The 71,572-nt window shown below is 36.2% G+C and overlaps 2 long non-coding RNA genes across 4 annotated transcripts in view; one reads left to right on the top strand and one right to left on the bottom strand.

The window, feature by feature from the left end:
- Window positions 1-322, bottom strand: part of LOC135771346 (uncharacterized) — a 2,670-nt gene extending 2,348 nt beyond the window's left edge. For 2 of the 3 annotated variants that reach the window (XR_012337170.1, XR_010542890.2), the window contains exon 1: window positions 219-321. This is a non-coding gene — a long non-coding RNA (uncharacterized lncRNA). Of the gene's footprint in view, window positions 1-218 lie in introns of all 3 variants that reach the window. The other variant, XR_010542891.2, reaches the window with a different exon arrangement.
- Window positions 323-33,363: 33,041 nt separating this feature from the next.
- LOC135770490 (uncharacterized) lies at window positions 33,364-35,827 on the top strand. The gene is made up of 6 exons (XR_010542651.2): window positions 33,364-33,479; window positions 34,182-34,319; window positions 34,659-34,756; window positions 34,897-34,982; window positions 35,063-35,177; window positions 35,315-35,827. It is a non-coding gene; the product is annotated as an uncharacterized lncRNA (long non-coding RNA).
- The last annotated feature ends 35,745 nt before the right edge of the window (window positions 35,828-71,572 follow it).

The following is a 71,572-nucleotide window of genomic DNA, read 5'->3' as shown; positions in this document are numbered from 1 at the left end:
CTGTGGTGTACTTAATGAACATTAACCAGCTCATTAAAATTAGTCTATTAAAATGAGGCAATAGTGCTGTGTCAATGTCGCGTTGTCACGTCGTATACAACTTTACACAAATTACCGTAACCGAATCAGTATTAAAATGAAGAGTCACGACAAACAACACATTTTTAAAGTTTAAAAATGCTTTAAAGGTGATGAAGGAAGGATTTTCCAGTGTTTACCTGTTAATGCTCTTATAACTGTTGTGTCATCCTCCTGTTGCGTTGCTCTGTGAAACTCGACTCCAGTCAGACCGTGAGATGTGGGGGGATGGGCGCGTGTCAAAATAAAAGCGCGTTTTTTCCATTGTGTGTGAGGGATTTAGTTATTCAGTATTTATTTAGTTTGTAAGTAATGGTTCATCAATTGCAGTTTTTGAGTTCACAGCACAGTTTTTATGAATTGAAATGAACTTTTTTTCATTAAAATTTCAAATTAAAATTTTAAATTAAACACATTGTCAATGAACAGAAGAAAACTAACACTACTTCAAGACCCATGTGCCCAACTAAAGGAAACAAAATTGACACAATGGTTACTTACTTTATTGACCAGATTTACAGCAGTTGTCTAGAACAACAAATAAAAAAATGGCAAGAGGCTGTATCTTTTAGCATTGTACCTTATCCTTTAAAAGAAATGGTACAAAAATGTACCTTTTAATGCTTGGGAACAAATATGTACCTTTTTGACCCTCAAAAAGGTACATACATGTACTTTGAGGTCCAATAATGGGCCCTTTGGGGTACTTTTATGTAGATTGTACCTTGGGGGACAGAAATGGACCCCTACTGTACCCCTATTTCTGACAGTGTAAATACAATACAAATCATGTTGGATAAATGTGTCTGCAAATGCATAAATGTGAAACTGTGTAGTTATTGGTTTCCTATTTAATAAATCTGACGGGTGTTTGTGGGAATATTACCCGCAATACTGCAAAAGCAAATTTGCCTGCATTTTTATAAATGAAAGATTCATGATTTAGGCAAATCATTCATATATATGAAATAAACAACCTTCGTTTTCTGACATAACCACCTCTGTCATCGCATATGGTCAGTATACATCAGGTGTGCAAGTGAATATTGATCCTGTAAGTACCTTGAAAGCATTTTAATTTATTTTAGGCGTACTATAACCACCTAGCTGTGCAGCTCAATTTCGCCTGCGATAGATCTCAGGTCCTGCAGGTGTATAGAAATGATTTTATGCTGTTATTCTCTTCACAAGGACTTTGCAGCACAAAGGCATTAGATGCAGAAATTTATATAAATAACCATGTATGTATTTTTGGATCTTGATGGTGAATGACCGTCAGCATGGCCATGGTTGGAGGGGATTTTGTGTTGAACACAAAACCAAAGATACAGTAACTTTTTATTACAGGTCTGATTGTTTCCGATGCAGTAAATGGGATAAGGCAAGCATGGTTTAATTTCATAGTTTGAATATATAAGTCTAACAGGAAATATACTGTATTATTACAACATATAATGTGACATTTTATGGAGGAGAGCTAACCTAATCAAAGGTTTATTGATTGTATGTAAATTTCACCTCTCTCTCTCTCTCTCTCTCTCTCTCTCTCGCTCTCACTCTCTCTCTCTCATGACTCTTATGACCTGGTATCATAAATCTTCCCTTACATCTCTCTAATCCAGATGGAAACCCAAATAAATCTTTTGAAGTGTAGGATTGAGTGATCTGCATTCTTCATGCATTCTCTATCATTAGCATCACTGGGATGTTGTATCCCTCTTTTTGGATCTCCCATGGTAATTTTACAATATAGGTAAAAAAAATTAATAAACCACAGTACATTGGGAACCTAGGCATTGCATCAACCTCTGTGTTTAATGTGATGGAATTCCCACCCATATCTAAACAAGTAAATAGCCATGATGCTGAATTCCCATAGCTAGCTAATGCATCTTTCATGATATTGATACCGTATGCAGAATAAATAATTTAACCAGATATGTGATGATGCCTTCTTCGGTTCGATATTGATATTTTGTTTGCTTGCTTATTATTTGTTTATTATATCAAGTCTGCAGAAGTAAGATGGTGTCATTAGTGAGTATGTACGTGTTCATATGAGTGTTTGCAAGAATCCATGTAGCCACGCATAAGTAGCTCCATTGCCCCTGTGGATTTCTTTATATCCAGGGATTTAAAAGGTAGAATATGGGAGCACAGTAGTGCCATATGGTGTAAATAAACCTGTAGGACATTTTAAAGTCTGTTTGCATTCTGTTCATGTTCTCTTTTTTGATTGGAATGGTGACATGCGGAGAGTAGGTGTAGGGAAACTTACAGGTAGTATTTTTTTAAATAGTTACAGCATATTCATGTTCTTGAACAGAAGACTCGTAGTGTCATCCTATTTGGTTATTTGGTTGGGACAGTGTTTTATAATTTTAGTTATAAAAATTATGAGAAAACAATACATAAAATGACACGAAAAAGAAAGTTGTGCAATGAACACGAAAAACTATTTATAGAAATTCGTGCGGTTGACATTTTTGCTCAATGCATGAACAAAAAGCAGAATTTTGTGCCATGGACACGAATAAATTAACAAAATTTTGCGTGACTATAACACAAATTTCCATGAGATCAGACTGGAAATCCTATATAATTTAACCGATCAGAGAACAACTCCTGAATATGTGCGCCGTATGCATCAAACGGTTCTTGGGAGTGACATCATTTTAGATAACTGAATGTGAGCAAATAATTAAAATTTATTTTGTAGGTAAAATGTGTTATTGTTTTTGATAAAGTTGCCCCAAACCTTAGAAACCAAGCAGTTATATAGGTTAACATTCTGATGCATTAAGCTTATGATATCTCACAGCTGCAACAGATGCCATGTTATGTCTTTATCAATCTCACTCACAGGATGATAGAAAGACTTAAAATAGCATCAGATGGAGCTGTTAAAATATATAAATTAATGAATTGTATAAATTTGATTATAAACGTGATTCCATTTTGATTAAGAAATAACAATGTTTAATTATATATCTAAATTACATTAAATGTCTAATTATATGTTTAATTATGTCAAAATTTCTCTCAAATATATTATTAAACCATTAGTCACATTATGATGAATTATGTATATTTTTTATATTGATGGATGGGTGTTGCAGTCAGCACTTTATGCAAATGCACTTTACTGTATGTAGCTAGCTTAAAATGTACTTATATATATATATATATGTTCAGTGTCTGTAGCACCATGATTCTCGAGAAGCGTTGTCTCATGTACTGCACTGCTATATATGGTTGAAATGACAATAAAGCTTGCTTTTTGCAACGTATCCTTCAACCCATATGACAATATTGGTCTGTCACTTCCCTCGAATATGACTCACAGAAGCGTTTACTACATTAAAGCCCTACCAGCAGCAGGTGACGCCACAAAACTTTATCCTTGCATTGTTGTGTTAAATCTGTGTGATAATCCACAGTTCCTGTCGCTCAGCACTGTAAAAAAGGATTTGTTGGTTCAACTTAAAAAAGTAAGTTACCTGGTTGCCTTTAAAATTTTGAGTTTAATATCAATATCATGTTGTATTACTTTATTAAGTTGAACCAAGTTTTTATTTAATAACAATGCAAAATTAATGTAGTCCCACACATACTAAATATACCTTAAATGCACTTTTAGTTGTTTAAAATAAAATCATATATCAAATGTAAATGTACATTTAACAAATTGAATATGCAGACATGTAGAAATAGAGTAAGGGATCATGCAAAAAGTTCACACATTACATTTAGTCAACAACTGTACATCATTTCGTGATGATACATGCAGTTCATATGGGGGTCAGATTTTTGAAGGTCATTTTTTGGTTTGGGTTGGTTGGGCACCATTTTTTTTGCTTCAGCCGTGACCTACTCTTCAGACATTTTTATTTGTTTACTTGCACACCCGGCCAAATATTCATGAGAAGATATCCTAACCAGACCTCTGTGAGATTAACAAATTATGACAGCGGGGTCCCTGCACAACAAACAGTAAACAGGCAAGAAAAACAACAAATCCATAAGAGAACGGTGACTGAAGTGTTTGAAACGGTGAATGTTGTGAAACTGTTTGTGCAATCCATTTAGTTTTATTGTAACATAAATCATCTTAATGTTCTTCTTCTCAAACCTTATGGTGTACCTACCACACTGCAACTGTCATTTTGTGCTTCATTAGAATCGGACAGGCATGCTGTGATGCTATGAATTATCAAGGGCTCATCTGTAGAGATATAACATAGCCACACACCTTTCCGTTACATTGTTGTGACTCTTAATTTCACGCCCCACTGCCCCGCAAGCCAAGACCTGATCTCGGATCAGGTCAAGGCACCGCAGGGCCCATGAGGACAGGGTCAGAACAGAGAAGGAAATGAAAACAAAGACACTTAGGAATACACAAAAACACATCGGTTAAATAAAAATAAAATCAACCCTGTGAGCCAAGATTCAAAGGTTAGACGTCTATGGAAATAGAACGGCTTTTGTCTGCGAGGGCCTCATTATGGCACTTTAGTGCAAGAAGAGCGCAGTTAAGCGGTTCTTAATCTGTCCTAGGGCTGTTGTGTTTTAACACACATTTGAGGATAAGTGAATGAAGGACGGAGCATCAGTGCAGCATGGCGTGGAGCTCAGACATGTGAAAATCCCAAGAGCGGAGATCAGAAAGTCAGAAAAGGCTTGCGTTAGGTTTAGTAGAGGTGAATGCAATTAAATTTAAAAAGGGCAATATGAATACAATATGAAACAGCCGTATGAATAAGGAAAGTACAGTAATCATACATTATAAATGCTCCGCTTTGTTCAGAGGTGGTTATTTCACACTGGGTAGATTGCTTAATAGCGCCAAGCTGTTCACTTCAGGGTTCAAATGTAATGCTTGTTTGGGAATTTGCAAGGCATTGCAATACTGTCACTCTATCACAGAAAAGAAAATCAAACAAAATAAAATTGTGAGTACATTTCACCCTTAAAGTGTGCATACGCAGAGAGTTTTGCCTTAATCATCATTTCATACTGTACAACCATTTCTGTTCAGTGTTTGTTTAATTTCAACCAAAGCAAACATCATGAGTGATATAAAGTCACACAAAGACACATTAAAGATGTGATAAAAATCTGGGTTATTCTATAAAATGTATATTTCAGAAATGTTCTTAAAATACATGTAAAAATATAAAAAAAATTAATTGGAACTTGCTTTCTCTGCAGTTTTCAAGATCAGAAAACGCTGTATGGTTTTTGTTATTGGGACCATGTTTCCACACTAAAATGTTCAGTAAATAAATGCTAATAAAAACATCATTTGTATTAGGAATTTGGCAGAAATGTTGTTGCTTGGCAGAAGGAAACAAAACTCATTATTTTACATAAATAGTACATTTAGAAAAACTGAAATTAATCTTGAAGTGGCCTCTTAATGTTTTCAGCGGCTGTATATTCATGCTAAGTGCTTGTTTGTTTTTAATCCGGATAATCCTGCATATGTTCAACATGGGCATTGAAACATGCATCCTAAATGTTCCATGCATATGCTATATCAGTATTATACATCAACATTTATAAATCATGCTTTAGATGAAGATATTACTACTTTGACAAAAACGATTTGGCAAGATGAGAAATTCAAAAATCTTTTTAAAAAGCATCAGGTATATTTCAATGCGCAGTGTATTTATGTTTATTTAAAGCAATAAAAATTACATTTTCACCATTTTTATGAAAGTTAAAACTGGATGAACCTGAAAATGTAAAATGGTGTAACCGTCAATTGCACCAAAGAATGAGAAATATTATATTATCCACCTTGATGGCATGTAAGCGTAATCATCAACAACAACCAATACATTTAAATATTACATGGAAATACATTTTATCAGTTATTTCTAAATGTCAATTTTTATGCGTTTTAGTAATATTTGTCTGGACAAATGCTGAAAACAGCTCTCTTTTCTAAATAATCTTTGAAAAATTATGTAAAAATGTATGTAAAAAAACACATATTACACTTAACTAGATGATCATATTTTATTCCACTTTAAAAAAAAATCTGCACATGAAGGTTTCGCGTGAGCACATGAAAGTTTCGCGTGAGCACATGAAAGTTTCACGTGAGCACATGAAACTAAACTTTAGATTTTTTTTACTCCAATGTCACCTTAGGGGCTCGGTAAATGAACCATATGGACAAAAAATAATTAATTACGTCATTGATCCAGGTCAATTCCCAGAAAAGAGATTCATTGCACACAATAAATAAAAAAATGTTGTCTAAAATTTGAAGCGGCTGTACATGTCATTTCAGTTGCTGTAACTTATAAAAAATAAGTAAAACATGAGTTGCTTAACTTATTACTACTTAAGTTAAAGTAACGCAAAAAAAACAACAACAACATGTCATAACTTCTTGATGTCTCAATTTTTAACAGTGTACCCTGAATGTATTTGATTTTTTTTAGATAAAACCAAAAATACCACTAAATCTGTAAATTTGTTTTTATTATGAACTTTATATTACTCCAATACAAAAATTCCTGAAAAAAAAAACAGCTGGTTATTTGACATATCATAAATGGTAAATGGACTGCATTTACATAACGCTTTCATAGACCAATGGCCACCCAAAGCGCTTTACAAGTTTCCTCACATTCACCCATTCACTCACACATTCATACACCGACGGTGGTGTCAGCCATGCAAGGCGCCATCCAGCTCGTCGGGAGCAGCCGGGGTTAGGAGTCTTGCGCAATATCATCACATTGAAGCGTGGCTGTAATGTTGATTTAGAAATGCTCTCATCTTTATTCTTTCTACTTCAAACAGAAGAGGAAAGCCAGACAGGTGGAGAATAATTTAAGGTACTTTAAATGTATATGGGCCATGTTTCCTGATTTAGTACCTGCTCACACTGCAAATAAGCCTTCATCCTTAAAACCCTGATGATTTGAGGATCAGCACCTGCAAGAAGAGTAAGATTACTCTATGTCATATTAAATAAAGTCAAGTCTACCAAAAGACTTGTGACACATCCATGATATGTTTTACAGTTATATCAATGACATCCAGTGTAATTATTAATGTCGGTTCTTTGATAAAAGCTGTGTTCCAAGACCTAGAGAGATATTGAGAGCACAACTATGGTGGGTTTTTATACAGCTTCAATCAAAGGACTGTGGTGGAGTCACCTTGGCCTAAAAACAATAGCTAGAGGAGACTTGGGCAAATGTTACACACTAAATGCCTTCAATCAAATAGGCTACTCTATGAGGCTTATTAAAATAGACTTGGGATCATTCCACTTTGTGAAAATAAGATTTAAAGATTTGAAAACTATTTTGGACATCAGATACTTTTCTCCCACTGGCTAATGTTATCATGTCGATGTTATCTGATTGGTTTAAAGTTAAGATTAATTGGTGACGCCTACACTGTCGCCTCTAGAGTCATCATAAGATTTGAATCATTGCTATGATGTTGGGACAATTGGGACAATCTTGTTAAATAATAAAAACTGAGTTGAAAACTGAATCTTCAAAATCAATGAAGATTAATCAAAGTTTGCACAGTAGATGAGTGCTGTGATTAGATATTAGCTCTTCAGTGTATTTGAATGAAATAGTTTAATCTGTTTGGTCCCACTTTTGCTTTGAAGGGGACATAGCATGAAAATCCGACTTTCCCCAAGTTTAAGTGCTATAATTGGGTCTCCAATGCTTCTATCAACCTAGAAAATGTGAAAAAGATCAACTCAGTAACTTAGTTGTGGTAAACCATTCGCAAGCATGTGAAAAAAATAGGTCATTAAAATTTGACTCCCCTTGTGATGTCAGAAGGGGATAATACGGCCCCTTAATCTGCACTGTCCGACCAAGGCACTGCAGTTCATTTGCATGTTAAAGGAAACACCCCAAAACAGCACACTTTTGCTCACACCTACAAAGTGGCGATTTTAACATGCTATAATAAATTATCTATATGATATTTTGAGCTAGAACTTCACATATGTACTCTGGAGACACCAAAGATTTTTTTTACATCTTGTGAAGTCTTGTGAAATGTCCCTTTTAAACATTCTTGTCAGCTAAAAGAAATAGACCCTTGTTAAAGAGATAGTTTCCCCAAAAATTAAAATCTGTCATCATTTATACATTCTGTATACATTTCTTTGTTCTGATGAACACAAAGGAAGATATTTTGAAACCGACCAGAGGCACTATTGACGCCAAAAGTAGGAACAAAGAATACTATGGAAATCAATGGGGTCTCAGTAATATTTTAATAATTTGAGATGTGCTTTTCCCACCAAATTCGCAATTGCCCTTGTAATTGGGGGAATAGTATAATATAAAAATGTCATAATATAAGTATAGTACAATTACATTAAGCACATATAAAGGTTACAACTAAAGGCTTGTGGTAGACGTGAACTACTGTGCGTTATGGCTTTTAGTTGCAGCTGGTATCCCAGTATAAGAGTGAAATAGCCTTAGTCACAAACCAACAAAAAGCCTCATATAGCAATCAACACCAAAACTTCAATTTGAGAGCCAGACAGCTGTTAGGGCCTGCAATAAATGCAGACTGTTGGAAATACTTTAAAATGTTAGTGCTGAAATGCCAGACTCGGGTGAACTCATTCAATAGTACAAGTCATTCAAGCTGGAGCAGCACACATAGCATCGTTGCATGATTTGGATGTATTTTTGTTGAGTAATCTTCTTTGAGGACAGTGGAAATCTTTGAGGATGTTACATCAAGACATCCAATATCCCAGTGTTTGGGATCAAGCAATAAAGTGCCCATATTATGAAAAACTCACTTTTTCTGGGTTATGGGGTGTTTTTGTGTCTCTGGTGTTTCCACACGCATACAAACTTGGAAAAAACCCATCCATGCTGTTTTGAGTGAGATACAGGTGCTTTGAGTCTCAGATTGCACGGTTTTACAAGTAGCTCTGTTGTTATGTAACTAGTCTTGTCATCACATCCATTTCAATTTTCCCGCCCACCACCACACTACCCACATCTCCACCCACCAGGTAGCTACAGAGCAGTCACTTCGCTTATATCCTCCATACATAGTATAATACATACTATGCATTATACTCACGTCTACTTTTAAAAACAAAGTTTTAACACTTGTTTATGTGTTTAACCTAAAGTGTAATCTCCTATACAGTGATACAAATTAAATAGTCATCAGATTGAATATTCTATTCTATTACAAGACGTTCATGCGAAATCTGATGTAAACAACAGACTATATATCTATATTTCACGGATTATACACATTTGCGGACAAAAATGGTCATTGGATGTATTCTATTGCACGGTTTTCATGGATTATTCACACATCTGAAACAGACTGGATTCGATTCGCGATCATTATATCAACACAAAGGCAAGAAGTCACGTTTATATTCTGCATGTTGTCATCTGGACTTCTGTCTCAAAATATAACATTTATGATGCTAGAGCATCTGTATCTCAAAACAGAGACCATACACTGATGCTAAACCCGTAGACCTTTTAAACAATTTATAGTAATGTTAATGTTATTAATGTTTGTAGACAGTAGGCTAAATGTATATTGTTAGCAGCATTAAAAAAACTGACGTCATCCCGCCCACAAATTGGTGCACGTCGAGGGGGTGAACTTGTGTGTGTGTTGTTTTAGCAGTCATTTGCTATTGAGAACGATGAGGTGGCTAACCGCTATGCTAGTTAGTTTGCAGCGTTGTTTCTCCTGCAAAGCTAGTGACCAGCTACCGTACTTTTCGAAAGTTAAAATAAATATTTAACTGCTTTATTTTACAATTCTACATGAACTAACTAAGTAATAGTGCTTTTCGGCTTTTCCGATGAGGCTAACGTACCCCCGAGTCTCTATCACTTTCCCAAGATACGGCGGACCTCCCACTAGCTTTTAGCAATTAGCATGCTGTCCACAACAGTATACATCCCCCGCCGTGTCTAAATTTCTGTAATTTGCAGAAATATTGCGTTTGAAAATGTTTTATAATGGGAATATGTTAGCGTTGTCCAGGGCAAAATGAGTGTATTGTTGAGACTGCTACATCACATTACAATTTACTCTGGAATTATTATGTGTCATGAGTTTCTTCTCCTGGAATGTACTTATTAGTGATACTTTTTTGCTTAATTTGTCTGTTGGCAACATAAACCGTTAATAATAATATATAAATAATAATAATACAGTGTGGTCTGTACTGCTTGTGATACCATTGCGCATGCGCACATGACGTTAGTAGTGGGGCGTGGCCAAAGGAGCAGCAGCTCATAAATATATAATGACCACAGCAAAACGGCACAATCTGAGATGCACTGAAACAGATGCTACTAGAGGAGATGGGTAACAATCTTTTCCTACAAGCTATTTCGAGGAAACAACTTTTGAAACATGTTTTATGGAACTCATACACCTATTTTACTTGTGGAAAAGCAGTCATAATATGGGCACTTTAACTCATGTGACTTCAAAGATTAAAAGCATCAAAACATTTTGATTCACTTTCATATTAAATAAAAGACTCTTCATTCTCAATCAACAAGCCTGTTAATGTTAATTGTTTATCATCGAAGGCTTATTAGTTTGAAAGACACATTTCAATCGAAGGTTTACAGAATATATTAAAATATTGATCAAATGTTTTTATACTTTTATTCGTAAAGGAAAATAAGAGTGACAGGAGAAAAATGAGTTGGATTAGCCCGACAGTGGATTACATTTTAACTTGGGTCCCTTGTGAGTACTTGGGCCTGGATACAGCCCGAATGTGGCAGGCACATGCATCACAGTGCTCCCTAATGTGTGGTTCAGTTTTCTCATTTTACATTTTGAATTCTGACTTTCATCATTTCCAATGTTTCTAGTTGCATATTTGGTGAGTTTGCAACTGTTTATGTCTTGCCCAAATATGTGGATTTTAGAAATGGATGTTTTGCCAAAAAAGCCTGCAATGCCCTTAAAGGGTTTTGTAGCAAAGGACCGTCAGATTTGTTACATATCAATGAAATAACTTGATATATTGATGACTTATGAAGTAATATTTGTGATTTTTTTTTCAATTACTGACTAATAAACAATAAAGTGAAATTACTAAATCTAAACATAGTAAGAGTCTAATAAAAATTCCCATTCACAAACAAACATCAGAAACACTTAGAGGGTTTTGCATCTGAACACTTACATATAAAAAAAACAAGAATATTATGTTTTCTGGAGAATTTAAAACACAGTGAACCTAATAAGATAAGTGGAGAGAGAAAAAATGCTCAAAGTATGCATATTAAATATAAAAGGGCATAATGGCATATTTATTGACCCCTTCAAAAGGCAGCTTTTCCCATCGAACAGAAATCACTTATATTTTTTTTGCACAATTATCTTGCATAAAATACTTAAAAATCTTCTAGCTATAGCTTACACTAGTACTTCTGTGATCATTAAAACAGCTTCTATAGTTATATATTATAAAATGACACGAAATGAACCTTCAACAGCTGTTCGGTTTGCTCTTTGCTCATTAAGTTGAACCCCTGCAAGACACGCACACATGCTGTTTAGATATCCCAAATCGGCTCACTTTCTCATCTGCATGCTATGCATGCGCAAAAATATCAGAATTATCTATCAAGCGCTTCAGTTTGATGGATATTACCCTAATGCAGAAGTTGGAAACAATCAAGGTTGAGATCATAAACAGCAGAACCTAATCCATCTCTAATTCCAGCCAGCCAGACAATTTATTTTAGAGTGAAAAAATGATCGAACGCTCTCTCTCCATCTCATTTTAGATGTCAGCCTGGTTTACAGCATCCATTTCAATATGGCTCTTCCTCTCAAGTGATGCTGACAGCATTTAGCATATTCTAAAATATTAGATATGTCAGGGACAGAGACGAGAGTGACAAAAGAGTGACATGCAAGCGTAAAAGCCACAAATAAATTCATGTTTTGAACATCCTTTGATCCTTGTTAAAAATAGACACGGTTGAAGGCGCCAAAAAAACTTGATGATGATTTACAATGGCCGTTTCTGAATTTTAAACTGGTTGTGCTGTGAAAGGCACAGCCCTGAAAGCAAGTCTAAGAAAATGAACAAAGGGACATTTAAAACTGAAAAGCTCAGATGGAAAACCAACTAAACACCAGATAATTTAAAAATTGAAATATTAGTTGAATGCTCTCAGCACATATTATATGTTCATCAAGTTCTTCAAGGGTTGAAGCCATGCTTCAAATCCACTTAATCCCTTCCTCGGGTAATTTAGAAATATGGTTTGTTGGCAGAATTTGTTAAACGCCACATCACATTCAAACTTAAATCCCTTGTGAATACTCGGACCTGAATACAACCCCAATGTAGCAGCCACATGCTTCACAACGCCCCCTAAAGTGTGTTTCTTTATTTTTAAATTTTACAGACTTTAAAAATTAATTTTAGCTGCATCTTTAGTAATTTTGCAAATGTTTATGTCCAAAGAAGTGGAATTTTTTTGCATATTTGCATATTTGGCATGCTGTCCAAGAGGAGGGCTCCAATCTCTAAATATTAGCACGAACCCAGAGTATTCCCCCCTCTTTAACTGGGATAGATATAGAAGCAGAGAGTGAAGCTATGGGGTGGAGGAGGAATGTTGCAAAAAAACGTCACAGGATGGAGGTGAGGGACGGCTCTATATAGAGACCTCTTAGTGCTAATAGGTTGGATTTCATGATCATGTTCCTCCTGAACTTAATTTCCATAACTGACTAATAACCTTTTCATTGTCATTCAAGTCAAATTACTGAACCTCAACATACGAGCCTGATATAAAAAGGCTCATTTACAAGGAAATGTCAAACGGAAAGAGCTCTTCATTTCTTCTCATCATTTTAACAGATCATTTGGAACAGAGAATGTTTAGTACAAATGAGTATTACTGGTAGGTGAGCATGGCAATTCATTTGACAGTAAGTATCACTTACGTATGCTTTGTGAAAATATTGAATTGCACTATAGCTTTTATGTAACTTTTAAATATGACCCAGGGCAACATAACTTGCATGGGTATATTTGTAACAATAGCCAATTGTAGGGGTCAAACTTATTCATTTTCTTCATGCCAAAAAAAAATTTATATTGAGTAAAGATCACGTTTCATGTTCCAAGATATTTTGTAAATTTTCTACAGGAAATATATCAACAATGTATTTATCCTTAGTAATATGTAATAAGTATATGAAAAATTGAAAGGCGATTGTCTCAATATTTATTTATTTTTTTGCACCATTCCATATTTTCAACCAAATATTGTCATATCCTAAAAAAACATACATCAATGGTAAAAAATAACCCTATTTTAGGTTTTGTAGTGCTGTTAATCTTTTCTAGCTTCAACTTGTCTTACTTGTAAACATGGGGCCCTATTTTAACGATCTGAAATGCAAGTGCGAAGCGCAACACGCAAGTGAGTTTGTGGGCGGATCTTGGGCGCTGTTGCTATTTTCCCGGCGGGAGAAATAACTCTTGCGCCGGGCGCAAATCAATAAGGGGTTGGTCTGAAGTAGGTTCATTATTCATAGGTGTGGTTTGGGCGTAACGTCAAATAAACCAATCAGAACGCTAGCCAACATTCCCTTTAAACGCAAGGGCGCAAGTTCCGTGGCGGGTTGCTATTATTATGACGGATTTACCAGGCGCACGCCAGGAGCGGTTCACAGCCGAGGAGACCGACGTCCTTGTACGGGGGAATCCCAAGCTTGCCAGCATAAATCGGGCACGCCGTGTAACGGGAGGTGGATCTGCCTCAGGACCTGACGCCAGCAGAGGACATCGCTGCGTCCACCCTCACCGCTGAAAGGGTTTGGGGGCTTTGAAATCGGACCCAAGAAACGCAAGGTCCAACCCCAAAGTAGACTAACAAATCAAGTTCATATACATTAAGGTTTCTTATGAAAACATTTAAATTATTATTTACATAAAATAAACGTAATACAGCCACACAACAAACTTATGAAAATATTTTAATCGTTATTTGCATGAGAATTTTTTAACGCAGCCACACAATAAATAAAAACTATCACCACAATGCTCACCACTATGATTCCCCTTATCTCGTGTATTAATATTTTTTAGTGTAACAATTTATGATTTGCAAAAATAACTGTTGCATCTGTGTAGATTAGATGCAAAGTGTATGCGCGTTGTGCACGCTATACATTATGGTCAAGCATGCGCCCTTAAAATAGCATAATGAACCACGCGCCACTGACTTTAAACTTTTTTTTTCTGGTCAGTGGCGCAATTGTTTTTTGAAACTGCAAAATAGCATCAGGGATGGTTTGCGCCGGAACACGCCTCTTTTTTTGCGCTGAAACGCCCAGGGAGCGCAAGTTCATTCCCTAGTTTGTCGACGTGCGTCTGTGGAGGGAAAAACCCGCTGTGCGCCGTTGCAAAATACGAATGATACATGCGTCACTGACAAAGTCAATTGCGCTGGGTGCAAGATAGGGCCCATGGTGTTGTAGACTGCATTGTTAGCTCAAAAATAAAATGTTAAATGTCCTCTCATTTGTAGGTTGCTTTGAATTAAAGTGCTAAATAGATACATTTAAGGGTATGCACTTGTCTGATTATACACAAACAATTATTTTCAGTTAGTATCACTTATGTACACGTTATAATGTGTTATTTTATTAAAAAAATATCATGCATTCTGTATATTGGCTGCTTTGCAACTATTACCAGGATCCTGCCAGAGTCTTGTTTAACATTTATATCTGGTCATGATGGCACGGTTCTGGCAGTCTCATCTTCTATGTGGGGGCTCATGGCCTTGCGTATCTAGTCATGTGCCTTTGGTATCCTGTCTCTTTATTGTTAATCATTAGTTTATTCTCATTATCTATTCCCTCCTTGTTTTCTTGTTTGGTTCCCCTTTTTAATGTCATTGTTTCCTTTGTTCTGGTCAGGATCATTTTGTACCGTTGTGGGTTTGCTAGTCGTGTCAAGTAATGTCTTTATTCTCTGTGTATTTATCTTGTTGATATGTTTTGCCCCCACTTGGGCTATTGTTTTGTCTTTGTTCGTAATTAAAGTCTTTTGTTTAACCCTTCATCGTTGCACGTTTCATCTGTCCAAACCCTAACAACTATGCAAAATTATAAAATTTTAAAATATTTGTCAAAACATGTTTATTATTATGTTATGTTTTATTGTGTTTTATTGTGCTAGTTGTATTTTTTAAGTTATGAAGGCTAGCATATCAAAGCAAACCAACTGCAGTTTGATTTATATTAATTGGAATGCAGAATCAAAAAATTAGATTTTTGAATAAGTTATCTAGTTTTGGAACCAAACTCTTCAAATGTAAATTCAACCAAGGTAGTTTAAATTTAGCCAAAAGTTCACCAAGTTAACTTTTTTTTTATGTAAATGAATACTAAATGATTTGAATTGTATTTTTGTTAATGGACATCTTAACTATTTTGTTAAAAAAATACTTTTTTTATTTAGATGCACAAGGATTAAATGCTTGAGAAATATGTAAACAAAGTGAACTCATAGCAAAATAAACCCCAAAAACCAAACCAGAAAGCATGTCTGAATGCTTATTCAATGTGTTTCTTTAACAGTCTGGCTGTCTTTAAACCAGCACCTGTGGGATTGTTTTTTTGCGATTTCAACCCGTGGGCACTCATAGCTGTCATCGGACTCCAGAATATGAAGAGGAGGTTGTCAAATTTACCACATGGACGGTGGCAGCAAGGGAAAATTATGCTGTTTTGAGATGGTGAAACTGAGGAGAGAGTGTAAATATCAAAGATTTTAAGAAAGCTTTTTTCTGCCCGTGTCTAACTGTGGTTTCTAAGTAGAAGGCCTAATGGAACGGTGCAGCTGTAAAGACGGACCACTTCATATTAGAGACGGGAAGGAGTGCTACAGTGCATTTTACAAACAGGATTTCATGAGCCTCTGTTCTGTGTGCTCAATACAAATAAAGAGCCTAACACAGCAAATCCTAATGGCTCAATGCCAAGAGAACGGTATTAAAAAAGTTAAACCAAAATTAAGATTTTTTCATTAAAAACTATTATGTTGTTCCAAACTCAAATAGCATTTTTCAGTAAAGTGGAAATTATTCAGATTCCTACCAGTGTTGATTATTTGGAGCTTCAAATAAGTCTCTGTGTGCTATGTTTCAAGTCCAACTGTCAGACCTTGCACAATGCATCATGAAGAGCCAGTTTGGGTGTAGACAATTACAAATAATATAAAATGATTACAATTTTCATAAAAAGTTCCCTTTTAATTCAAGAACCTGTTTGAAATTGACATCTAAAGTAAATAAAAGAGTCAAGGTTTGGCTAGTTAGCATTAGATCCTTTGCTGGTTACGATAACTGCTTTCTGACCCATTGGGTTTTAATTTAATCTGTTGTTTCAACCCAAAATTCTGGGTTGGGTCAATTAAAATTATTTTCTAGGTTAATTGAACCTAACAGGTTGAGTTTGTCCCTTTTGACCCAAAGTGTATACAAATGTATCAGCTTCATGCATATAAACTGCAAACAAACCTAAATTTTTTTATTTTTATATATTTCTGCAAAATCCTTTTAGAGCTAAAAGAATAGGAGCTGTAAATATTAATGTTCAAATCTAAAATATTTGCTTGTATTTATTAGGTTTATAATACAAATCTGCATGTTGTCTTATTTGTGTGATTTAAAAGTAAAGCTGTCCTTTTTGTTGCTTAAAGTGTTTGATTGGTACTGAAATGCAAATTACTTTCATAACTCTATTACAGCCATTTAACCTCAATTAGAACAATTATGCTTAAATTAATAAGACAATCGTGCCACAAGACACATCATGTTTGTTAAACTTTACTATCAAGCTGCTTGTCGAAACCGCTTTGCAGAAATAGCGCCAGCTTGTTAACCGAGCCGTACTTATGACACTCGACACTTGAAACCATTATTATGAAAGAAGATTTGGCAAAGGCGAAGAAATCAATAGACGTGCGCTAACAAGCCTCAAAAGGACTGTTGGATTGAGGGAATTTTCATAAGTAGCTGAAAGAAGACCTGAGAAATGCTTATGGCCTTTTTTCATGGTGGAACCATTCACTGTTTTGAGGCGATTCATTTGTTGAAATGATTATGCGTACAATAACAACATAAGCACATCAAATTGACATCAAAATGTCACTCTTTGAACCTTCGTGAAGTGTTTGACTGTACAGGAGCTCTGTTCTCTGTCGGGCCAAAACAAATCTATAGACCACTGGACGACGTGAGTTGAAAACACCAGCTTCACTATTAAAATTTTCCTTTCAATCTGTCATTACAGTGGAAAGTATTACAGATGGATGAAGAGATTAATGCAGCCTTTTGAATCATACAAACAGTTACACAAACACACACACACAGAGAGAGAGAGAGACAGAGAGAGAGAGAGAGAGAGAGAGAGAGAGAGAGATGAGAAGGTAAAATTAAGACTTTTGCTAAATACATCCTGTCAGATTTTCGCGCTCTGAGATGCCAGCTGTATAATCTCTGATCTTATCTGAAAGACATTTTCCTTCAGCAGAATGTCATGTTTCATTTTCAGCCTTGGTTGTGTCCACTAATGCTTCTTAAATCTATAGACTTCTCAAAAAAAAAAACATTCTGTGAAATTGCTGAATGACAATTTCCAAAAAAAAATAAAACATTAAAGGTTCAGAAACACTCTCTGTATATACTTATGGCATGTCTCAGTTTGCTGATATATTTGCTTTCTGTGTTGTGTTTATCAGCTCCAGGCTTTTTAAATATCATGATGGAAAATAATAAAACAATTCAAAAGAAAAAAATATGTCTCACATGTCTCACATCAATAGCCGTCTGTTAGAAAACAATGTTGTGGGAGCACGCACAAAACATGATTGAAAACAGTTAAGGTAAATGTCTACTACACCTGCCATGTATAACCCAGTGGAAGAATGAAAAAATATAAGGGGCCTGAAATATAAAAATATATATTTAATTATTTCGTATTGTTGCTTGTAGTTGACGGGTCTTCAATGTACAAATATAAATGCACAGAAGCATACAGTACCTGTACATTGGGAAGGTCATTCGAGTGTTTATACATGAAATAGACTAAGATTTTGTGTTTTTAACATTGTTAAAATGTCCCAACTGTACCCCTGGTGTGAGGCTTTTTTTAAGGACAATTTTTAATTGACTATTATATGTTGGAGTTTCTATGGTAACACACCAAGCTCATCAGGTGAATCTGGTGCTTCATCCATACAGTCATCAGCAGTTTCTTTCTCATTCAACACATAATGAGTTATTTAAAAACGAGTACAAATGATAAAAAAAGATATTAAGCAATAACATTTTTTCAGGTTTGTTTTTGTTTTATGCAAAATATTATATTGCTTCTTATGCACTAGAGGGAGATGTGATCAGGTAATTATGAAATTATGTGCTTTTTAATTTAACACATTAAGAACTATCATAAACATTAACTAATAAGCAGTCCTGTGGTCTCATTTATAAAACTGTGCGAAGGATCCTTACTAAAAGTTTACATGCGCCCAAAAACCAAAAATGGCTTACGCTAAAAAATTTTAAGACTCATAAAACAAAGCAAGAAACTTGCTGTTTAAAGAAATTTTATACCTAGCAGTGTTGTTGCGGTGAAATTCGATATTGGTTTTTGCAATGTTGCTGTTTTTGTTTATATTTACCTAAAATTAAGTAAATATGTTTTAAATTTATAAAGTGTGCTTTTGTTTTATTCATTGTATTACTTTCAGTTGACACTTAGCAAAGTAAATCAGTGCCAGTATTCTGAAGTATTAAGTTAACTATAAGAGATTATATTACTGACTACGAATTTTAAAATGTCACTGAAAGAGTGTGCGTCATACCCCGCTAATCTACGATCCACAGCAAACAGAAAAACAAAACAAAAACAAAAAAAACCGCCTAGTTTTTATTTGTTTAAATTTTAATTTCTTAAATTAGACTTTAGTGAAAGGTAAATTAAGAAAAAGAGAGAAAATTACAATAATCCAATGATGAGGTTATCCAGAAAAATTAAAACAATTTGCATTTAGTTTCTTTATTTTTTTGCATTTACATTGTGTGAAGCGTTACATGGAAAAGTTTATGTTTTTTATATTTTGTAATGTAAAAATATAATAGCAAAATAAATAAGCCAATAAAAGCTGAACATATATTTTCATACAGATATTGGTTTTGACTTTCTGTGTTTTAAATCTATTTGTATTACCAGTGATTTTAAGGTATGGTTGCAGTGATTTTGTTTTTGATCCTTTAACTCGATTTTCCTCAAATTGACTTTGCTGACTCTATTAACTTTAAACAACTGTAGCACTGTCACTTGTTTTCAAATTCAAACAGATCACACATCATATTTGAAGAAAATATCAATAACCCTTTTTTAAATAAAAAAAAAAATACTTTTTTCCAAGTTTGCCAACAGGAGTCGCACATTTTAAACGGCAGAGGATTTATACAACATGACCTGAGTGGACCACTGCTGAGATGTTTACCTTCAAATTCATTTCAGAAAGACAAAAACAGGTTATTAAAAGCGAGGTAATCTTGCAGTTTTACTGTGTGAAAAACAAAACCTATCATCACGCTTTCGGTTCACACAAACCAAAGGTGATGTGATTCTAATGAGGCCCCAGAAGAATGAAACATCTTGGAACGGCGCATATGTTGCATTTACGCCTGTCAAGGATTAATTATCTATAAATTAATCCCTGGCATTCAACCACCCCCAAAGATAGCAGTTTATTTTACAAAAAGGGTGTAAGGGTGTAACATTTACTGATGTTAATCAAGAAATCCTGAGAACGCATCTCTCCATCTGCTCGCAAGGACAACAGAAGCATTTGCTTTGCTTTATTAACTGTTGAAATTGTACCTCAAATCTACACTGAACAAAATTATAAACGCAACACTTTTGTTTTTGCCCCCATTTTTCATGAGCTAAACTCAAAGATTTTATCTATGGCCCTGTCCCAAATGGCACACTGCGGACTTGTGGACCTCCTCAGAGTCCACTCTTTGATGACATCATGTAGTAGAGACCTTAAAGACTCTTGACGCAAGTCCAAGAGGGTGCATCGGAGTCGTATTTGGGGACAGACTGGAGCGTCATGCCGGAAATACCAATATAAGTTGCCCATCGTCTGATTGCTCTTTCGCAAGGACTTCTGGGTTGGTAAAGTGCGCAAAGCCTGCTGCAGTGCGGGCCTCGCCAAAGACCGCATAAAGGGTGCAAAGTGGGCGCTGATGAGCACATTTCGGACCGTAATAATGATAGACGGGACACCCTACGGACTTGTAGAATAAGCGAGCATGCACAGTTTAAGGCCACGAGACCGAAAGTCCACATGAAGTACGCCATTTGGGACAGGGCCTTTGCACACTGCATGTTTTAGAGCGGCCTTTTATTGTGGCCAGCCTAAGGCACACCTGTGCGATAATCATGCTACCTAATGAGCATCTTGATATGCCACAACTATGAAAAAAAAGTGCTCACTAACACAGATTTAGACAAATTTGTGAACATTATTTGAGAGAAAATAGATTTGTGTAGGCTTAGATCTTTGAGTTCAGCTCATGAAAAATGGGGGGGGGGGTGTTGCATTTATAATTTTGTTAAGTGTACAAATCGAGATAGTAAGATAACATGAAGTTTTATGTCAACAAACATTTCTGCTGGCAAAATAACAATGGTGAAGTTTTCCAAATGTACTCATCTTTGGGTGGTTTTAGGAGGCTTTCTGGACCGAAACTTCAAAAAGGGACTTTCAAATGTCCAGACTCACCTGCTTCACTCTGCTTTTGAAATGCTAAAAGCTTTTCATTTTCTCTCAAGGCGACTTTCAGCTTTGTTAATTCTATTAAATATTTAGTATTAGTAGAGCTTTATTGATGCACTTTAAATTCATAATCTCATCCAGGTTTATTAAAAATTCAATATAATATGAGTATTGTTCATCTCATCTACAATATATTATGTGCAGTCGTTGTCTTGTGGGTCTCAGTTTTGCTCTGATAGAGCCGTGGACACAAACAATGCTATTCAAGTATTAAAAAAATCTAAATAATAATACCAATAATAGATGTCATAATAAATGTTGTTTTTGTATTTGGCAGATGCTTTTACCTAAAATGACTCACAGTGCAGTCAAGTCATGCATTTCATTAGGATGTGCATTCCCTTGGAATCGAACCCATGACCCCGGGTGTTTCTAGTGTGATGCCCTGCTAGTTGAGCCACAGAAAAAATATTCAGATGCCTAGTGACATGTCTTCATATTCAAAAACCTTGAACAACACTATGCAAGGTAAAAAGCGAATTAAACCCAGACTATATTAAACGTTAAGCATAATTTGTGCCAACCAATGAGTTTTGAGCATTGAAATAGCGACTGACAGTTTTGGCACTGTGGGTCGCCCTTGATGTCCAAAGTAACATTTTGGTTGTACAATAAAGACAAAGCTTATTAAGACATACAAAAGAAACTAGTTGCGTTTCAAATATTCAATATCTTCCTGGAAAATGGAATCAAAATACTGAATCTTCTTGTCTGCGGAGCTGTTTATAAACTTTGTCCAATAAAATCGTGTCTTGAATAATGATGGTTCACATTCCTTAACTATACATTTTACCGTTTACTGCAATAGTACGCATAGCTCAAAGATACAAACTCATATATAAGCAAATCATTCGACAGGGTGTCTTCATGAGATTTTCAGATCTTGGCTTTAATAATATGGCTTTACTCCAAATAACAAACATAAGTTTATTTTCTTCTTCAGCACCCTCTGGTTCTGGTAGGTATATTCAGGTATAAGTGAAGGTCATATCAACAAATCCTCCACTATTGAATGTTTCACTCCTTTCATTCATTTTACAGACTGTCAAGTGTGGTTTGCCAGACTGTGATGTGCAGTAAAGGCTTCTGGCCTTTAAAAAGAAAGAAAAGGAAAAATCTGTTTAATATGTGCCAACATCATGTTTCAATAGGAAATGTGTCCTAACACAGGAACGATAATACTTACATTGTTCCCAGAAATCATGTCAATCAAGAAGCATGACCATTGGGTGACCATGACACAGTGAAAACCCCTAGCTAAAGTCATTTGTTTCTGATTTACTGTTCTCTACATAAATCATCCTACATAATGTAAAGAACATTCAATCTTTCAGTCAAAGATTGACATCAATGTGTAATCAATCAATGAAACTAAACGTTGATGCTCATAATCTCATTATCACAATAACATATTACACTGATTCCACCAGCCAATCATTGTGGCCAGCATGTTCAGAAGTCATTGTCCTGTGGCTAAGAGTGATGACTCACATGGCATTTACAACTTCTGTGATTGGCTCATGAAAACTATGTCCAAAACTGAACAACTGCCACTGATATGAATGACATTGTCAGATATCTATCAGGGTATTATAGACCTCCTTGGATTTGTCAAAGCATTTCATTGGGGTCTGTGAAGGTCATAGACAATAATCACTTATCACACCAATCAATCGAGTGTCCAGTGTTCAACAAGCCGAGAAGCTTGAAAGACTTTTCATTAAGTTGGCAGCAATCACCTTTCTATTGTGGTTTCTTAAGTTTTCTATACCTTTGAACAACAATAGTTTCTTTACTGCTCAGTGGTCATGTCTGTGTACACCTGGTTTGGTCTACTAACTATTCATATAACACTACACTGTCTGGTTGAAAATAGTCCCTAGCTGTCACTGGGGCAGTACCTTTCAAGAAGTACACCATGGCACCAAAAAAGGTCAAAGTAGTACCTCAAAGGAACATATTGGTACTAAATCTGGATAAGTAGACTTTTTTTCTGAGGTTGACACAGAATTTATGATAAATTAATGTTTTTAATAGCTGCCTGGCTCAATCTCGTGGCCACGTTCCTGCAGTTTGAGAACCACTGGAATCGACAATCAGTCCCTCCAGATAAACACAATTATGCGATTGCATAATTTAACGCATAATCAGCCAAAGTCTGCATATTTATGCGGGGGCCGCATTTTTTCAAATACGCCGTACTTTCCCAGCATACATTTCAGATTTCCATGCACAAAATATGCGGGCTTGCATGATTTCATAATCCCCACATTTTCGTAGCAAAAATCACATATATCTTAGCACAAAGTTGAAAATGCTGCATTTACTTCACACAAGCGTTGCCATTTGAATGTTATGAATTGACGTGATTATGTGACGAGAACATCATTGAACAGTTTTGCAAGTTCCCGCAGTTTTTGCAAGTTACCGCAATTTCATTGCATAAAATTTCATAAATATCCTGCATATTACATCGCATTTTTTAAGAAAACGTCCCTCAAGATCAAGGATTTTTGACCGCAACAATCACAAAAAAAGCTCAGCATTATTCTGAAAAGACTGGACAATGCAACACAGAATTACTAGTAAATCAGAACAATATATTCGATTTAATGAGATGATACCTCTCACTGTCAGTTTTATAAATGTGGGTGTCTGGTAATGATCAGATGTTAACATGTTTAACTTTTTAAATGCATTTAATAATAAATGTTTTGTTATGCCTTGTCACAAACCCAGGCCTTCAGTTTTATTGTGTGTCATCTCCAATCAACCTGTAATTTTGCATAATTATGTAAAATGTTTTTAATTGTAGGGTGCATGCTAGTTATGAACTTAGCAATACAAGAGAGCAGTTTAAAATGTCTTTTCTACAAGAATGTTATAAAACAAAATGCATAATTATAGTGGTGTGAAAACTGTTGTCCCCCTTCTTGATTTTTTTTTTTTTTTGCATGTTTGTCACACCTTAATGTTTCAATTCATCAAACAATGAACTGGTTGGGGTTCCAAGCGAGCTGAGCTGATACTAAAATGGGACGCGAAAACACTGTAGATCACTAATTGGTCTCTGATAGAATTTCCACTACCAGCGCCATTGCTAATCCTTCGCCGTTAACTTTACCTCTGTGCTTGTGCTGTCACGAGAAAACCTGTTGTCAGCTGTGCTTTGTAGTAAGTTCCCAAACTCCCTTTTAGTGGTGAAAACATCCACAGGCTGAGAATCAGGAACACCATACCAGGGTTTTCTTTGCAGTTTTTGGCGCTATATGCATGATGCCCACGTTAGCATGTATGCACTGCGTTTTTGCAACTTAGGCAAGTGCGTTGACTGACCCCACATGTAGTGATAAACGCGATGTGCAAACATCTACTTGTGGTGCTCAATTTTGATTTTGTAGTGGACTGACAAATAAATCAATGTATGGGAAACGACGCTCGTTTTCACGCACCGCAAATAAAGCAACACGCCTATAATCCCTCCCACTCTAAAGTGAAGCTAAACTCAATGGAAAAGCCAACCAAGCCAAAGTGAAGTGAGTTGACACGACCTGACCCAACTTGACCTGTGGGGTAATATGCAATAAAAAAAGCGCCAAAAGTAAAGCAGATGAAAAGATCCTCAAAAGATACACATCATGTTGAGATCCAAAGAAATCCAGGAACAAATGACAAAGAAAGTTATTGAGATCTATCAGTCTGGAAAAGGTTATAAAGCCATTTCTAAAGCGAACCACAGTGAGAGCCATTATCCACAAATTGTGAAAACCCTCCAATGTGGCTGAATTACAACAATTCTGCAAAGAAGAGTGGGCCACAGCGCTGTTACAGACTCATTGCAAGTTATCACAAATGCTTAATTGCAATTGTTGCTGCTAAGGGTGACCCAACCAGTTAATAGGTTTAGTGGGCAAACACTTTTTAACACAGGGCCATGTGTATTTGTTTTCTCTTCATAATAAAAACTGCCATTTAAAGGGGTGGTTCAATGGTATGTCAAGCATTCTGACTATATTATAGTTATAGAGTTGTTTCCTCATGCTAAACGTAGGCAAAGTGTCAAAAAAGCAGATGGGCGTGTTAGAGTATTTCTGTGCCGAATGCACTTCGCCAGGGTTCGTACAAGTTTTGGAAAGTTTTTTTTTCGATTACAGGTCCAGCTGACGTTTCAGGGGTTTTCTATACGTATCACTTCTTTTGATGGGCACTTCCCCCGGAAAACCCCGCCCACCCGTCAATCAGCGGGAGATGTTAGAACTTGCAAACATCATATCACGCAACACAGCTTTCTTTAATTTCAAAGCTCAACAATGGCACGAAAGAAGAAGTGTGTTTTTGGATGTAAGGAGAAGAAAGCCAGCCTTATGTAAACAATGGATAAAGTTTATTATCCGTGATAGCAGCGAAGATTTGCGTGTGTGTTAATGTGCTGGATTTCATTGAAAAGTCCCAACTGGGTCATGAGTTGCATGCGGTAAGTAAGACTTCTGACTTATGTTGGAAATAGGCGCGTGCATATTATATAAATGATACAAACATGTAGTGAATCATAAGTTATAAGTGTTGTATAGTGTTGCATGACTCGTACTCGCTCCTCCCACAGTAGAAACTCCTCCTTCTTCGTTTTTTCGTACGTCATCGGAAAGATTCGGTAAAGCTAATCTTTCTTTTATAAATCTGATTAATCTAAAGACTCTTTGGAGATTTACTGTAAAGGATGTCATACTACTCTATAGGTACTCCAGTTTAACATCAGAAATGCAGAAACAGTGTGTGTTATGTGAGCTAAAAAAATGCCTCTTGTGTATACTTGTGTTATCTTTGATAAATATATTTTTTCATGATCTGAAACATTAAAGTGTGGCAAACATGCAAAAAAACAACAAAAAAAAAAAACAGGAAGGGGGCCAACACTTTTTCACACTACTGTACTGTACATGACGGTCGTGTATTTGAAATGACATCTGGTAATTTTAAAACAAAAGGTAATGTAAGGCATGTATACCACTGTTAGTAGAAAAATAAAATAAACCAGTCAGTAACTAAAGTGTAAAACATGTTCTAAGGTACCTTAAATTAGCAGAAATACTGCCTTTATTGGAAAAATCTGTTAAATGCACTTCTTTTTTTAGCAAGGTCCTTTATGTGCACAAAAGACGAATTGGATGAATGACAGCACATGAAACGATCATCGATCACATTCAAACATGTGTCCACTTGGACCTGAACACAACTCGAATGTGGTAGTGACATGAACCACAGCGCAACCTAATGCGTGGTTCAGTTGCTTTATTTTTCCATTACGACTTTCATTATTTGCAATATTTCTAATTCCATCTTTAGTGATTTTGCGACTGTTTTGCAACTATGTCTACTAAGAAGTGATTTTTAGAAGTGGAGGTTTTGGCTAAATAAGCATGCATGCACTTAGAGGGATTTGCAGCGAAAATACCTAAACATAAGAGCCTGAAAAAAATTACTAATTTACGAGAAAACATCAGATGCACCTACAGTAGATAGCATCTGAACTCCTCATAAGTATAAGCAGGGTGTGATTTGCTGGGGGGTGGGGGATTATCCCCCTCTCTGGTCTTTATATACCTGCTTCAGATGAATTATTTTTTATCCCCAGTGGAATAAAAGGATTTCAAGCAGCATATCACGTATTTTACAGGGCACAAAACAAATCCAAGATATATTACTATTGAGAATGAGACAGCAGAAGCTACCGTCGTTGGAATGGAGGGGAACTCCCAGGATGACACTGGAATACAAAAAAGAGGTCAAAAGTCTGTCATCAAACAGACTATGTTATTGTTATTTATTTATTGTTTTATTGAGAGTATGTTGTGCATTGCATTTTTCTATGAAATATTATGATTATAAAATAAGGAAACCTCACTCCCCAACCTCAACAAGTGCCCTAGCAACAGACATTGAACCCCATGGCCTTCTGCCTCCTTGTTAGAGCGTCCATCTCTTGTGCTGGACCAGAGCACTTCAAATCTAACTCAGAGTAAGATTGGTTACATTTCTATACATATTTTACAACAACAGTTACAATAAATACCTTAATACCCTAAATAATAAATCAAATTATATTCAGGAATAAAAATATTGAACATAAGCAGAAAAAGGCCCTTTAAAAATAGCAGTTACGCCGCTCTCCACAACCAAACTTATGTGTCTTGCAGTTTCTGTAACACTAACAATAAACCCTGTTTTCCATGCATGCAGAAATGTTGCTCGCAATAAAGTACATGTGATGCAAATGTAAATGGATGTTTTTATCACATGCAGAGTTCACGGTCCCATACAAGGTATCTGTAAAAATCCGCAATCAAATTGAATTTGATTCAAAATAATAAAATCAGTCCATGTAAACATAGTCTACACTGTCCGTCAAAATAAGACTTAGAAATCCAACTAATTGGAAACCGGGAACAGCAGCATGCTGAAACAGGAGTGCTCTCTGATTTCAAGCCTGAGTGAAAAATTGCAACACATTTCTTCCTCTCCACACATTTATCAACACAAGTGTCATATGTAAATGTATGTATTGTATTGAGTTGTGTCACCTGGGGCCCCAGCAATATGATAATCATGAACTATTCAATCACATTTGTTCACATAGCATATGGCTTCTGTATGCTGTATAGGAGAATGATGACATTAGTGCTCTTTGTGTTGGCAAACGACAAAAATGTCTGGCTGATTATTATGTTCACAGGAATGTTTAATTGAATTACGGGGGCACTCGAATTTAGCAAATAATCAGAGTAAAAATCGAGCCAGAATTAATTCTTCATCATTTTAGCAGATAAGTTACTTTTCACTGAAGTGGATGGCAGTTTATCTCTGTTGAGTTTAATTATAACTGTGTGATTATATCTGCTGTAGTGCTTCTTCAATCTTGTTGGCCTATAGCAAGTGAGAACTTTCTTTGATCCAACTGTAGCTTCACAGATCATTTTCTTTTATCATAAATTATTATATATTATTTATTTAGTTACACATTATTCAAAGGATAAATGTTCAGAAAGTCATTTTCCACTAGTTGAAACAAAATCAACACTTTTCTTAAATAGCAGGGCTCAACATAAAGGACTGCCCGGTTGCATCTGGGTCCAGCGTGAGAGACGTTTGGGCCAGTTAACGGTATTGTCACTTGCTGGATCGGGCCTGTGATTCGCCCTCAGTCTCTAAAATATATTTTCTGTTTGTGGCCGTATGTAAGATATATATTTGCAGTTTAAGTACCAAAAATAATCACTATATATTTTTTACAGCTCTTCTTTCAGGAGCTCTGCTAAGAACAGGGCTGCGTTCCCCGAAACCTTCTTAGCTCTACGTCGTTCTTAAGTTGTACCTTAAGCTGTACCTTATCGTTAATATGTGTTTCCCGAAACGTTCATAGTTACGTATCCCTTCTATAAGTCAATCGTTGGGAAGGTTGGTCTGGAGCACTCTTAGCTATACCTTATCCCACTTGACTCTGCTTGGGGCCATGGCTGTGATAAAAGCTTGTGTAGATTGCAATCTATATAACTAAATATCTGTAAAAAAAAAGTTGAAGTACACTCCGTGTTAAATTAGGCATTTTTTTAATTTAAAGAATAAAACATTCACATAATCAGACATTATTACACTGATGGTGGTTAGATGTTTAATATTTTTTTCCAAAGCAACATCAGCTTCGTATTACAGGCTTAAGAAACTATTAAAAAAAGAGTTTGGGTGGAGGAGTTGGTTAAATGTGCACTCTAAAAAAACAAACGGTGCTATATAGCACCAAAACAATTGCTTTGGATCGTAACGATAGAAGAACCATTTTAGTGCCATATAGCACCGGTGAAGAACCAGTGAAGCACCAGTGAAGCACCAGTGTAGAACCATATAGGGGCCATATAGCACCACATATGGTTCTACATAGCACTATATGGTTCTACACAGGTGCTTCACTGGTGCTTCACTGGTGCTTCACTGGTTCTTCACTGGTGCTATATGGCACTAAAAATGGTTCTTCTATCGTTACGATCCAAAGCAACTGTTTTGGTGCTATATAGCACCGTTTGTTTTTTAGAGTGTGGCAGGCAGCTATACAGCGAATCTTACTATTTCATTTGTGCATTTCAAATCCGTTAAATCTTTACCGGCTATTTTAGCTGCAATAAAACAAATCAAGTAAAAATTGCATGCCACGGGAGCACATTCATCACGAAATCATAATTGTTGATTTTCCTAAATATTATTATTGATGTTAAGTCGACTTTGCATCGAAGTTTTTAATGTTTTCTTTGAGGCAGCTGCATGCCATATTCTTTATAAACACTCAAAAGAAACTGCTCCACTTGATTATTGCTTGTATAAGGTCAACAAATTTTCCACATTAAAACTAATCAAAGCTAAAATCTAAAGCAATCATAATATATTTATATATCATATAATATATATTTATATTTTATATTTAAGTTAAACAGACAGGCGCGGCTCCAGAAATGCTTCCATTAAGCGTTATCCGCATTGTAAACGCGCTGCTTGCGGATCCAGTGTCCACGGGTGAACTAATGAACAACAATTTGTTTTTATATATTTGAAGTGTAATGCACAGCCAAGCCAGGTGACTTGCACGACCCACCTTATTCCCCTGTGCAACGCCTGACTTGCACGACCCACCTTATTCCCCTGTGCAACCCCTAATATAAATTATCCTTTAAAGTGAAGGCATAGCGAATGCAATGGAGCAGTTTATGCATGATACGTTTGGAAATGAAGTTGCGGGTTTTGCACGGGTTTGATATAAAATAAAAGGTTTAATTTAGTTGTTTGCAATTTGAAATATTTTTACAAGATATTCCTAATAAATTAACTTGAGCTATTTCTGAAATGTTTCTTTAATAAAGAACACCGCTATCTCATAACGCAGTGAAACCTATTACATAAAGTGAACAATTGATTGTCGAGCAATCGATATCAACCTATTCAGCACCATCGCCATGGACAGCACCTGGTAACGTCGTACCTAAGAAGGAATACCTTAAGAAACCCGCTAAGGTACATTTCGGGAAACGCGCCTAAGGTATACAGGTTTAACTTAAGAGTCTTTGTAGCGCGCTAAGAGACAACGTTATCGGGAAACGCAGCCCATCGTTTTGGCCTGTAATAAGTAATATTCATGAGCCTTTCTTCAGACATTTACTTGGGTAAAACACGACAAAAGAAACAATGCAATGTTTTGCACAGTTTGCCGTCAGTTTACAGGTAAAGTCGGAAGCCTTTTCTGTTGAAACATGTTGTATATGTATACAATTATATTTAACTTTTGAATTATTATTTTTAAATATGTGACAATCACTGAAATTTTGAATAGGTCTAGACTGCACATGATCATACCTTTCATTTGTGATCCTTACCTTACAGCTTTGAGTATGTTTGCACAGACTTCATTTGAATTCAGAACCTTTCACAGATCAAGCTCTAATAAATTATTTTTGTTATTTATAAACAATTAACATAGTAATATAACATAGTTAGATAGATTTGGAGAGTTGATGAATCATAATTTCTGCATAAACATGCACGCTATACACACAAATACATGAGTGTAGTAAATTAAATACATTGTGAGATGAAGTAAACCACAATCTCTTTAAAGGGGACATTACATGAAAATTTTTCCATGTATAAGTGCTATAATCAGGTCCCCAGTGCTTCATCAAAGATTTATTTTAATATCTTAAGAGCGTCTTGTGGAAGTTCCCTTTAAGGAAAGTCTTTACACATTTGGTGGCCAGATCTGTAATGCCTCCGGTCAGCTACTTCAGTCATATGAGAAAAAATAAAGTATTGTCTATTTGAATGGGGGCAAACCAATATGTCAAAATGTGCTTGGTCACTCTGTTTCCAATGCTCAAAATATTACCTTTTTCATTTTGCTCCAACAAATGCACACAGGAAAGTACTTCCCAGCCCTCCTAAAAAGCACTAGCTTAAATTAACGATTATTGTCTTTTTTTTGTAAAAGGTGGGACTTCCTTTGCCCCAAAGCAGCTGTACTGCGTGACTCCATTTCCAGAAATATCACTGCACTCTTTTTAATGTCTGTACTCTTTGCATGAACTTTAAACTCACTGTGTGCCAGGCACGACACAAACATTTAATAACTGCTATAGGCCAAGTCCAGCTATCTCCAAATATTTAGCTGTCTGCACAATTAAGGTGACCACAAGGTTTGTGGCAAGCAGCAAGGTAACAGTTCTGGCTGACCCCTGAAGGTCAAGTGGATTTGGTCGGATTTCTAGTGTGAAGAGTCTCTAGAAAAATCTCAGCTTGAGTCTAAATACCATGCCAGCAATCCACCAAGAAGAGAAAATGTCTTAGGAAATCCAAAGTCCAGTAAAAAATGCCTGACAGAATCTGAAATATAACAGAGTAATTTGGGGTTACATTTTCTTTGGTGCTTAGTCTTTCTTTTCAGTAAATGAATTCACACATTCACTAAAAATATGCAAATGAAAACTGGCATTGGCCTTAAAACAAAAACATGAAGACAAAATGAAGTTGGGTAAACATCATCAACTAATCAAATAAACAGTGCGTGCAGAAGCCAAGTTACAAAAAAAAAAAATGAAACACATGCCAATGCTGAAAAATATTTTCTACATACTGTACTTGTTAAATGCCATTGACAAATTCATTTGGATTTCCACCACAGTGGTTTTCAACATATCATCCTCCGGCTTATGGCAAAAATCCTGTGTTTCTTTAATTACACATTAGTTCCAGTAGATTTAAATACTAAATGAAACAGCTGAGGAATTTGACACATACGGTTTCAAAGGCTGGTTTGACCTTTGAGTTAATGGCACATTTCTCAAAGACCCAACATTTCATCCTCATGAAGGATGAGCCCATAGCCAATAAATATTATCTATAGGCTTTAATGTATTTAACTGGTAGGGGCCGTACATTTACAATCTCTTTCATAAAAAAAGGAAAAGTTGAATTAAAAAACACTGTGATGTGAGTTTATTCTTTGGTACATACACTGTCAGAAAACCAATGAAAATTTGTAGCGGTGAGGGGGGCACAAAATAACTGAAATTGTGCTAAAGGTGCAGTGTGTAAATTTTAGCGGCATTTAGTGGTGAGGTTGGGAATTGATACCAATGGCTCAGTCCACTGCTCACCCCTCGCTTTTGCAGCTGAAAAAAAAGATAACTGTTAGGGGAAATAACTTTTTTTGTCTTAATTTTGCAGCCATTTTAAAAAAATCTATTTATATGCATTGCTGAATAATACATGGATGGTTAGATGAAGGATCATGGATGGATGAATGTGTGGATATCTGTCTATTATAGGCAGATATATAAACAATATCCACCTTTAGTATATAGACAGAATTTGATTGAATTATTTGTGTTTAAACTAAATTTTCTAGCAGGTGTTACAACAAACCTTCTGTTTGTTACAATGAACCCCACCTATTGCACATATTAGGACCTTTTTAAGGGGACTGCTGGCGTACATTGTTTGACCAATGGTACATGGCCAAAAGCATGTGGAAAATAGCAATTTCAGTGAAAAGTAAATTTAATGCTATGGCATACGATGACATGTCTACTGTATAAGACAGAAATAGCTCACAGAGTCAGGTGTGAAAGAACATGATGCCAAAATCTAAACCCTGAACCCTTTAAACGCTAACTGTCACTTCAGTGAATGGAAGCAAATCCACACAGCCATCTGGAAAACTTATCACAAAATGAACCCTGAACAGGTGACCAGGACCCCGGCATCACATCTCTAGATCTTTAGCCTCTTATTACACAGCTGCTTGCTGCATGAGCGAATCTAACTCAAGTATTGCAGAGTTTTCTGCAAATATTTTTTTTTATGAGTAGTGAGATCCGAAATATCATAAATACAGTTATTTGATTTATTTATACAAGAAATAAACATACTACAATGCCAACATTATGAAATCCTCCGTATTTGCGTCAGCGGACTCTTAAACAAATGTTAGCCTTTGGAGTCTACCAGCTGGGTGTCTTACGCTTTAAATGTGGTCAGCATGTTCACCGCAGCCAAAAACAAGTGACATAGCCAGCCTCCACACTCAGCAGTCTTTCATGAGACAGACATTGACATCACAAGAAACCTTGCTTTGTTATTCATTTAAATGTTCATGTATAATTAAATAATAAAACATTTTGGCAGTGTTCACAGCAAAATCACCAGTGTTAAATTTTCAGGGATGGTGTTAAATACACAGTGTTGATGCTGTTTTAACACTATCTGGTAATAAAATAACACTGCCATTGCTAGGCCAGTGTTATATTCACGACAGTATCAGTGTAAAACAAGGGTGTTATCAGATTTCACTCTGAGCGGTGTAAATCAAGCCACGCCTCCACTAAACATTTCCTGTCAGGGATTTTACCGCCATTTTCTTTCACAGGAGGACTGAAGAGATCAGGTAAATCAGTCTCATAATATTCACATGGTTTGGCTAAATTAAACTGTTATTTCTCTGTCTGACTCTATGCAGCCATATGCCAAAAAACCTAAATAAGATATTTTTCCCATTTTATTTCCCCTTTGTTCGTTATTTGGTTCAGTTTAATCAGAGCTACCTTGTGTTACGTTGTTCCCTTGTTAGTTTAGTATAAAGTTAAACTGCTAGCTAAAAGTTTAAAACCAAGAAGGATAATATTAACAGGAGATATGAACGAAAGAATTGAACCATGATAAAACGCGACATGCACTACAAATTGAAGGTATGAAATTAAGTTAAATGAAAGCTCGTTTATTCACCATATGATGCTCGTTATGAGGTAATCATATAGGCTAGATACCGTGAGTTAACGAGGTCGTTTACATGCACGTGAGTGCACGGATATTGGTTAATTATTCAAATTACTGAAAAACACGGAGAAAACCGCAACCGCAACGTCATGTGTTTTTCTAAGATGTATGCAAACAGGGGAAATATCGCCAAACCAACAATTAATTTGACCAAAACCTCACAATATATCATCATTTGTATGCACAGATTGGATGCATTGTGTGTTGTAAGCTTTTCATGGCGCTAGATGTCAGACAGATGCAAATGGCAAATACATACGGAAGTGTAAAACGTGTAAGGCTAACGTGAACGTTTTTTTTTCTGTCATTATAGATGCTAGTTTGGTGAAAGTTCACACTGAGTGCTTCAAATCATTCAGAAGAGATGCTGTTTTTAGGGCAGTTTATTAAAGAAGACCTGACATGGATGACTTCCAATGAGAAACGACTGCTAATACATTCATTACAGAAGGTAAGTTTATATATTTATACATATAAATCATTTTATTTGACATAACTGAACAGTTAACCAATCTTTTTAGTATATGTAGTTTTGTACATATTATTATTATTATTATTATTATTATTATTATTAATCTGGAAAGAAACTCACATGACCTGCTGCCAACTTTAATAAAAATATATTATCTTCTCATACATCGTTTTGCTATTGATGTCATATTAAATAGCAATCAAATTGATTACTATTTTGAAAATGTATAAATGAAGATTCATATTGTCTTGAGTGCTGTTTTTAATATAAAAAGAATGTTGAGTTTTCAGAGTCTTTATTGTCATTTTTTTGTGATAGGACCCTACCAGACTATATTTGAATACGGCATACCCATGAATTCTGGAACTGTTATTCCTTAACCCAGTTTGGAGGATAAGAGCTTACCAACTAGTTATGTGAGTACACACAGTACATTTGTACTGTACACTGTCTCTAACATGATTTATTATACTGAGATGATTTTGATTCAAATAACAGTTAAAACTGCACCCTTTTTGGTATTTTCTTGACTCTTTTTGTCTTTGAAAATCTGCAGAAATATGCTGAGGTGATGTATTGCAAAATAGCCAACATACAACAATATGGATGACCCTCTGTCTGGTCAACAGGAGTTTAAATATGGTAAGTGTACATGGGTTTGCTACTTTTACGGTTTTAAAGTTTAACTGTATACTCATGGTGTTTAAATTCTGTTTTGCTAGGACGGGACAGTGATGTGGCAGCTCTTCCCTGGCTCATTCACCTCTTGCCTTCATTTGTGAAAGGAAGAAAGACTGGAGAGGGTCGATGTGCAACTGAAGCTACTGATTGTGCTGTGTAAGTTTTTTAGTATTTTGTTCTAGTTATTTATTCAGCAGTTAGTTTGCTTGCATTGTTCACCCCATGTAAATGCATACAAGTTCATAAATACACATAAAATACATTCATCAAATACACTCTTTTAAAACACTTAGGTGATGAGCATCAATCCATGCTTTGAGGGGGATGAATCAGCACAGCCCTGCCTGCACTGCGTTGGGAACAGAAGTTGCATCCAGAATTTTTGCATCATTCTGGACCAAAAAGCCATTCCCTCCATGATGAAGACCTCTGATGCAGCCTTCCACTACATCATGAGTAAAACAACTACAGAACTAAATACCAGGTTGGAACGCATTTAAGAAAAATGAAACGTCTTTTGAATTGAAATGTCTGTTTTGTTATGGAAAAATCTTTAGTATTGTGAAGGATAAGCATTTCTGCCTGCCAGTAAGGTAATTGCAGTGTATTTTAATGTTCAAGTTTTGAGTAGGGTGGCTAATTTTTTTTTAAACTCTCATTTGATATATTAAAGACCTTATAATAAGTGGTTTTCATGTCACTGTGCTGTGGTATAAGATAACTTTCATTATTCCATACTGTATTCTGTATTCTAATTGTAGCTGAGGTATTTAAATAAGCAGTGTTAAATGCAAAGTGTTGTGTATTAATGTAAATATTAAATGTGATGTACTTTAATAAAAAGAGGTTTTGCAATATTTCTTGTCATTTGTCTTTTATAGAAACAACCCATTAGCAACAAAAGTGGCTATTAATCAGTATTTTAACACTTAACATTGTTGAATTGACATTACACTGGTGTTGACCTTAAATTAGGAGTGTTAATTTTTAACACTGTATTTCTGTGCCAACACCAGTGTAGTGTGGAAACAACAATGAATAGTGTTGAACAAAGTGTAAAATTTAACAATATTGAGTGTTAAATTAACATATAATGAGTGTTGTTAAATTAACACTACACTTTTGACTAAATTAACACAGTGTAGTGTGGACACATATACACACTTTTCAAGTGTTAAATTTGACACCCTGGGTGTTATTTTAACACCAGTGATTTTGCTGTGTTGTTTGCTTCACATGGATCAAAACAAATCCAAATGAATGGCATGACGTGAAACGAAGGAAATTGTTAAATGCCCAAATCCATCAAACTATGAAACTATGATGTTTTTAGCTGTGTACTTTAAATCAGAAGGAGCTATTAAAGTAATAAACCACGAGAAGCCGGGTGGGATTTATTGCTTTTACAAAATAGCAGAAACGGCAATGTGACACAAAACACCAATGTTTAATGTGTGACCCTGAAAACCAGGCTAAAGTCTCAAAATCAAATTCTGAGGTGAACGAGAATCAAAGTCTGATTTTTGGCATTAATTTCACTATGATTTTCTTCATTGACATGACCTTACGCAGTAAATATTAAATATATAAAGATTATATTTTCACAGAATGCTCTTTTTGGATGATATTTGAAAACAGTTAATCTTAAAAAATTACTTTTGAAGGGTGAACCAGATGTCAACACAGATTTCAATTAAACTCATCAAGCACCATCTAAAACCACGTTTTCTTTATTTAAATTTTTTGATGGTATAGTCATCTTTGAAATCATATTAAAAGCAACGAAATAACAATACGTGTATAATAATTGGGTGGGCCTGTGATCAAAGTGGGTGGGACATCTACTGGCCACACCCCCTAAGTGCTCTTTTGCGTTAAAGAGCACCTATTGTCTAATTCACGTTTTTACATTTCCTTTGGTGTGTAAGTGTGTATAAGTACGTTAACGATATGCAAAAGGTTCAAACCCCAACCAAATCTTTTTTCTTGGACTACAACAAACACACAGATTGTAGGCAACAGTTTACTTCCTGGGATTTGGTGATGTAGACAAGACCGACATTATCATAATTCCTCCCACTTCGGACTCAGCTTGTAAATTAACTCCTGTTAAAAACCGAATCTTTTAAACATGGTGAGGAGCGTCACGTTTCTTGCTGACGTCAGAGGTATTCAGGCCAATCACAATTTACAGATTAGCTGACCAATCAGGGACACAGAGCTTTCAAATCCATGCGTTTCAGGAAGAGAGTGAATTTTGGACTACAAAAATTTACAGTATGTGGAAAGTAATGTGTGTTTTTAACCATAAACCACACAAACACATTGTATTATACCAAATACACAAATAACATTGTTTTTAAGCAATGAAATAGGTGCTCTCTAACACTTTTTATTGCAAGTGTGACAACAGGGCTTTTATAGACTGTACGTATAAAGGCTGTTTGGCAACAAAACTAATTTTGCTATTGTTACAAGACAAATGACCCCATAATTGCTGTTTAATCACAGCCAGGTTGAAATATGGCTATATAGAGCTTTTGCTTGTGATGCTGATTCATAATATGAAATAGACATCCCAGTGCTTTTCTGGTAATATACAGTATCATTACTCCTGGATTGCCTCTCATCCAATTAGTTCTGAGGACCGCAACTAACTGTTGCATAAACTAAAATATTACACTATAACACATAATATATTTCAGCTTTATGCAAGTCATCATTTTTGCTTTATCCGATGTTCTAGCATCACCTGATTTAGTAGCTTATTTTTCTAAAGGTGTGCTGTGTAACTTTTATGAGCATCTCTTCAGAAAGCCATATAATATAACTATATTATCAGTGGTGTATAAACCCCTTGCAAAATAAATGTTTTATTACCTTTGAAATAGCTGTTTTTTATCTACATATACGTACCGTAGGTCCCCTTACATGCACCGCAAAAATTAAAAGTTGGATTTACTTAAAAAATTACTTAAATTGGTAACATCTAAAAATTAAAACTTTTATTTTTCACTCAAAGTGAGAAAATTTTATTTGGTAAAAAATACATTTTAATTAAATAATTTTGTGTTAATCCAACGATTACTTTTTTACAAAGAGTGGAAGTCACAATTTTACACTGGCATGTTTCTATTAGCCCTTAGTTTCTCAGATAATGACATGTTTGTCCTGTGGGACTAGCGTAGCTTCTCTATTCATTTTGAAAGGGAGGACTAAGCTGTCGGTTGCAATTTACAATCTCACAGGCGGCCGGGGACTTTTTTTGAGGGTGCACGATGCAAAGCTCAACACAACATGTAATTTGCCCGTCATGTCTTTGGTACATCATGCAAACCTATGTGGATCACTCGACATCCACAAAATACGTTTCTGCTGCAGACGCTTCGAATGGGTTTATGATAAAAGAGATGCTCGCATTTTCCAGATACTCGCTTTATTTCATGTGTAATCAGTTAGTGTCGTGCGAGTGTTGTGAACGTGAGCGTCTCTTTTATCATAAACCCTTTCGACGCATGTGCAGCAGGCACGTATTTTGACATGATGCATGATGCACATGGTTCACATGATGCAACAAACACATATTTTGACATCACAAGCAACACATATGACACTCTGTACACATATTTTGAATTTTTCCCCCTTGGAAGAGAAGTTATTGGCCGGCACTGCCACTAGATCCCGCTAAAATCTACACGCAGCAAACACATATAAAGCCAGGGGCGTCATGCACCAATTTTTTTTAAGGGGGCACAGTGTCAACAGCTCCCAGAAATTTGTGTATACACAGACATCAAACGAAATATTATAGAGCTTTCAGTCTTTTCCATGGCACTTACATTTCTAACAATCTGAAAACCCCTGCTTTCATGCAAAAACCTCCAAAATAAAAGTGATGACTAACTTTCATATCAAATACTATTCAATCGGAATAATGACACATTTGCATCATATTCACATCTGAAACGGCATGTTTTATTTAAGTCTTAATGGCTTGTTTAATTGTGTCATTAATGCATTTTGCACAACAACTACATTATCATATAAAATTTATGTAATTTTAAATCCATAAAGTATATAAACAACGAAAATGACATCAGCTATAGCCACGTGATTGATTTTAATGTTCAATAATGATTTTAAAAAATATGTTTAGATACAATTATTAGAGGAACGGATTTTTGCATTAAATTTTACCTCATGTGAGCATGTGAGATTCCGCGCCCGCGTGAACTTTGGCGAACTTTGGCGTTGTGCCAAGAAGATGAATCTCTACTAATATAACGTTGAGACGGTCACATTTAAAACCATACATTTTCTACACAGAGAAGGTTAACTGCACATTACCGTACTGGGGTTTGGAAATGTTGTGAGCGTTTCTAACACGTTTTAATTCCTCAGATAGCCAAATGCAGCAGCAAGCCAGCAACAGCAGAGAGCTCGTGAGCGCGCCCAGACACTGATGACGTCTGCGGCTGCGCTCTGACTGCAGCGCCAGCTGCCGCCAGAATAAAAGTAATGTAACATGATCAAAACACGATCAAAACGGCGAAAATCTCCGAAAAGTGACAAGGATGCAGCACAGAATGTATAATATTGTGCATATTAACAGATTAAAAGTCAAATAACAGATTAATGGACGCTTATTTGATTTAGAGGTTGGATGCAAAATCCATTGGCTCAAAAAAACCAAGGGGGCAGGTGCCCCCTCAGTTTGAATGGGCATGACGCCTCTGTATAAAGCTATGATACATAACTTATGCCTCTCTATCGCCATCTCTGTTTGAAAAATAAAAATGCTGTTGCATTTATGCACTTACTGTACCTTTATATTAAATGACGTCAAAGTAATATTTTTCGTAAAATCAGACCTGACATCTCAACTAATAAATCTCAACTTATAAGATCATCGTTGTGAATTGTGGGTTTTTATGTATTGATTTTTTTTTTTTTTTCAAAAAATACAGATTATTTATATTCAGATATTTTTATCTCATTCCCCGCCAGACATTTTTTGAAAAGTTGCCCGCCAGCATTTTTTGTGATTTTCACAAAATGCCTTTCATGACAATGCTCTTCTATAAATATATAAACATACAAATATATCAAATGAAAGAACAGACCCTCTGCTTTCAAACAAACAATAAACAAACAAACAAAAATGGGAAAAAACTTTTCATCCTATCCATATTTTTTTCTCTACTTATAAATTCTTAAGTATTTGTCTTTAAAAATACTATTTTTTAGCAAAAAGCTAAAATATTTGCATTTTTATGAATATTTTTTTTAGAGATCAGATTCAGAACGATTATCAAAACATACACAGAGTGTAAATTTTGTTAAAAACATTTTTCATAAATTGTGTAGGTGCGGAATTGGAGATAAATAAAATAAAAATTCTTCAGAAACAAATTTTTTATGCAAATGTTTTCTCTTAATTGACGAGTCAATGGCGGGGAAAGAGTTAATAGTTAGTGGTCTGAGATTAATACTAAACTATTTTTAGTACAGTACCACAGCTTTGGATGTCAGTAGACGTGTAATATCAGCTTTTTCTAAAAATAGCACTCAACTCAATGAGACTTTGGCCCAGGGGTGAATATTTGAGAAGATGGGATTGTCACACTTGACAGAGACTACTTGTACAGAACAGCTTCAACTATTTGGCATCTAACATTAGCAGTGCTAATCGGCCTAATTGCTCTTCTGATCTCGTCTGCATTTTAAACAGCGTTTGGAGCTTTTAGTGCTCTGCTGGGAGCCAGCCAGTTCACAGGAGCAGGACAGCAGGCCTGTAGAGAAGTAGGAGTGTATATATTTAATCTGTCTGTTTCCACGGTTAAAATTGTGTGAGAGCTTTAAGAGCATGTCTAGAGTGCTGGGCTTTGTTGCTATACTAAGGTTATGTTGGAGGGATTTGTAAAGAGTTCTCATCTGCATACTTTTGTGCAGTCACGTCAACGAAACGTTCTGAACTCTTGAGAGTAAGTGGCATAAAAATTAACTCATTATTTGTTTTAACTTGATTCTCAAAACCTCATTTTTGGGCAATAACCCGCATAAACTAAAATGTTTGCAGTTCACATGTAGTACTTTGATATAATATTAGACTTGAGTTTATTGGACTGTCAGTATATTTTTTTACATAATATATACCTATTCACTTGGTTCACTGTGTGAGTTGCAAAGTAATTATTTATTTGTTATTATTTATTTTTGTTTTAGATGTTTCTCCTAAATGCCAGTGGTTCTCAAAGAGGGGATGGGTCCCCCTTGGGGGGCACAAGGTGGTCCTAGAGGGGCCCCATATTTGTGACATTTTATAAAATACATACACTTACTTTACTTAGCACATAGAAAGGGCATCTTTTTGTTTTTATAAAATCTCACTTTCGGCTTACTCACTCGGCTATAGCAAAGTTTTTCTTTCCTACAAAAATTAAGCTTATTGTTTCCATTTATAAGATTACATTTCTCAAAAACTTCTGTAGTTCTGGTATTAAATAAAACTTTGCGACTAAATGCTGAATTGCTAAATGCAGCACAGTGAAACATGACTGCACCTTGAAAAGATTTTTATTTTAGATGTTATATTTGGTATCATGAGTGATGACAAGTACAATATTGTTGTAGAAATCCTGAATTAGATTTCAACAGCAGTCAAAGGAAAAGGCTGGGTTTGTTGTGGTGGATGAAATATATCCTGCTATAAAGTGCAATATGGTTAGAATGCAAATAGAAAATTCAGAATGCAACACTAATTGAGACTTGCAACATCCAACATTGTGTGCTTTGCTTTGTAAAAGATCCACTTAGGCCAGCCCGCACATAAAAATAAGACTTCTTGAGTATATACCTTTTGTATCCAATCTCTACATTGTTTCATTTCTGAATGGCCAGTACTAATGCACATACATAATTATATTCAAAAGTAAGCTTCTTCAACAGTACATTCAGTTCCATTATCATAAATACGGAAATATGTGGTAGTGTTACGTTTCTGTTTAATAAGGCTTATGTACTGAAAAGCCAGAAATAGGCTTTAAAAGATCAGTCTACATACAAAACCATTTCTTTTATACCTTTTTATAATCTAAAGAACCTTTATTCACTTCAAAGAACCTTTTATTTAGGTTCTTTGTGGGTTCATTCAGACAAAAATGGCTCTTCTATGGCCTCATGAAGCACCTATATTTTTAAGAGTATACTTTGAAATATATAGTGAACAAAATGTATTTTCAAGTTACTTTCATCAACTTCTACTGTACTAAACTCTAAAAATGTTGTGTTGTTTTAACCCATGGTTGGGTCAGATATGGAGGTTTTGTAAATTAGTTGGTTACACTTTATTTTGATAGTCCACTTTAGACATTCTACTAACTATAAATAACTTTGCAACTACATGTCAACTAACTTTCAATAATTTGCAACTATACGTCAACTAACTTTAATTAGAGTATTAGTAGACTGTAATGGTTGGGGTTAGGGAAGAGGTTTGGGTAAGTGGAATAAGTTGACATGCACCTACAAAGATACTTATAGTCAGTTGAATGTCTGTTGAGATATCATCACAATAAAGTGTTAGTAGATATTAAGCAGACAGTCTACTAATTCTCTAAAGATTGGTAGTTGATATGTAGTTGCAAAGTTACTTATAATTAGTAAAATGTCTAAAGTGGACTATCAAAATAAAGTGATACCAATTAGTTTAAACCAATTGTTGGGTTTGTCCATATTTTGCCCAACAACCCAACTTTTTGTAATTTAGGAAAAAGGGGATACATGTCTCCCAAAAGTATATGCCAATGTAAAATCATAACTTTTATACATATAATTAAAACGTTAATTAAAATGTTGTTTCAGATAAAGTTCAGATATATGCCGTAAAGTTGTGAATATTTAAAACATCCAAAACATTGGGCTGACAGAGTAAGTCTGAATTTAAATAAAACCTTTTCTGTAGTGTACTGTATGAGTAAGGAGAGTTCAGATAGAGATTCATGTGTAAAATATTACTTATCACTTGAGCTTCAAAATGTGCACTGTTCACGTCACTAAAAGCAGTTTAATACAGTGGTTTTATGAAAATACCTATGAAATGTCAAACATTATTAACAGAAAATTGGTACACCATTTGCTGAAATTAGGTTGAATAAGTTAAATGTTAGAGATCTGGCTAAACAGCCTCATTTTACTGTTAATGCGCAGTATTAAGGTACATTCACATTATAAGCAATTTTTTTCACTGTGTGTCGCTCCTCTCTTTCAAAAGAGGCGATTCTATATCTGGTTGTCATAAACAAATGAGTAACGTCCGGTCCAGTAACTGACGACAGACGGATGACGTGAACTCCCCTGCTTCGTTCTGATTGGTATTCGCTCATAATTTGCATGATGTTAAACATTTCTCAACTTTGTCGTGTAACTGGACACGCCCCATCCAGCTGTCAACGGTCACTGTCACTCGTGTCGCCGGTTGCCGCCGAGCTTCCATTGAAATCAATGAGGTAGCGTCGCTCTGCTACTGCTAGTCACTTATAATGTGAATGTACCTTTAAAGGCACTCTAAGCGAATCTGTGTGACGTCACTTCTTTTTGACGTTCAAAGTGTTGTCAAACAAAACGGAGTGTAGCTAACTCCTCCCCTCCCCGTCCCTTCGGTGCTTTCTGAAAGAGTCATCCCACTCCCAAATCTTTCTTGTCGTTTATTGGCTGGAACACTTTCTTATGTTTCGTGATGGTAGGTTTGACCACTTTGTATTTGTTGCAGTTTGCGAAGCCTGGGCTGTCTACAGAGACGAAAAAAAAACGCCATGGCAAACAAACTAAATATTACAAAATAGTTAAATGATTACAGAAATGTTATTCATTTTAAAATTTTGAAGGGTAGTATTGTTTAATATTATGCAATTTTCTAAGTAAATGAGTAAACTGTCTTAAAATACGACTGAAAACTTTAATATTTATTAATAGGAATATGTACAAATTTGTACGTCTGTAACCCTGTTAATACCTAAATAATTAGCAAATTACTCCTGTCAACACGTCGATATTATACGTTTCAATGTGTATGAAAACAAAGTAAGGTAACACTTTATTTTACGACCCGCAAAGTACCGCGTAATTAAACCGAATTTACAGCGTACCTATTTGTAACAACAGAGTACCTCTACAGTACGTACTTGTAGTTATAAGGGAATAATATTTTAAGTTTGGGGTAATAAGGGGGTAAGAATATATGGAAAATTATTCTCTAAGTATTTCATAACTACAGGGTACATATTGTAATAATACGTGGTATGACTTACGTCTATGGGTAATATGGTCTATGTGTAATATGTTTTTTTTTCATATTTGCTACTTACCTGATGAAGTGTTTTGTATAGCCTACAGTTGATGTCTACAAGCCACGTCGGCAAATAAAATATAACACACAATAAAAATAATGGCAACTTGTACCTCTTTGATCTGTATATGTATACAGGAGTTACCAGGTAACTCTTATATTTGCGGGCTGTAAATTGAAGTGGGGCTTATTCCCCGATTGTTCTGTGTATGTACCAGGTAACTCTCATATTTGCGGGCTGTAAACTAAAGTGGTGCTTTGTTCACCTCTTGTTATAGGGTAAATACCATAAACATACAGAATATTGTTATTTTTATTTTAAAACAACTTATTTCAAAACATCTTTAAAACACTATAATTAAGCCAACACTTAATGTTTATTATCAAATAACTTTTATTTAAAATAAAAAGTCATGACAATTTTTCATTGTTTTTGCGGCTTGGCTTCCTCTGTTGGTGTTCTTGTCCACTCGGATGATGAGTTGATGTCGTCTCACAAATGCTGTTCTGCATTACATATAAAAAACATAAATGAAAGCCTTCAGTAAATGTTTCTTCACTGTGCCTTGACAGAAACAGAGTTTTCTAAGCCAGTTACGTTTATAAATTTTAGGCTTACTTATGTGCTAGCTAACCGGCTACCGTTAGCTAGCAACTTTCTTGAAAAACATTGTTTGAAATGCGTGAGTCATGTATTAACAAAACCAGTCACCTTATCCAGCATGCGGATCCTGCTAACATCACTCGCAGCTGTACTCCACAGTGTAGAACGTTTTTAAAACCTCTTAAAGAAATTTCACCTCAGGATCGCGTTCCAGCAAACCTCCAGCAGACGGCCGCGCGCTCTACACCTGCGCACTAACCTACGCATGTAGTCGTCTTTTGCTTTAGCGGGAGCTGATATCTGCTGTTGTTTCATTCTGGTTTGCCATTTCATAAATTATATTTGGCTAAAATACTTGTGTTTACAGTAAATAAATTGCAAAGCACCACTTCAAATATGTCCGCAAATGTAGGAGTTTCCTGGTAAATAGGGAATAAGTTGCTATTTGTATTGTACTTACCTTAAAAAAAAGATAACCACATTAAATCAGCTGGACTTTTGTTATTAAAAGCAAGTAATATAGGCTACTAAAATAAAAGTGATATGCTGTTATATTTATTTGCCGATGTGGCTCGTAGACATTGACTGTATACAACATTCAGTAGTCAATATGAAAAATTCACAATAAAAAATAAATAAAACATAATTTCCCCATAGACTTGACTAAGTCATACATACCACGTAATATTACAATAGGTACCCTGTTGTTATAAAATACTTAGAGTATAAATAATTTATAATTCTTCATATTCTTACCCCCTTATTACCCCAAACTTAAAATATTATTCCCTTATACCTACAGGTTACCTACCCTGTTGTTACAAATAGGTACGCTTTAAATTCGGTTTAATTACGCGGTACTTTGCGGGTCGTAAAATAAAGTGTTACCCAAAGTAAATGTAAGAGAAAAAGAAAAAGATACTGGCTTTTTGTCACTGGGACAGTTCAAAAAGATAAGGTCCTAATGTGTACCATTTAGCTGTAGTAGTAGCTGACTGGCTGCAATTTACAATATTTACAATATTTTAAGAAAAGTTAATCATCTTTACAAATTCTTTGTACACAAATTAAAAAACAAGTATTTAAAACATCCAGTAGTTTTATTTGTTTGCCACTTAGCCCGCATATACATGTACTTTATTTCTATCTTTGGTTTATCAATGAATCAATATTAGGCACTTCTGTGGGACGCATGCTGTCGCTCAATCTGCCCCTTGGAATCTAATAATATCTTTACCCACAATGTATAGTCCTACAGTGCAGCAAAATGTAAAATGTCCATGTCTTTATTGGAAATGGTGAAGCTGCTCTATTCACCAACATGAGCAAAACATTAGCACACGAATGGTAAGGCTCTTGAAACTGAGGTCAGTGGACCTGTGCAAGTGCGGTCTTAATGGAGAAACCTCCTCTCCATCTCCTCTTGTGTCATAAACATTACTCAGGACCCACAGTGTTTTAGCAAGACTCAGGTGTAATTAGCCTTGGCATACAATGGGCCATTTCTGCGGTAGCACTCGTTCTTCAGGCCCTGTGAAAGCAATATTGCTACAAAGAGGTGAAAGAAGAGGCCTGCTTGCATTATATTTAAAGAGAAGCAGAAAATAATTACCCTGAAATAGGTCCAGAGTAAAAGCAGGTATGGTTGCTTCTGAAAGGAGAAAAGGCTTTACTGGTGTATTTGATGTGTGTGAGCTGAGAGTGAGAGATTTTATCATTCCCATACTGACATCAGGTACAGTATAGCCATGTATCAACATGGATCATTAGTTTATTTACTATATGTACATGTTACCCAACATTACAGTATGTTCTTTGCATCATGTAAGATGATTTTATGTAGAAAACAGTAAATTCGCTAAATGACTTTATGAGTTTAACGATAAACAAAAGGTACATACCCCCAAAGTAAACAATGACGCAAGTTATCGTCTCCAACATAAATCTCTTTTCTCGGACTACAACAAACACACGGATTGTAGGCAACAGTTTACTTCCTGGGATTGGTGATGTAGACAAGACCGACATTATCATAATTCCTCCCGCTTTGACTCACAACCTGTAAGTTAACACCTGTTAGCATTGCATTGTGACTAAATCTTTTAAACATGGTAAGGAGCGTCACATTTTCGGTTGACGTCAGAGGTATTCAGGCCAATCACAACGTACAGGTTAGCTGGCCTATCAGGGATACGTCGCTTTTCAGATTGATGAGGTTTGTACAAAATCAGTGCGTTTCAGGGAAAAACGGATATCTGGAGCTAAAAAATTTACAGTATGTGGAAATTAATGTGTTTTTTAACCATAAACCACGCAAACACGTTGTTTTATACCAAATACACAAAATAACATTGTTTTTTACCAATGTAATAGGTGGACTTAAAAAATATGACAAATCAATTATTAGTATTTGTAGGGCTGTTGAATGCTTTGTTCTGATTGGTTGAGTAATGTCTCACGGTCCTTTAAATTATTTGAAAATAATGCACACCCGTAGTGAATCGGCACTCTGCTTTGTGTCTATTATGCAATTATTTTAAAATAATTCAAAGGGCATTTGTCAACAAATGATTAGTTATTATTGTTTTTATATTTATATTAAATATTAAAAGCAATTGTGCTGGATTTTAAAAAAAAACAACAGTAAAGTTTTGATAAGCGTTCTAAGAACATAAACATATGTTGCATTAATCTTCTTCTTCTGTATTGATCGTTCCCTTGGTCTATTATCGTAGACAAAACCCATTATATGTTAGTGTACTTGTCTTGTTGTGTTACGTGTTGTATTCTGAACATAAGAAGTTTTGTTAAATGCATATAGCATTGTGTATTTACTTTGTATATTCTTACTGTAACTAAGTAAGCAAACATACTGTATTGTAAGAAAGGATATGTTAATTTTTAACACATTGATTTGTGTTATCCTTATTTGTTATTTCGTGTTGATTTTGTGTTCAAATAAATAAAAGGGACAACACAAGATGTGTTAAGCAACACAAAGTGTGTTGTTTCAAAAATAACACAGGGATGTGTCAAGTTAAGTACAACACATTAGAAGTGTTTTCCTTAACTAGACACAACATGTGTTATTTTAACACTTTTATTTTAAGAGTGTATGTTTAAGTGCTGCTGATATCCAATAATGGCATGGCGTAGGATTGTGTCAACTTTGAAATATTTGAGCAATTATCCTTTATGGTTGTTTTGGGTTCGGCTGTTGTGTTTTGATTTTGCGATTTATAAAGCCAGTTAATCAGCATTTTAGCCACGGTCTGCCTCAGAATATCTTTTATATTGCTGTAATTGTATTATTAAACCTATCATTTGCTCTGAATTAATGATTTTTTTGGGAGAGAGAGTGCTACAGTTCAATTAGGTTATTTTTCATTTGTTTGTAAGAAGTCTCTGTTTCGTAACCTTATTGGTTATCTAATAAAAAGTAGTAAGGATAAAGTTTGAATATCTCAGTGTAATAATTAATGCATCAATAAACAACAGAAGAAGCAGTTTGTTATAGCTTTTGTTAAAGGGGACATAGAATGATTGAATGGGGTATTTATCCTTGTTCTGTGATGTGACATGTAGACATATTTTTATTTGTTTGGGTCTGTAACGCCTTAGAAGTTTCCTAAAAACCTCTCTCAGATAGCTCTATTAGGGTGGGGGATTTTAAACAAGTGGTTTTGCACCTATTTGGCTCCCCCTACTGGCTTAACTTCCAATCTCATAACTGATTGGCTGACTTTGCTGCCACTCAAAAAATGTAGCCAATTATTTTAAAGTGGAGGGGCAGTCAGATGCCTGTGATGTCATAAGCATCAGTTTTTCAGATTGGGCCGTTTTCTGGCTAACATTTCTAAAAGAGGAATTTCTATGAGACTGAGATGTTTAGCATGTCTAGCACTTTTTGTATGTTCGTGAATGCGGGTAGACTACCATTATTCAACAAAGACAAGGTAAAAATGGTTTTTCATTCTCTGTCCCCTTTAAATCATTGCTCATTGGCTATTGGAATTGTAATAAACACTATAAGAAATTTCCCTCAGAAACATTGTAGGGTGTGCATTTACTCCCTAATGACCTTGTTTTAATATTATTTAAAGTGCTCTGAATCCAATTGGCTGTGCACAAACCTATTCTCAATGGAGTACTTCCAATCTCTGAGTAATTGTATCTGGCCTGGTCTTCTATGGTCTTCTGTAGCCACCGTACTCGTGAATCTCTCATGTGTGCTAATTAAGTTTTGTCATGTTAAATAAATCTTGTGATTGTGATGAGATTTGTTTGACTTAATAGAAGCATATGGTTTAGCTGTTGAAGTGGAACCTATCAGCCATTGCAATGCAGGGAGTTAATGACAATGTTGGAAGTTAATTGACTTGAGGCACAGGAATTATGGCATAAATTACAGTCAAGTGAGTGAAACGTTGAAAAAAAAACGTGAATTTGTCTTATAAATCAATTGAGATCTGTAACATCTAACGAAACAGTTATTTGTTGTATCTGTCTGTTAATCATCACCTGTTATGGAGGTGTTTTCATTACAAACCCAGGGCAATCAAGGATGAAAAATCAATTTTGCTACCATACAGCAGTACAAGATGATAAATGTTGTGGGCAATGACAGGTGTCAGCTGATAATGAAATAAGTATGGATTAAAGAATACTAAAAACATCTTGACTTCTGTAACCATAGAAAATAAAATGTTTGGTTCTAAAATGGAAAAAATCCATTTTGACTAATTTGGGTAAAAATGTGTTTTCTATACCAAGAACAAGATAAAACCACTATTTTAGGTTATAATAACATAAAAAATTCTAATCCATAATTTAATTTTCAAAGATTTATGATAAAAAATTATTATTATTTCCACAAAAATGCAATAAATTTATGACAAGTGTTTTTTTCAAAATGCTATAAATCTATTGAATCAATATATAAATGTGCATTCATCTTTGCTGTGTTATATTCATTTAGTTGACTAGTGGTATACACTGATTAAACATTAATGCATTAATCAAAACACTTATGCTGAGTTTACACCAACCGCGTTTCAGGCGTCAAAATCGCGTCTACCGCCCCTAGTTTGCTGCTTGAAAAGTTTGAATGCATTCGCGCGTGTAGAGCGGAGTAGACGCGCGGAAAAAGCAAGAATTTGACTCGCGTCAGAGGCAAAATCCGCTTCTTGTGGGAGGGGCAAGTGCTATGCAGCTGTCTGTTTTGCAAGATGACTTATGTTGATTGTGCATTTATGGAGAGAGTTACCAGTTTGTATTTGGTAACCTTACTATAGGGGGAAAATAAACGGCGCAGGTCGATAAACGTCACGTGACTCAAAAGTGAAATGTGTATTTACAACTTACCAGGTTGCCCAATGTCCTCACTGAGAGTCTTCCAAGCGAGGTCCTTTTTATTCCTGTCTCCTCTATAGAAATAAGAACTTGTGTCGTATAGCTCCGGGTGAATGCTTACGGACAATATCAAGCGTAGGTTAAATGAGTGACTCCGGGCCGGGCTGCCACCACAGCAGCAAGCAGGCTCCATTGGTTAACGCGGCCAGTTCAAATTTTTCAACTCGGGCCTCAGCCGCAAATTCGCGTGAACCGCAAAATGCACAGAAATCACAATTTGCGCGTACCGTGCACAGCGCTCAATTCGCGCCTTCCGGGCGAGCTAGTGGCGCAAATGAGGCGGAAATGCGCCTTCCGCGCCAAACGCCTCTTCCGCACCGCGGGACCTCCAGACGCGCATCAACGCGTCTTCACATTGACTTGACATTGAAATCACTGTCGCTTCACGCCTCTACCGCGGTTGGTGTAAAGGCAGCATTACTTTGTAATAATAAGAACACTGTCATTGCCGTAGTCATCATTGGGACGTCGTCACTGAACTTTTTTGACAGCGATCAGCTGTAAAATGTTTTGGTTCTGCTCGATTTTCGTTGACTTTGAGTAAAATAATGGAAAGTTTTTCATAAGATCCCCTGGGGTCAATGTGTTAGCATGACAGAAGCTTGATTTTGTTCTGTAAGGACAAGCAACAGCCGGCCTTTTTTTCTTCACCTGAGTGCTTCTTATGTTAATTATTAGATTTTGATGACTTACGTTTCTTCCCCGCCACAGAAAACCACCACAGGTTTATCAATGCCATCAAAAGTATTATTTAGTTTTGTTTGTTTGTTGATCAAGAAATACAAAGTAGATGAGGAAAACTAGGATTCTGTGTGTATTTAATGCGCCAACATTGTTGTTTACAATGTGTGGAATGGTGCGCTGTGATTGGTTGAGGGGATGTATTGCGTTTTGCAGAGAAGGAGCACTGGCATTTATTGAATAAAAAGGAGAAAAGATGATATAATAACACAGCGGATATCGGATTTCGAATAAAACTAAGAATTAACTTTTTAATACTGACCAGATACAATACTGATTTTGGTGGTAACTATTTTTTTAAATGGTGGTTATCGCGTTTTGGAACCAAACTCTTCAAATATACTCTGTTTGTTTAAAAATAAATAAGTTAACTAATAAATAAATAAAATATCATGATCAACATCATTAATTTTATTTTAAATTTTTAACATACTTTTCCTACTGTATATTCAAAGCCCTACAACATGGAAAATAGCAATAAAACTTTATTGTATATAATAACAGTAGCTGCATTTCCATTACCCTTCAAACTGCGCAAATTGAAATAGCAAATTGAAAATGCGCCCAGTGGTAACCCGACAATTTCACATAAATTCCTATATGTTGCAAATGGGTAAAGTAGTTTTTCAGGCAATTCGAAAAAAGGAATATGCCGCAAAACTGCAATAGACTGCAAATGTTTTTCAGCATTTACAGGACATGCGTAACAGTCACATGATTAGTCTTTAAATATGGCTTGGTCTGTTTGGTTGGATGACCAGAAAAAAAGAGGTGTGTTGGACTTCAGGTGGCATCACAAGAACGGACAAACGCATGACATCAAAATACAGCAAGAGCGATTTGGAAATCGACTGCTCTGTATGCTTTCGAGTCATTCTTGTGTCGTTCTCTCGCCGTATTGTTATGTCATCCTCATGTCTGTCTGTGCCGTATGAAGTCAACAGACTGATCTCATGGAAAGTCATGTTATAGTCATGAAAATTGTGTTCGTTGCACGACTTTCTTTTTCGTTTCATTTTATGTATTGTTTTCTCATTGTTTTTTCCTATTTTATTACCATTGTTGCTTGGGGTTGGGATTAGAATCACTTTCTGTTACAGCTTTTAGACCAAACCCCAAATCTAACCCCAACCCCAGGCGACAATGATTTAAAAATAAGTAAAAAAAAGAGAAAACAATACATAAAATGACACGAAAAAGAAAGTCGTGCCACAGACACGAAAAACGTGAGTGACACGACAAAGACATTCGTGCTCAAGGCACGAAAAAGCTGAATTTTGTGCCATGGAGACGAATAATGTAATTAAATATTTTGTGACTATAACTTGACTTTCCATGAGATCATGTTGGATGTCAAACAGACTTCAGGAATGACTTATCGTGAGAGAAGAAAATTACATTTTAGTCACATAACATTGGTTAATGAAAATGCTGTTACAATGCGAAAACGCGCAATAGATTTTTGTCAACATTCAGAATATATTTTTAAAGTTTTGCACAAATCTTTAATGTAAACCAAGCTACTGATCACAATGACAATCGAAGAACTCCGATGCAAAATGTCTGAATTTGAATTGAAAGTATTTGACAAGCTAATGCAGAGAGCATTCGGTTAATATCATTATTTGATTTTTGACTGAGGTGGCATTTGGCGGCTTTTGCATCTGTGCTTGTCTATTACAGATCAAAGACTGTACTGAAAATGTGTTTTGAGTCGTTTCTTTAACTCTTTCCCCGCCATTGACGAGATATCTCGTCAATTAAGAGAAAACGCTTCCCCGCCAATGACGAGATTTTCCGTCTTTCCGCAATACCGCTATTATCCACCAGGTGGCGCCCTTCCGCAACTTTTTAAAACCGGAAGTATTGCCCTATGGCAAGCTGCTGCATGTCCGTGTCTGTTCTAAAGATCGCTCTGAATCGGATCTCTATGAAAAGTCCGTCACAAATATGGAATTATTTTTGCTTTTTGCTCAAAATATGGTGTTTTTGAAAAAACCTACCCATATTCAAAAGCTGATTGCAAAAGAACCACTAAAGGTAGGATGAAACGGTTTTTTTTGTTTGAAAGCAGAGGGTGTGTTCTTTCATTTGGTATATTGTATGTTTATATATTTGAAGAAGAACATTTTCTGGAAGGCATTAAACTTTGGTGAAAATCATGAAAAACGCTGGCGCTGGCTGGCAACTTTTTTTTAAAACGCTGGCGGTGAAAGAGTTAAACAAGAACCATTCCTGATAAAAACATATCAGTAGTAAAATAATATTAAACATATACATCTGTGAGCTTCATGTAAAAGCTGAACAAACTGAACCCCATTTTTATACAATTGCACATCATATGGAAGACTGGCCAAATCAAATAAGTTTATGACTTTGAAAGGTAGCTCCATTATGATAGGACCCCTCACCCTGGGGAGAACCCGGGCATGGAAACCTCTACAAATCTACACCCCAGCAGGACTCGACTAGCGGAGAAATCAAAAGTGTAATCAAGCAAGGAAAAATATAAGAGCTTGCAGTCTTCTCCATAGGCCTGTGGAGATCATTTGAAACGGGGCCGCAGATGAACGCTCTGCTCTCTCTTTACAGATTACGGCTAGTTGTCTTATAGACGACATGCTGGAGGTCATTTACACTCACTTTGTCTGAACCAGATCTATTAATCTAAATCACGTACTGGCCGTGACTCTGGATTGCGGGGAGTACTGTGTTTTTCCTGTTGTACATTCGCTCAATGAAGGTTTAAAGATAGTCATCTATCTGGAGCACTGCAGTGTAACTGCGCTATCAGCAGCTTCACCCCGTGCTTGCTGTTTTTGCCTGGGTGGAATGACAAAAGGCCATTTAACAACACCGTGATGGTGAACAAGATGCGTTGGGCAGTAACATTTATTCATTTGACAGACAGGTTTAGCCACAGCAACTTACCGTGCGAATGCAAGTACCTCATTATTATTGCGTGTGACTGTTGTGATTTGAACCCATAATAACCTTGGCTTTGTTAGTGTTGCTTGCTACCATTTGAGCTACTGGAACTTTTGTGATATCTGCACTACTTTGTCATTTTGTTATCAGGAGATTACAACTTTTGACTGTAACAATTTACACCATGCTGTGTTAATTGAAATAAATGTTAATCTAAACATACACTCACCTAAAGGATTATAAGGAACACTTGTTCAATTTCTCATTAATGCAATTATGTAATCAACCAATCACATGGCAGTTGCTTCAATGCATTTAGGGGTGTGGTCCTGGTCAAGACAATCTCCTGAACTCCAAACTGAATGTCAGAATGGGAAAGAAAGGGGATTTAAGCAATTTTGAGCATGGCATGGTTTTTGGTGGCAGACGGGCCGGTCTGAGTATTTGACAATCTGCTCAGTTACTGGGATTTTCACGCACAACCATTTCTAGGGTTTACAAAGAATGGTGTGAAAAGGGAAAAACATCCAGTATGCGGCAGTTCCGTGGGAGGAAATGTCTTGTTGATGCTAGAGGTCAGATGAGAATGGGCCGACTGATTCAAGCTGATAGAAGAGCAACTTTGACTGAAATAACCACTCGTTACAACAGAGGTATGCAGCAAAGCATTTGTGAAGCCACAACACGCACAACCTTGAGGCGGATGGGCTACAACAGCAGAAGACCCTGCCGGGTACCACTCATCTCCACTACAAATAGGAAGAATAGGCTACAATTTTCACAAGCTCACCAAAATTGGACAGTCGCAGACTGGAAAAATCTTGCCTGGTCTGATGAGTCTCGATTTCTGTTGTTGTTCTGAGTCGGAATTTGGCGTAAACAGAATGAGAACATGAATCCATCATGCCTTGTTACCACTGTGCAGCCTAGTGGTGGTGGTGTAATGGTGTGTTTTCTTGGCACACTTTAGGCTCCTTGGTGCCAATTGGGCATCGTTTTAATGCCACTGCCTACCTGAGCATTGTTTCAGACCATGTCCATCCCTTTATGACCACCATGTACCCATTCTTGAACATGACAATGTCACAAAGGGTGGTGATGGCCCAGTGGATAAGACACACGCCTTTGGTGTGAGAGACCCGGGTTCGAATCCACTGTGACACACCATTGTGTCCCTGAGCAAGACACTTAACCCCTAGTTGCTCCAGCGGCGTGTGACCCCTGACATACAGCAATTGTAAGTCGCTTTGGATAAAAGCATCAGCTAAATGAATAAGTAAAGTAAAAAAATACAATGAGTTCACTGTAGTAAAATGGCCCCCACAGTCACCAGATCTCAACCCAATAGAGCATCTTTGGGATATGGTGGAACGGGAGCTTCGTGCCCTGGATGTGCATCTCACAAATCTCCATCAACTGCAAGATGCTATTCTATTAATATGGGCCAACATTTCTAAGGATGCTTTCAGCACCTTGTTGAATCAATGCCACGTAGAATTAATGCAGTTCTGAAGGCGAAAGGAGGTCAAACACAGTATAAGTATTGTGTTCCTAATAATCCTTTAGGCGAGTGTACTAATTTGCATCAAAAACAAAGATTGCTCCAAGGATATCTTTAAACTTTCAAATGCAAGCATTCAAAGTAAACTTAAGTCCACTTATATACAGATTAATGATTTTTATGGCACTCAGATTTCAGGCTGTGAACAAAGAGTGCATTCCAATTACAAGGCTGCATCATTTGAAGGCCAACGTCATCACAATGGCACGACGAAGGATGTCCCAATTGAAAGGTTCCTTCAAATGCCTCCAGATTTGGCCTCCAAATGCATCTTTTGTTTTCTGTGAAATGCCTAGGCTATCCAGAGATTCAATGCACGCCTGTAACAGCTGGATATATAAAAAAACATTCATAAACTGAATTACATAAATGTGTAGTATGCAGATTAAAGGTCCTTGAAAACTTTTCTACTATTATTAATGTGGTTTTGAATGAATATACTTTTGCTGCAATACTGTATGTTACGTTTCACTTTTGCTTATTGCTATGGTTGGTAAATTTGATACCTGTATAGGGGAGTGCAGGTGCGAAAGTACTTTTAAGTTTTAGATAATGTTTTAGACAGAGATATATTTTTGCTGTGGCCAGTAACACCAAAAAGTGTGGTCTATCAATACCAGGTGAAATTTGGAACAAATGTAAAACGATATTGGTATAATTTCGCTTTGAACATAAGTAATGCATTTTTACTTTTGACTCTGTTAGCAGGGAATGATGTAATACACAGGTGGGTCAAAAGTAACGCAACAGATTTTTGTGATACACTTGTTTTTAGTAAATATGCATGACTGTGACCTTGTTCACATGTAACTGCAAACATATTTTCAAGTTTTTCATTGAAAAGAAAAATACATTTTCATTTTAAATATCAGTTTCAACAAATGTTACAAAAGCAACTCACACATTTGAATTGTTGAGAATAAAAAAAAAATTCAACAGTTTAAACACTATGAAAATTAAATAAAATCAAATTAGAATAATATAAATATTCAACATAATGTAAAAGTATAAGCAGCGGGACAAAATAGTTAACAAGTGTTACTTTCGTCTTAACAGGATCTTCTCATATTTAAACACAATTTACTTTTATTTTAGAGTACTAAATAAAGCACTAAATAACCTGTAACCATTGATCAGTACTTTAACACATGAAACTTTTTTAGAAAAAAAGATCCGCTTTAAGAATTTACTTATCATGGTTGATATCATTTTCTGTACCTACATGTGCAAAACGGTGACAAAATAACGCGATATTTGTCGGCTCTGTGAAGGGTTGCATGCTAATGTAATCATGGCTCTGAGATAATCACTCTTTTACTTTCATGATCCCACGTTACCTTTACCCCGATTCTCCCTTAATATATACTATTGGGTAGTTTAATCTTAATCCGAGGTGGGAATTTCTGGTCTTGTTTCCTTGTATCTTGAACCACTGTCCTGCCGACTTTAGTTACTTAAACACACCTGAAAAATCTAATCAAAGTCATTTTTGGATTACTTGGAAATGAAATGCAGGTGTGTTTAATTAAGGTTGGAAATAAGCTCTGCGGACCAGTGGCCCTCTAGGACCCAGGGGGCGCATTACAGAAAGATCGTATCTTTAAGATATTTTCTTTTCTGTTGGTAATTTCAGTTAGGACCTCATTTAGGACAAAAGCTATTACAGAAAACATTCCTAAGTGCATTATCTTATCTTAACTGCAGATAGGAAAGTGGTATTACAGAAGCATCTTAACTTGATGACAGAACATCCTAAAAACAGTCTTAACTTTAGGGTAACTCCACAGGTGTCCTAACTGAAAACTTAAATGAAAGCCAGCTGTAACAATCACGTTATGATAGACCTGCAGAAGAATTACATTACATTTTTAACAGTGTGGAGGATGTAAAAAAGTAAATTTTTTACCTTCACAAATGGCCACTACGTCACTCCCATTATTTACATTAAAATTTTCTCACTAGTGGAGCAATATTCCTATCTTTGCCTTCATTATAAAAAAACTGATATCAGTGAACACTTGATGGGATCACAATGAATACAGTACACACTTGACTCTGCTTCTACTTTTATCATGTCTCTATCAAATGTTGAAATGTACAGTAGTATAGCACTTATAACCACCTTACGAAGAATAGTTCTTATTTTTGTAAGTAACATTTGCTAAATGTTTAAATTTAATGGTAACTCACAGATGATGTGCAGCACATTGATGCTAAACAATAAAAAAAAACATAGAGTACTATTTTAATGAATTTAATAACATTTATTTTTATGCCCCATTTAAATAATACAGTAAGCACAATTATTTTGTTTATTGTACAGCAGCAGCTCAGCATTGTTTGTTGCTTGGTAACAGACCTAGGAATTGATAGCCGAACATCATTAAGCAATTTCCTAGAGATGAGACAAGATTTGGTAAGATAAGATGAGAATCCTAAATCAACTGGGTAGGGTTGCACCAGTCGTTCGTAAGTTCTTACTTAAACTGGGACGTAAAGTCCAAACTAGAAGCTTAGTAACTACTAGCTAGTTTATAACTAACTCTTTACTTAATTCGGTTGCACCACTTGTTCTTAAGGAAGAACGTAGCTAGTAGGTCGTAAGCTCTCCATAAAGTAATGCGTTGTCGCATAGAATGACGTTTATTTTCCTTAACCCAATCACAAGCCTTATAATGGGCAAGCAGGAAATAGTCTGAACAGTACGTAATTTCAAACTCATTCTTGTCTCGCCTAAACTGAAAGTTAAAAAAAGACGTTAAAGCATATGTTATCAAACTCAAAACATTACACTTTTAATTGAAAATATATATCCCACACATGGAAGAGAAAATAAACAAAAATAAAGAAATTTTAAATCTTATTTTAATTGATGGATACACAGAAAATTAAACAGTTCTTGAAAAGTCGTTGACGAATTTGCGGCTCTTCATAATTAATACGAGCTCATCGATGTTATATAATCTGGATGACATCTTATTCCAAACGTTATTCATGGACAGGGGCTTCCGTAAATATTTAGTTACAACGTATTGTTACGTTTAAACTAAGTTTAATGGTGCAACGCAAAAACATTTAGTAGTGCGTAAGTTGTAACTTAGTGCTTATTTACGTCGTAACTAAGCTACGTTGTAACTTACGCACAGCTGGTGCAACCGGCCCCTTAAGATTTGCTTCTGTAAAATGAATTAGCAAAAATCCTATTAACATAACACATCTTAAGTTAAGACCTAAGATAGAAAGTTTCTGTAATTGTCACGGTATGTATACACCGAAAAAAAGGAAAACTAAAGGAGCCCAAACGCAGACGCGATATACAAAAATAAACTATTTTATTAATACAAAACAAAAACACCCACGTGGGGGTAAAACAGATGATAAAACTAAAGACTGTGGTGAAACACAAACCAAAACACGGGAACAACAGGAACAGCTCTTCAACACGAAATACATGAACACAGAGCTAAACAACTTTGACAACGCACGTGCACTAGTGGTGTGTCGTTCATTAACGATTCGTTCATTTTGAACGAATCTTTAATATGACTCGGGACTACCGAGTTGTCTCAGAGAGTGATTTGTTCATTTTGTGTTGACCGCGCATGCGCATTGCGCAATATTGGCTCTGAATCTGAAACAGAAATGATTAGTTCATCGTTCTCTTGAGTCTCGAGTTCGGGACAGGTTCGAGTCTTTCGTTCTTCAATAAGATGGAACTTTTATTTTTCAAATAATGTTTTTGCACATATTTTGTATTTAATTTACTAAATATAAAACAATATAGGATACATTCAGACGCAATCAATAATACGAATCTAATGTTGTATTTAATGTGATATACCAGCGGTCACGTGACATAAGGACTCGGACCCGGCCGAACCCGATCTCAAGACTTGAATGAACTAATCATTTATCTTTCCGGTACTGACAGCATAGCCTCTATGAGGCTGACAGGAAGAACGAAAGACTCGAACTCGTCCCGAACTCGAGAGAATGATGAACTAATCATTTCTCTTTCCGGTCCTGTGCTGTATATCATACGGCACAGCCTGGCCGAACACAGAGAGTCAGTAAGACAGTGACGAGTTGACAACTAACATCTGTAAGTTAGACACGAGAGGAGGCGTACAAATGTAATAAATATGGAGTTCTGTTTCTTATATTTTGGCTTTGGCTGCATTACCATGACTTGTACACGAGGACTGACTTGGAGTAAGCTAATAATTTCTATCTCTTGTGTATGTTTCAGAGCTTGTGTCAAGAAATAATGAAATAAGGATTTTTATTTCTCATAACTTGTTAGAAATGTCATATTTGTTTGCATAAGTGGTTATTTTGGGGTAATTTGTGAAATTATAGGTAATCATATTTTAAATGAACGAAAAGAACGAAATGACTCAAAAAAAGATTCGTTCATTTTGATGAACGAGATTCAAAGATCCGAATTAGAAAAATGATCCGAACTTCCCATCACTAACGCGCACACGACAGAGAACGAGAGGGCATTATAAAGACACCACATCAATGGGGAACAGGTGAACATAATTAATTACGTAAGACACGAGTACATAAGGGAGTAGGGTAAAAGTGACAAGACACTGGGAACACGTGACACAAAAACATAATGTGAAAACACGTGTTCCCACACAGAACACGATGCTGCCATGGCCTTGCCCTCAGAAATCAGACCTGAATCAAACCCCAAGGTCTGGCAAGACCATGACAGCCACAAGACACTGGGAACACGTGGAAGCCACACATACCATATGACTCCACATGTCCCCACACAGAACATAGTACTGTCATGGACTTGCCAAATGTACTCAGAGCTTAATTTAATACAAAAGGTCTGACAAGCCCATGACAGTAATATGCCCCCAGGGTTCCCCACCCCTGATCTAAATCAATGCATCATATTCTCTTAAAAAATATGTATATATATTTAAATATTTTTAACATCTGAAATCTCCCTGCTGCTGTGCCAATCAAAGGCATAGTCCTCACCTTCAAAGTTCACATCCTTTCACAGATCCAGCCTTCAAATTGGGATGCCGCCAAAGTTGTGCATTTCAAGACACTTTAATGCGTCTTCAACACAAATTAATGCACACTGATTCTTGTTAGCTAATGCAATAACTAATGCTAATGAATGAGACTTTGTTGTTACCATTTCGACAACTAAAATTACTAAGCATAACCAGAAATATACTTAAAGATGTTATTGTAACCTATAGTATTTTTAAATATTAAAATAAACATGCTGCTTATTGCTTTTATGCCATTAGGCAATGCTTCTAAAAACTAAAACTTGTCTTTAAAATTTTATCATCTTTATATTTTTCAGACTGATAGCTACAGCACCAAAAAAAAATCGTAGCTTGTCATGGCAAAGGATTCATGCAGGTCTAACCCTTAATCCAATCAGAGTTTATTTCCAACTTTAATAAAACACACCTGCCTGTTATTTTTAAGTCAATATTTTGATAGTTACTTTAGGTGAGATTATAATTGAACTCTGCAGGCTGTGGCCAACATGAACAGAACTAAATATCAATGTTTTATTGAAATCAATAGGTCATTTATAAGGTCTCATAACTGTTATGTTGCCAGCAAACAGCTCATTGTGTTTAGAAAAGAGTTCACTACTAGACTAATGTAAAACTGTTTGATCTTGTACTAGTCAATGTAAAGCATTAGACAGTGGAGCGGTTATATAGATCTTACTTCATGTTGAATCAAAATAAATCCTTGTTGATCACTTTGTGCAACAACAGCGTAGCACCATCAGTAAAGCTTTGGTACCGATTTGGTAAAGCTGATTTTATTGATTTTGTCATTTGTTTTTGTAAAAGTACAATGTCTTTGCCTCTCAATATGGCCTCTCTGAGGACAAATTGCAGTTCGACTAAACAGGAAACATTGCCTGCGAATCTTCTCTTCTTTTTCTCTCCTTGTATACCTTGCACAGCAGAGGAGATCATCAAATGCAACCATGGTGCCACAGCATGCGCATTTGTAGCAGATCATCTCTGACACTTTTCAGACTTTGAGGAGGTTGGATGTCCCCTCTGCTTCAGTACAAACGTATACAGTAGTTTGTGTCTCCACATTGGCAAGCTTGTATGCAATCTGAACTCATATTTCCTCTTCTCAATGCTAGCTTAGTGACTTGTACAACATTATCATCAAGTTACAACTTGTGGGTAGGGTTGCCCAGATGTAAAATATTTTTTTTCAAAGAGCACAATTTATCCGATTCACAATTTTACATTCCCTTTGGTGTGTGTGTGTGTGTGTGTGTGTATTAGTACATGCTTACGATATGCAAAAATCCCAAAGTAACCCAAAGTTATCATTTCCAACATGAATCTCTTTGGACTACAACAAACACAAGGATTGTAGGCAACAGTTTACCTCCTGGGCCGGTAGACGTGGACACGACAGTCATTATCATAATTCCTCCCGCTTCTGACTCACAGCCTATAAGTTGTCCATGTTTTCATATTTAAAGAATTTACTACTGACTAAACCATGATTCAAACACAAGTTTTGTGCAGTGCAGAGTAGTGCTTATTGTTTGTCCTTTCTTTGATTACAAATGCAGACATAGTTTAATATTTTAGTATCCTTACCTTACCAATCTGTACGTCCTGCTCAAGCCGCGTTGGTAAAGTTGATCAATCACCTTGGTAATCTGCATTTTCTGATTAAGATTTGGCTCATATTGATAAGGTAGTAAAGACGATATTAACTCCTGTTAGCATTGCATTGTAAGCCAATCTTTAAAACATGGTAAGGAGCGTCTAGGGCTGGGTTTCGATTCAAATTTCAAGAATCGATTCGATTCCGATTCTCAAGATCTTGAATCGATTATCATTGTATGATTCGATTCGATCCAATCTGATCCGATCTTCGAGATTTAGATAAGTGTTTTTGAAAAAAGCCAGAAATGGTGCCTGATAGGGGTGGGTGGAATGACCAAAAATCTATTTCATGAGTCATTTTATTTCACGGTAACGGTATATTTCATGGTATACATGTTTTTCAGTTTATATTGTTTTTGGATTATAAAAATGTGCAGTTATTTGCCACTCACTATAGCTTTTAACTGGTCACCACAGTTTTAAAATATGGACAATTTAATGTAAATAATGTTAAAGTGAAAATGCCAGAGGATAACAACAGATTAAGCCTTGATAGACAGAATCTTGTTTTTAATTGAGTTATTAATTTATAGACTATTGAAGATATAGTATGCATTGTATTTTGTATTTATGCATACATTAAATTAAAAATAGGCAATATGTAAAATGAATAGGTATAAATATATGCACAAACATACAGACAGGATAAATACCTGTATATGAGAGACGGAGCTCTAGATATAGATATTATGACGGGTGCTACGATGTGATGAAGTCTATTTTAAGGTCTTGACACTCTGTACTTTCTATTACACATTAACATTTGCATCTCTTTCTCGTCTTTCTGATCAAAGATGTTTGTACTATAAGGCCGGTGACACACTGGATGCGTGGCGTAAGCGTCTCAGCTGTGTGGCGTGTCCGTTTTAATTCGGCTTCCATGTTAACAGGTTAGAGCTTGCAGAATGCCTGCATGAGATGCGCGAGCCGCGCGGAAAACGCGTGCTTGCTAGAAATAGAACCGACGCCTATTTTTCACGCCACACGCAAGCGTCTTGGAAGCGTTTCCAGCCAAAATATATGTCACCTATAGCAACAGCAGCGCGTCCGCGCCGAGTCAGGCATGCTTCTGGTATGTACAGACACAGAAAACGCGACACAGCCACCACGCAACTGACATGCAACAGATACGCCACGCATCCAGTGTGTCACCGGCCTTAGGCCGTGTGGCGTGAAAAATAGGCGTCGGTTCTATTTCTAGCAAGCACGCGTTTTCCGCGCGGCTCCCTGCGTCTCATGCAGGCAGTCTGCAAGCTCTAACCTGTTAACATGGAAGCCGAATTAAAAACGGACACGCCACGCAGCTGAGACGCTTACGCTACGCATCCAGTGTGTCACCGGCCTAAGCGAATTAGGCGCCAAACTACATCGCTCCAGCAGCGCACATGTCACTGATATAAACGCGAGTTTTGTCTTAGCTTGCTTAAAGTTCATAAAACTTTACAACTATTAGCATTATGTGCGAGAAGAACTCTTTATTTGGCGACCCGTTGCGTGCGCCTGAAGAAACCTCTGCCCGTCAGAGACCGGCTGCATGAGCACAGAAGGAGGGGGAGAGAGAGAGAGTTTCGCTGGAGACCCGCGGTGGATTCACTGCATGGCGCTTATTATAAAAATTACACAAATAACTCGTTCATTTGTTATGAGTGGATTATTTTACATACAGATTGCAGCTTTGAGCGTTTCCAGAGTTTTCAAAACAACCGCTTGCTTAACGTTACTGACCGCTGTGTTCGTTTTTTTAATGTCCGCATGCGTGAATTCAATGACGCGCAAGTTTAAATTATTAATTATTCAATCGATCCTCTGAGTTACGGATCGATCTTTAGAAATTAACATGAAAATCGATTCAGAATCGGTGAATCGATTTTTTCAACACAGCCCTAGGAGCGTCACATTTCCAGCTGAAGTCAGAGGAATTCAGGCCGGTGGGTGATGCTGTCACTTTATGCAACGTCAATGTATGCGACAATTGTCAGGATCAGGATTTTGTGCTGCTAATACGATGTTCTACTATTGAGCTCAAGACATTTTGTCTTAAGAGACAACAATATGCTGTAAACAGTTTATAGTCTGTAAAACGTTTCTCCGCTATAAAGTATCCTCTATGCAATAAGGTTGTGGATGTTAAAGGTTCTTTATGGAACCATACAACATCCTTCTATGAACCCATTTTTAAGAGGCTTAAATCTAATTAATCTGAAGAAACTGATTTTTTTAGATCAAAATGAAATTTTTGACTGTCTGACTGCCATTATGAATATTTGAAAGAATTGTTGTTCAAATCACATAAATTGTATGGTTTCGTTGTGTATTTATTTCTAGATCATACCATATAGGTCATGCGATTGCGTGTATGATTTGCCTCTGCCCTAACGCCATATAACCAAACCTGCTCTGCATGTGTGCACGTCTGATTGAGGAGAGAACCGAGAGTACGCATGAAGAGATGGAGAGGGAGAGATAGGGGCGAGGTGTTGCTCAGCAGGGGTAGCAGAGGATGGAGGACAACTGCTATCAATCAAACTCTCTCTCAAAGCTATCAGACCCATGAATGATTCCACCCACAGTGCGAAAATTCTTTGGTCCATTTTAACCAAAAGGACAAGCGCAAGGTGTTAGTGAAACAGAGAGGAAAGCTTTTACTCTTGAGAGAATGCAAGCTGAGATTTTCCTCACGGTCTGTGAATAAGCTGCAGGTATTTTGTGGCAGACTTTCTTTTACACAGTTTAGTTTTTAGATTGTTTAAGCATTCGTATTATGCATCAGCCAGATTAAAGCTTAGCTTTAAAATACACTTACGGGCCTAATGGATGGGCCATTTGTGTGTGTGTGCGCACGTGTGTGTTAGTGTGGCCTAAACTTGCATTGAAATGCCACCATTGAGTCATTTCAAACTGTTTTCTTTGGTTAAAAAACAACACAGCTTTGATTTTCCTATTGTAAATTCCAATTCAATATGTTTCCGTGTAGCACTGTGTAATGATTAGTAAAAACGATAAGAGATGAAAATATATGAAGTGCCTGAGGATATAAAGATCAAGTGAGAAATGCTAAAAGAAGCAATAGATTATCCAGTAACTGTTTTATCCTGGATTAAAAGAGTGGTTTTCAGAGATTGATATCATTTAAAAAGATTTCCTGTGAAAACGCAGCAACGTGCAGCAAACTGGTGGATGCGAGATGGCACATTTTAAGACTGGTGAAAAAGTCAGATTGTAAATGTTATAGACCAGTGGTGGTGGGCAATGTCAGTCCTGCAGTGCTGATGTCCTGCAGATTTTAGCTCCAAACCTGATAAAACCTCGCCTACCTGTAGTTTTAGGTGACTCTTTATACCTTCATTAGTTTGTTCATGTGTGCTTGATTAGAGCTGGAGCAAAACTCTGCAGGACATCGGCACTCCAGGACCCCTGTTATAGACTCTACCAACCTAACTGTTTAAGTGTCACATGAGTCATGATGAAATAAAAGCATCCTAAAATTTCCTTGAACTCTGGGTGGTATCAGCTTTATCGGTGACCCACAGGACCTGTGTGAACTCGAGCAGTTTGTCTTTGCTCTTTATTATTTCTGATGGCTCTGTTTACTCACAACCTCTGGTCCTCAGGTTATCAGCGGTGCTTTATAATCAAGTAGGATCTGGACCTAGTTTTTTTTATTATTGAAGAAAAAGTCTGTATTCCCCTTAGTGGTATACTTTGGCAGATCACCCTTTGTTTTCTTCCCCGAAGTCCAATATCATTTCATAAATTCTCCCAGAAGATACTTTATATAGAAAGACACAAGCACACAGATGATATATACAATTCCCACACGCTGGGTCGTCTTTCTTCCGCTTAGTACAACCATATCTGAGTCCTATTTTTAAACTGCAGTCTGTTGTTTCTGTACGAGTCTGATTCACAAGGTTTGGAGTTATTTTTGCCAGTGATCAGAATAGCCGTCATCTTAATATACAGCATTAGACCCATATAAATCAGCCTTTTGAAATGCAACAGACATCTGATGAAGAACATCGGTGATGAGCAGGAGCGTGCGTCTTCAATGACCTCAGAATGAAATAAAGACACCGTGCCATCTTGGCGCAATCAGATAGACTGTTTCTTAGCAACGGAGTAATAAATGAGAATAAAGAAATAAATGTTGGTGTCAAGGCCAGCTCTTCTGTAGGTTTGGCAAATGAGGTTATTATTATTAAGTTGCATAAAATCACTCCCACATTATAAGCAATGCTTTGAATAAATCAAATAGGTCTGTTTGTTACAGGCAGTGACCCCTGAGACCAGACCAGTCCAAAACAATAAGAACTTTAAACCTGTTAGATCCAAAAGGTAAAGCTTGATAATTAAACTTGATAAAGATAATTTATTAAACAAAAAAATTCTGGGTTATACCCAGCCCAGGATTATAAAGGCGCACTTACATTGGTGCACATCCCTTTTTGACCAACTGCTCGGTTGAAAAAAACAGCATTGTTAGTCTTTATTTTAAATAAAGAAAGTTATGCATGATTAAAAACCTGATTTAGTTCTGAAAAAAATTATGTGGAATTTTTTTTTTTACCATCAACTCTTTCCCCGCCATTGACGAGTTAACTCGTCAATTAAGAGAAAACGCTTCCCTGCCAATGACAAGTTTTTCCGGCACTCTTACCCAACTTATAAAAAATGGAAGTATCCCCTTAGGGAAAATGGTTCAAACTCAATGTATGTTTTGATCATTGGTCTGAATCTGATCTCTATCAAAAGTCTATTATCTCAAGTTACTAACCGTATCTCATGGGTCATAATTAAAATACAAATCTTCCAATTATGAGAAGAGGTTTGATAACAATGATAGTGAACTAATAAACACAGAAACAAATAATCATGCGTAATTCTGACATGTTCATTTACAACACAAAACAATGTGTTCATTTTGGCCTTGGGTGACCATGCATGGAAATGTAACTCTATCAGATGAATACTAGTTGAGCTGACTCGTGTACCGTTGCAAGACGAGAACAAAAGTGCCGTGTCTTTGATCATTCAGATGAGCTATACGCCTCAAGGAACACATCGTGCCTGAGTGGTGGAGACGAGGGCTCTCACTTTCAGTTTATTTCACAGGAAACCAAGGCCCGGAAGACCAAAGTCTCCTTAGTCCCCGGCGAAAACAAAAACAAGCCAATCTCGCTGGGAACAGACATGGTTACACAGATTGTCTACATTCTAAATTTGCCTTTCACATACAACACGTCAACTTCCAAAATAATGATAGTCCAGGAGAACTAGGTGAAAGAGCCAACAGAACCGCAATTGTTTTGGACATCGGGAACAGTTTGGGGACCGAACTGTCACTCTGTGAAATTGTAGACCTGTAAACAACATCCCCCTTCTGTTGACTCATTAAGACTCCAATACAACACAGCCCAAAACAATTCTGGGTGACATGCAGAACAGTAAAAGCTTTAATATTTTCCACTAAACAAAACTGCTGTTCTTGCAGTTTTAATGTGAGAGTTTTGTTCTTGCTCCATACACTAATAAACATCTCTGCATTCTCAAAGGAGTGAGCATTGTAACCAGGTTGCTGATGTGCAAACCAAATTAACCTTAATTGTTTTAAACGGTAAACTCTCAGTGGTGTTCTTGAAATGCTCCCCAAAACAAATAAGAGTTTGTTCACCTCTGCTGAAAATGTTGGTATTTTTCTTGTTTTCCTAAAAATTCCTCATGTGAATGTAAACAAACTATAGTTAAATCATTGTTACTGTAGTAAAACCATGGCTTTGCTAATAGTCATCAATACACCAAAAAAACATATTATAAAACGGGCAGTTCTGGTTCTTCATTCTGATTGGTTGAGACGCGTTCTAAGCCGTGATAAAATACACCGGTAACCTCACGGTTCAGACCACATTACATAAGTATCACTGCGCCACTGTTGTTGTGTATTGATTTATGAAAATAAACACCACAGTCTATAATCATATTTTTAATTTGTCTACAATTGCACAATTAATGGCGATATCCAGATAAATGTCAATAAATATTGTTGAGTCATCTCGTCGATAAAGACAAAACGTTGTCTGAGGAGTTTATAACTCAAGTTCATACGTCCGCTATTATCCACTGGGTGGCGATCTTACCCAACTTAAACACTGACGCATTCACTCAACACTGAAAACACAGCGTGTAAGTTCTGATGGCTCAATCTGGGCCCGGTTCCCCAAAACGTTCTTATCGCTAAGTAGTTCTTAACCTATTCCTTAACCTCTCTCTTAACTCTATGGCATGATTCCCAAAACGTTCGTACGCTAAGTATATCTTCTGTAAGTCACACTTTCGTAAGGTTGGTCTGGACCATTCGTAAGCTCTCTCTTAGCGTTGTTTGAGCGCAAAACGCTTTCGCCGCAGTCTTTAGAAATCAGCGCAGCGCAGTACAAGTCAAACTATGGTATGCTGACAATGATTTTATGTTATGGACATTTTTAAGACTTATAATAAAATATGTTTGCAATGGATACAGGACTATTTATGCAGTTGACTTTATTTGGTATCAGAACTAATGAATCAAAGACGGCGCCGGTGTTTGTTCCTCTTTGAAGTCTGTTCCCTCTATGTTTATAGCGTTTTCATCACGTTACATTTATAATTTATTTAGAAAGATTAAAGATTTCAATTGGTTATACTAAAAAGCAATAATATCATGTATTCTATTACAATTTATTAAATATTTCATATGTGACAGTTTTATGTCTTTTAACATAGCCTGTCTTTTTCTTTTCTTTTTTTCTCTACTGTTTGTTTTAAAACTGTTATGTTTCCAAACATAATTAATATATATTATACATATAATATGATTCATACTGTAAAAATAAATGACTTAAAATCAAGAACAGTCAAGATACATTACATAAATGCACACATATACATCTCAGTAGCCATTAAAACTTTCAATGTATATAAATAATAAACATATAATGTGATAAAAATGCTATAAAAACACTACACTGAAGGGAAACATAGGGGAAACAGACTTCCACACAACACCGGCCGCGTAACTGTTAAGTCCATGCCAATTTATTTATTCGTCAACCCTTAAACCTTTTGACATTTTGCCTGACGAGGCTAAATAAAAAAATCGCCTTCCAAGACAACTCATTATGGAGCTGCTAGATCTTCTCAGACCATATTCTCTACCTAGGTTGCTTTTTATTGAAAACATTAATGGTAAGCAAAACCGCATTAAACAGAAATACTGCAGCTGCTTGCCAATCAATTTTGATTGTTAAGTACCTTAACATTCGTATCAAAGTGTATTACATATTTGTTTAAAGTCAATTAGTCAAAACCCATGTCAAGAAGCCGCACAAGTGGCACAACGGGATAAGAAGGGTGGATAAATAGCGAGGGATACCCGATTCGTCTACCCGTATTACTGACAATTTGATCATTTAATTAATAGTCTATATTATACGGATAACTTAAACTATGTTAAAAAAAATTTGACTGGAATAATTTGAGTAATGTTCCATTTGTATATAACGTGTTGTCTTTCTTAACGTCGTAATGCACCTTCGCGTGAAGTGGAAAATCGATCCCTGAGTGATCGATCGCAAATAATTCAGCACCTTCACTTGGGACAGCGCCATTGTACGTCGTACTTAGAGGCAGCGTGTTAAGAAGCTTCCTAAGAGACACTTCGGGGAACACACTTAGGAACATCAACAACTTTGGTAAGATATATCTTTTTGAGTCTTCTTAGCATGCTAAGAGTGAACGTTATCGGGGAACCGGGCCCTGATCTCTTACAAAAGTTATTCACAAATATGGAATTATCTCCGCTTTTAGCTAAACAATTTGAGAGGTGATAAGAGAACAATGAAGGTAGGATGAATGAAAGTTTTTTTGTTTGTTTTTGTTTGAAAGCGGATGGTCTGTTCTTTCATTTGATATTTTAAGTTTATTTAAAGAAGATAATTTTTCTGCAAGGCATTAAACTAAAACTGGGTGGCAACTTAAAAAAAAAACGCTGACGGGTAAAGAGTTCAGCATGCTTCCAAACATATTTGATCATCAATTCAACTGCACAATATAAATGTTAATGTATAAATCAGATAAATGGTGATTTATAAAATAAACACCACAGTCTTAAAACATATTTTCATTGTGTCTTTGCTGCATCTCTGTTGGTTGTGAACTGCTGCGCTCTGTTTCAGTCACACTTGATTCTGAGGAACTATTTTGTTTGGCGGAAGAGTAATATTTGTACTAATATAATTACAACTTATTTGTGTTATATTTTATAAAATCCCGCTAACGTTATGCATATGAAGTAACCGTTTTATAAACGCAATAAACCCCTTGAAGCGTTGGGTTACCAGTGCATTTTATAACAGCTAAAGGGGTTTTAGGCACTCCGCTTCGCGTCGTGCCTAACAACGCCCCTTAACTGTTATAAAATGCACTGGTAACCCACTGCTTCTCGGGGTTTATTGCTTTAGTACACTTTTACCACAAAACAACATGGTTAATGTTTGTAAGGGTGTGAAATTGATTGATATTAAAGATATCAAGGTTATTTTCATATAACGTTTACATTATGTAGAATGATTTTATAAAATGTACTGTATGTAGGATGGTTAAAAATGACTTTTATGGCGCTTTTCCATTGCATAGTACCCCACGGTTTGGTTTAGTTTGGGTCGGGTCAGCTTACTTTTGGGAGCTTTTCCATTGGGTGCAGTACGTAGTACCCGATACTTTTTTTCGTACCACCTCGGTTGGGGTTCCAAGCGACCCGAGCTGATACCAAACGTGACGCGAAAACACTTTAGGTCACTGATTGGTCTGAGAGAAGCGTCATCGCTATAATGTAAATATTAGCTTTAGCTTACTGCTAGCTTGCGCTGTCTCAAGCAAACATGTAGTTATCTGTGTTCTGCTATAAGTTTCCAAACACCCTTTTAGCGATGAAAAACATCCACAGGTTGAGAATCCGGGACACCATAACAGTTTTTCCCAGAATTGCAGTTTGTGGCGGCACATTCGCGACGTGCACGTCCGCATTATACATGCTTAAATGCAACTTGAATGATGCTCAGCGGAGCGCCGTCGACTGACGCCACGGGTCGGGTGTTTGAACAGAAACTGTCATGTGAGACAGAGGTAGTTATAAACGCGATGTGCAAACATCTATTTGTGGTGGCCAATTTTAATTTTGTGGCAGACTGAGAAATAAATGAATGTATGGGAATGTACAACAAC

This window comes from Paramisgurnus dabryanus, chromosome 8, assembly GCF_030506205.2.
Source record: "Paramisgurnus dabryanus chromosome 8, PD_genome_1.1, whole genome shotgun sequence".
In the NCBI taxonomy this organism is placed as follows: Eukaryota; Metazoa; Chordata; class Actinopteri; order Cypriniformes; family Cobitidae; genus Paramisgurnus; species Paramisgurnus dabryanus.
This window is presented reverse-complemented; position numbering and strand designations above follow the sequence as displayed.